This window comes from Pinus tabuliformis, chromosome 9 (assembly GCF_031772625.1).
Source record: "Pinus tabuliformis cultivar Carrire ecotype Pingquan chromosome 9, CPIR1, whole genome shotgun sequence".
In the NCBI taxonomy this organism is placed as follows: domain Eukaryota; kingdom Viridiplantae; phylum Streptophyta; class Pinopsida; order Pinales; family Pinaceae; genus Pinus; species Pinus tabuliformis.
Genome location: NC_142307.1, coordinates 1,672,250,783 through 1,672,322,871, shown reverse-complemented (window position 1 = coordinate 1,672,322,871; position 72,089 = coordinate 1,672,250,783). Strand labels below are relative to the sequence as shown.

Sequence of the window (72,089 nt, the reverse complement as noted above, 5' to 3'; positions counted from 1 at the left end):
AGCACAGTTGAAGTTCTACAGTTTTTGCAAATCTGCCATAGAGCCCCCGTGGCAGCATCTGTGGCTAACTCTGAAACTCTGGCAATATTCTTCACAAGGATAGGAATCCCGAGAGGATGCCCGCATACCGAAGCGCGCCCTTCTGCACTCTGGCATAAGATCTCCAATAATGCAATAGCCTTCTCGGCTGTATTTCTTTCTGCTTCAGTAAGGATCTCGATGAGCGTAGCAATAGCTCCTGCTTCTACTACCCTGATTCTATTTCTTCTAACAGGACTGATCATCAACAATACTTCCAATGCAGTTATAATGGCCAATGCGCTGGAATCCCTAAGCAATAACACTAAAATATCAAAAATATCTTCATCCGGTCTAAAAACAGCTTTGAAATTCTGATCTGCTGTGAGAATTCCATGAAGAAGTTGTGCAGCATGGAGCCTGGCATGGAAGCCACCTTTACATAAAAACCAGGATATTGTATCTATGGATTTCTGGCTTTCAAGAGATCTTATACATCCAGCATTGGCTTCATGCATTGGAAGACTACCCAATATTGCTAATACTTCTTCCCCACAGATAATCTCTAACTCATTGTTGCTTTTGAACAAGGAGGGGATTAGGACTGATGGACCCCCAGATGCAGCTATGAAACTCCTGTTTTTCTCACTTTTTCTAGCCAAATCTCCAAGGTTTCTGAGATTAGCTAGATTTTTAGGAGCCTTTTTAATGTTCAATAATGCCTGCTCTATTTGTTTGGTATTTGCTGGAGGCTCTGGAGGGCTAAAAATCCTGTCAAAACTTTGGCCCAGATTAGAAAAGCACCATCCTTGAATGAGTCTCCTTAATGTGTGATTGGGGGTGAGCTCCAATGTATCCAAAACCTGCATTGTAGATGGGCATGAGAAGTGACCCTCCTGAAACCATCTTTCAATGCTCTCCCTGTCATATGAAACTCCAGTACATAGAGTCACTGGATCCTTCATCAATTCCAAGGAGATTGGGCACCTGAAGAGAGGAGGAATAGATACAGACATGGCCTCCATATCCTGGAAAAAACTCTTCCAAGACAACACAAATGAAGGACTCAGCAAAATCTCTGAGAATGTCCTGTTATTAGGGCTGCTGCCAAGACTATATCATTGCAGAAATAGAGAAGACAATATCTTCAAAGCAAAGTATCCTCAAATGTGCATGCGTTTAGAGATCTTTAAAAGGTAACAGGGACCAGAAGGATCAGCACGCCGTGTTGATCATGGGCGGTAGGGACTGGAAGGGAAGAATAACTTATACTGGCCTCGCCCTTCAGCAGCGTTGACCTCACATAAATTGATATAGTATACTTTTGTCTCTAAAACTTTTAGAAATGTTAATATTCCAGGTTGCTGAGGTAGACAGCAATGAATTCCACTTATTTTTTAATACAGAAAACAATTCTTACCTAAGAAATGTGGATTTCTGGTGAAGTGAGCATAACTGTTCGAATTGTCAAGAAACTCTTGCATGGTGGGTAGACCTGTCGGAGTTTGCTGCAACTAGTCCATGATGCTGAGCACCCCCTAGTAAATATGTGGAAAATTTGTTGCTGTAATTTGCAAATAAATTGAATGATTGGCTGTTTAATAAAACAACATTCTTTAAAATGGTCGATAATTGAAGAGAAAAAAACAATATTGTACGACCTTTAATTTAATTAAATGATGGTGCCTCTCGAGCAAGTTAACTTGTCCGGGCAGATAAACCGACCACTGCTTTATCAACATCCGACTTTCCGTGTCGGTCAGGGCAATCTTTACGGTGGTTGTGACTGATGGCTTGAAATATCTGATATTCCATTGACCGAAAATCATTACTTGTGGAAAAGTACGAAAATATATTTTATTAATTGGATTTGACATTCCATCAAAAATATATGAAGTGCAAATGGCCAAATTGTGAATTTTTTTTTGGCGTAATTGATGTGTGCTGATATTTTGGTGATCCCTTATTTTGGTTTTTCAAAACTTTTTGGTTGTACTAAATATTTTTATATATTTATTTGCTTTATTGATAAATTTATCAATGTATTTAAATTATTTAATTTTTTAATTTATTTCTATATTTATATTCTAAAAAGATAATATATAGAGTTATGAGTAAGGCATTTTATTTGTCTTTGTTAACAAAATAATAAAGTGGTTAAATTGTGATGGTATTAAATATTTTTATATATTTATTTTTATATATTTAATTTTTATTGATAAATTTACAAATCCATTTAAGTTATTTAATTTTTTTTATTCATTTGTATATTTATATTTTAAAAAATAATATATTGTCATCCTCAAATCACTTGATCTATTTTTGTTACCAAAATAATAAAATTATTTTATTTGTCCTTGTTAAAAAATTAGTATAGAAATATTTATTGGTTTATATGTTTACACTTTTCCTTTTTCATATCTTAAATAATGAAAATTTAGCATGTAATATGATAACTTTATTACCTTGTTTTGAATCAAATACAAAAATAGCCACTGTATCTTTTATACTTTTAATTTAATTTATTCTCATAGTGTTCCTACCATGAGACTGATATTGGCGATGTTCGTACCATGTGAATGATATTGGCGAGGACATCAACATAAGGATGCCCTACTTCATATTTTATGCGTTATTCAATGCTAATTCAATTTCATATTTTTTAATCTCTTTTATGAAGTATATTATGAAAATATATATGAACATAGTATCTCTTCTTTCGTTGGAAATGACCATGTCCATTGGTCAATCAACATAAGGATACACTGTTTCATATTTTATGTTACTGAATGTTAATTCAATTTCATATTTTTAAAATTTCTTTTATAAGTATATTACGAAAATATAAATGAGAAATTAATATAGTAATTCTTTTTTTTAATGTGTGGGGAATATAATTTTTTTTGCAGTTATGTAAATTTTACTTTTTTATTTATGAAAGTGAAAAGTCTAAAATGAATCCCTGCAAACCTTTTAGAATATGGAATCAAGAGGTGTGTGTGTGTTTTATGGGCTTGAGTTTAAAAATAGTAATATATATATTTTAGTTAATATTATGTTAATAGAATCGATAGTAACCCAACTTATAGAAAAACTGGGACTTGGATACTTCAAACTAAGACTACTCTCGAGTGTGAAGTCACTTATAGTAGAATTGTTGAAAAAATTAAGTATATGCAAGACTACAAGGTCATCAGTCAATGTATGGGAATATGACCAATGGGAAGAGATTTCACATGGTGGATCCAAAAATATTGGCAACCAAGAGGCCATGTAGACTTAAATATAAGTTCGAAAGGATTTTTCACAGCTATCTTCTATAATCTGGAAACAAAGACATGATATTTCAAAAGAATCCATATTGATATTCCAAAAGAATGCATATTATTTTAACTATATTGCCCTTTATCTATGCTTTTAGAATAAGCATTTTAGCCTAGACAAATAAAATTTCATCACATACACCATATGGATACACTTTTATTCACTCCAATGATAATTTTGAGATTGAGAAATATTGGAAAGGATATGGATGCCATAGAACCTATGTAATGACATCGAAAGATACCAAACAAGGGAATTACACTTCATATGCAAATATTGTGTATATATGAATGTGTCTTAACCCATCCCAACAACCATTTTCCTATGTTACAATGACAACAAATGGTATCAAACCATAAACTATGAGCACATCCCCTTTCATTGCATGAAATATCATAGGAATGGACAACTCTTTCAAGATTGTCCACTAAAAATGCCTCCACCTACACCGCTACAAAGCCCTAGGCTAGAAAATATGAGGAAGTATTTGAAAAAGTAGCTAGTACAAATTTCTTACGCAACAAGCCCTTGAAACCAACATCTACTATTGATTGTAAGATCAACAACAGTGTGTAGTTATATTCGAAGCTAATGGAGAAAATATAGAAAAGATAGAATAGGATAAGGAAGATCAAAAAGCCTCATCTCACACATTGTTGAAGGATGAGAAGGATTAGATCATGAAAAGAAAACATGGTAATGTGGACTAAGGCAAAGGGTTAAAATATGTTGAAATGTTCCAAGAAACAAGGGAAATATCTAAAACAAAGGATTGTGACCACATGGAATGGAAGAGCTTGTCCTACACTCCTTTGCATCACCAAGGAATGGAAGAGGACCCACACTCCATTCCAAATCATCAAATTAATATCCCATCAAAAGCTTCTATCAAATCCCATGATCGCTAGGAAAAACAACTACAAGGTAAGTTCCACCAACTGTCATCTTTGAGATTTAGAAAAATATCCACCAAAAAGAACCCCGAAGTTAGCAAAGAATACAAGAAAAGAGGCTAGAAAAGTAACAAATAATTATTGAAGGAATTAGGAGAAATGTTGGTTAACGAAAGAATGATTGATTTAATGATGAGCTCCTTCTAACACACAACCTCCTATACTCATTAGAGATTCTTTCATGGAATGTAAGAGGCCTAAATGGAAAGGTGAAACATAGGATTCTTGAAAATCAAATACTCAAAAATCAACCAACCATAGTAATGATTCAATAAACTATGTCATCAAGTGAATGGATTATCAAATTGAACTCTCCATATTGAAGGATGGTTAGACAACATTAGTTGGCGATCAAGATGTGTCAAGGAGCATAACATTTCTTTGGAATCTTTCCAAAATCATCATGAAAATATTATTTTCAACCCAAAGAACACTTACAATGGAATTACAGAAAATTAGATCTACAGATCATGGTTGTATTAATATTGTATATGGATCCAACACCTAGCGAGAAAAATATAGCTTCCTTCGTAGTCTATAAGCCATCCATCAACTAGTAGGGGACATGTAGTAGATCTTGGGGTTGACTCCAATACAATTAAATCATGTTAGCCTCTCTCATAAAACAATAATAAATCCAAAAATAAATAAATAAATTAAATATTCCAAGTTAGGAATTTGTGCCTAACTCTTGGGTTGTTCCTCTAAGATAGGAGTTAGTTTAGGTAACTCCTATATTGGTGTGTGTCTAGTGAGAAATTATCTCAACCAAAGGAGAAATTATCTCAACCAAAAGTGTCTAAGATAGCACGCACTATCTTGAGAACATTGTCTCTCATCTATTTATTTGTAACACTATATTCAATTATTTTAATGTATGAATGAGAGATAATACATGAGGAAGCATGAAGCTTCAGCCTTTTTCTGCCCATATTTTGTGTCTGATTTTTATGTGTATTTTTCTATAATTTCTGTGAGTTAATTTCTTTTTCAATATGTGGTATCAGAGCTTGGTTAGATGCCTGTTTGAATTTGCAAGTTATATATGCATAGACTGTGTGTTTCACAGAACCTGAAGCGAGTTGAAGCCTTCAAAGTCGAGATTGCAGAAGATCGTGAAGTTGAATATGGTTTCAGAAGTAAATCTATGTGAGCAGGAATCTGCATCGAAGTGTTGAAGACTCTGCATCAAAGTGAGGAAGAAATGTTGTCGTTGTTTCGATATTTGGCTATTTTCCATTCGCCATTTCCAGATTTGTGTATCAGTAGTCTGCTCAATACCAGATGAGACCCTATTGTTTTATGCATGCTAGCGTTTCTTCTGCACAAAATCGCTCTTTGGAAGATTCTGAGACACAGAATAACAAGCCCACATCGGCTTTCTTTGAAACTTCCATGGGAATTGCAGATGCGAGACAATGTCGGGCCTCTGTCCATCCTCTGTTTCTATGGTTTCGATAGAGCCTGATAAAGATCATCCTCTGTAGTCTTCTGTGATAAGCCTTTAACAACTAGTGTGGCTGATGGTGCCACTGGTGTGCGCTCCTGGTGACGTTTCTCATCACGGTCCCTGCGTTTTTCAGTTTTAGTTTCATGACGTGTATCCTCCTGGTTTTCTGTCTTGTTTGCGGTGCACCTATACCTCCAATTGGCTTGCTACTGTATTCAAAGAAAAGGTGTCGTCCATCAACAACCAAGCCATCATCTCCAATACCATCCAACTTGTTACGTGCAGCCTCAATAGAGGGGAAATCAATAAAGGCAAATCCCCGTGATATGCCAGAGTTCCTCTCCTTAATGACCCGAACATGGCGTAGAGGACCCCACTGTGCCAGAGCCTTCTTCTGTATAACAACTCGATAACTGTCTCCAGATTGAGTCTCAAACCGAGGATCAACCTTCCGCTGTGTCTGACTTCCAAGACTTTTCTCTGCAGGCTCCAAGTCTAATAGACTGTCTGCAGCAGACGATGATCCATAAAGAATACGCCTTTCTGCTGCTCTATCTCTATAAACTGATTGGGGAGTTTCAGAAAACCTGCGTTTTGTTCCAGCCATTGGTCCATAAGAGCCTAACGCAGATGCATCTGTCTTGAAAGGAGTTGAAACTGTACTAGCCTCAGGAACCACGCTTGGTCCAGCCATTGACGATCCAGATAGTGCAGCTCCAGTAGATCCTGAAAAGTTCACATCTGTTCTCACCACTCCTCTTGTTGATTCTCTAATCACACCCCTTATTGTACCACCAGCACTATTACTAACAGGCACATGCTTTGGCTTTACTGCACTATCAGATGGATTATAATTACCACCAAATGGATTTCCTGCTCCACGTCCAAGAAATTATTGGAGTGATAAGGTGTGTTTTTACTTTGAGTGATAGGTGAGTGGGTATATTTTTTCAATGAGTGATTCCCTCTGTGCTTGTCATGCCCTCTCTGCTTCTTCTTTCCATGCCAACCACTGAGATGTTTGATTAGCTTCTTCTGTTGACCACTTCTGTTCCGGGCGGGATCGAGCCTCCCATTCATGGAGCTCTTGATTCAAGGTTGCAGACTCTATCTCGAGCATTGACAGCTTCTGTTCTAAATCTGCTATTTTCTGAGTTCTTTCATCAACTGTTCTCTATATTCTTGCCAATGCTGCAGATGACTCAGCTGCATGCTACTCTAATTCTGTTTCCCTCTCCATGGCTGCCATTCGAGTAGCATTATGAGCTGCACGCTCCTCCTCTTCCCTTCTTTCAGTTGATGCCAACTCTTCACGGAGTGCCTGTATCATTCTTGCCTCTGATTCTTTTGCAGTTCCATTTTTAGATCATGAGACTGTAAAATGCAACTTCGGAGCTGAAAATGACATCGTGACAGTAGAGCTGCTTGCAGGGAAGGAATCTTCAATGGAGACTTCAAATAGGGATAGTACTGGATATGAATATGAGAAAAATCAATCATGTACTCCAAAGTAACATTTTACTTTGCCAGAGATTTTGAGACTGATTGAGTGAGTGCAGGTAATTTTTGAAGAAATTTTTCTTTTAAGAGGTTTTGGAACTTTGAGAATATTCCATGACGATGTTGTCAATGTGAAATATGATGTACTCAATGATTAATAAAGATATCATTTTTTTGGTGTTGATGTGTCCTAGATCCGCCCGAAATTGAATAAGGGGATCTAAGGTACACTATGTGTGCTTGATGGCGCATGTGTTTTATGGATTCATGTTGTTGCTTATGATTTGTGTCTAGTTTTGACATATAAATGATCGCATTTACCACACACATAAAGTTCAATGCAAGTAAGCACAACATTTGTAACAGAATAGCTTCAAGGAAGGATAATTAAGCTCAACACATGCATTTGCGTCACTACAACAAATAATCAAAGTTTTCCACATCGGAATTCTACCTCAACAAACAAATTCACTCAATACAATCAAGTTCATGAATCTACAGACTCCAGCATTTCAAAGCAATGTCTACATCACTACATTCAAGTTAATGAATCTGTAAACTTCAACGTTTCAGAGCATAGTCTACATCAACATTGTTGAACTTGTAATCAAACTCAAATCACATTGAATTGTAAGGGTGCATTCTCGGTTGAAACCGACACCCAAGTCTTGAATTGAGTCAAATTGCATTCATTGTTGTGAATCATTGAAATCATTGTAAGATTTTTTGGGTGCATTTTCGACAGTGTTTGACACCCTTCCATTAAAGCACAATCAAGTGAGTCCACGAGTTTTAACTCCAAATGAAACACACAACAAGTTCACATCTCCTGCAAGCGAGCGTGAGTATTCATTCAAGCAATTTGCCTCAAAATAGTACACAGTTCAAACCTTCAAGCGAGCCAGAGTGAAGTTCATTACAGCAACGATCAAAGCAACCAAGCAAGTTCAACTCTAACACCAATCAAGCAATTTGAGATCGACATCAAGCGAGCGTAGCTATTCCTTCAAGTGAGCGTGAAGTCATCAAGTAAGGCAAGTGAGCATTCACACAAACACAATCATCATCAAGTGAACGTGAATTCCTGAAAGTTCTAGCAAGTGTTCTCAACAAGTACAATAAGCAACAAATCAAGCGAGCGTGCCATTCAAGTCCCATAGCAAGCGAGCTTGTCATTCAAGTAACAAAATCAAGTGAAACAGTTCAAAGAACGACATCTATGACAAGAGATCCTGATTTCAAGTGAGCAAGTTCAGATGGCGCAACATATTCAGTGGTTAAACATTCTTCATAGTTTGATTATCTCCAGTGATGAAGACATGGTGCACATCAGCAAAGAAACTCTTGCTGATCTTTCACGGCATCTACAACAAACACATGAAACCATTGAATTTATTCAACTAGAGTCACAACTACAAAGAGATGAGCTGCAACAGAAGAGTGCTTCTTCCAAGTCATTCAATCATAAAAATGAAGATAATAATGTTGATTCCAAATCACTCATCCAAACAACTTCAAGTGTCGAAGTTGTTCATGATCAAATTTCTTCCAAACCCATCATCAAGCCCTGGGAAGAGATTCAAAATAACAAGAATCGACGAGGCTTAGGATATGTCACTGATGACACCAACTTACATATCCCAGATTATTCCAAGCCAATTAAGTTTGTGAGTGCAGGATTTCTTGAACAACTCACCTCAGCAGGTTCTGAGAAAGTTGCAGTCAAACAGAATTGCACACAACCTGAAGTTGCAGTCCAACCGAAATGTTCTCATTATCAAAGAACTGGTCATATGGAAGATGAGTGTTTTGATCTCCATCCTTGTTGCCATTGTGGCAAGCCTAATCATTCCTCAGAAAAATGTCGCAACCAACAAAAATCAGCCAGATTGAAGATACATTATGAATGGATCGATCCTTGGGAATGGTCATCCACAGTCAAACGGTTATCTCAGTTCTACAACCGACTACAATCACACATAGTGCAGCGAGCAGTGAACCGATGATGGTACTCTCATGCAATTGAATGAGGGAGTACAACAGTGAAACTCTCCTACACCTGAAGGGGTGGAGTTCAAATATATTTTGGAGAAGATTGTCTCTCCTTTCAGCTGAAAAAGGGGGGAAAATGTCAATGAAATTGACAAGTGGTTGTCAGACTGAAAGTCTCGACAACATCAATGAAGCAGCCAGTGGACATCTTCATCAGCCAGTGGGCATCAGCAAATTCGCCAGTGGGCGATTGACAGCGAAAGCAATAGTGAGCAGCTTTCATCATAGCAAAAGCAACATTGAGTTGTTTTTCGACATCTTCAGCCAGTGGGTGATCATCGTCAGCAAATACGCCAGTGGGTGTTCATCAAATTGTGTCAGTGGACACCGGATGCTGTTTTCAAACAAAGGACAGTTGGATCCTTTTGCGGCTTGGCGCGTGATGGAGTTGTCAAGCAACATTCAAAGATGAATCAAGCATGCAGCTGATTCATGTTCTCTTCAGATTTGAGTTTTCTCCAGCATCCAGTTTTGGCGGTTTTTTCAGGCAATGTTTTTGAGGATCAACATGAGAACTTGGAAGATGGTTCCTCATTCTTATTTTGAATTTATCATTGAAGGGGGGAATGTTAGCCTCTCTCATAAAACAATAATAAATCCAAAAATAAATAAATAAATTAAATATTCCAAGTTAGGAATTTGTGCCTAACTCTTGGGTTGTTCCTCTAAGATAGGAGTTAGTTTAGGTAACTCCTATATTGGTGTGTGTCTGGTGAGAAATTATCTCAACCAAAGTAGAAATTATCTCAACCAAAAGTGTCTAAGATAGTACGCACTATCTTGAGAACACTGTCTCTCATCTATTTATTTGTAACACTATATTCAATTATTTTAATGTATGAATGAGAGATAATACATGAGGAAGCATGAAGCTTCAACCTTTTTCTGCCCATATTTTGTGTCTGATTTTTATGTGTATTTTTCTGTAATTTCTGTGAGTTAATTTCTTTTTCAATAAATCATTGTGCCAAGAGGCACTCTACAACCCAGTACATGAGGGAGATGTTGCCACGTAACGTTACATTTTAAAAAATCTAAAAATATATCTTGGCTAATCAGGGTATTTTTTAAGGATTTAATATTTTTCCTATATATAATATTGTAGGTGACTATTCTAGTTTGAAAATTCATACGTATAGAATGTAGGCGAATATTTAATAAAAACATGTAGAAAATTCATACATATAGAATGTAGATGAATATTCAATAAAAACATGTAATTTACAATTAAAATTAGTTAACTTTTGGTGAGTATGAACCATTTAATCATATATATGTAAGAAAATAGGCGAATTTTAGTCAATTTGGCAAATAGTTTTTTCGTAAAATGTAAAAAAAAAAACCCATTGGGGAAATTTAGGCCCTAAAGTTTTCCCTGTGGCTAATTAATGAAAAATAAAGTATACAAGGCAGAATACAAGGGAGTTGTTGTCATAGAAAGTTATGTTAAAAAAGTTATAGAAATATATGTCCACTAAATAATGAAAAATAAAGAACATGAGGGAGATTTTGTCACATAACTTTATGTTAAAAAAAATTAAAATGTATGCCCGGTAATTAATGAAAAATAAAGGATATAAGGGAGATGTTGTTACCTAAAAAAATTAAAAATATATGTTAGCTAATTAATGAAAAATAAAGAATAATATTGAATAGGTTGATCAATTAGTTTTTTTAACAAAAAACATATATATACAATTATATTATTAATTGCAAATGGAAATTAAGTGCGGACAAAATTCAAGAAAAAAACGAGAGTATAAGGTTTGTTTAGGGATGAAGTATAGTTGTTGAAGTTAAGGTATTTTTAGTCTTCAAAAAATCCTAATCTATCTAATTTGTAACATATAGTAATGAAATGAGATTATTTGCTTGTAAATTCTTCCTTTCTTGACAATGGAACAACAAACTCACGAGACTATAAATCTTACGAACACCACTTTCCTTATTCCAATTAGAATAATTTTTGTTTGTAATGCAAACCAACATAGATTCATCTTAACTTTGCATCTATCAAGTGCCGAGAGGGATCAAATATATGGAGTTGCAAACCTTCCATCAAAATTTTCACTCAAAAAAGAGGTTTACACATTGAGAGTTTTGATCCCTCTAAGCGCTTGATAGGTCTGTAATTAAGATGGATCTATGCTAGTTGGAATAAAAAGAAAGGGATATGAGGTTCCTGGAAGCTAACTCAAATCTCCTTAAAGAGATCATGTAGAACCTTAAAGTAGTAGACTTGGAAACTTCAAATGGAATGCCTATATGGAACGATGAGAGGGGGTGCTCACATCAAATTTTCTCTTATTGGATTGATTTCCTATATCTGAATAATTAATGATAATATATAGGACTATCTCTTTATGCTTCCACCTAACCTTATCTTGGCCCAAATCATTGTCCAATCTGTTTTGATTTAGATTGACAATATATCCCCAAAAAATTCCCTTTTTGTTTTTAATCCTTCTAGCTCAAAAATCCTTATTTCCAAATAAATATTAGTAAATGGTGGAAGGAATCACTAAATGATAAATCAGAAATCATGCACCTATTTCATAATAAGTTAAAATTTCTAAAAGGATTCCTATGAAAATGGAACAAGTGGAAATCCATGGATATTTTTCAAGCTCAAAAAGGTGTTTCTCAGCAAATGGAAAAATAAATAAAAAATCGTCCAAGGGAGAATAGAGGCACTTCTTTAGTGGTAAAATTAGATCTAGGCACAACTCAATGAATGGAACTCGTGATAAGATATCTTCCAGAAATAAAATTAAAGGATAAAAATAGTAAACTAAGGAGATAAATATCAATTGTTTTCATAAACCAATGATCCAACGCCAACACCATATTCGAATTTCATTTATCAAAGATTATAGAGGAAACTCATTGGAAGCTCATGAAGATATTAAAAGGGAATTGACTATCTTCTTTTATTCACTCATTTAAAAACCCTAGAGAGATCATATACCTACTATTTATAAAATGACCTAGCATATGCCATCTTAATATCTCCAGAATAAAATAAAGGCAATATTAGAGAGATCGCCATCATAGAAGTATAATATGTTTTCATGGAAATTTCCAAAGGGAAAGATCCTAGTGCTGATCGCTTTACTACTAACATCTTCCTAGCCTATTATCCCATCATTCAAAAAGATATATAGGAATTGGTTTAGAATTCTAGAATACCCCAATTAAGGATCTCATCTGTTAATGCCATTTTGCTAATCCTAATACCAAAAGAAGAAAATTTTGAAGACCTTAGCAAGTTTTGGCCCATAGTGCTCTATAAAGTTATTTACAAAATCATCACCAAAGTTTTATCATATAGACCCAAACCCATTGTTTCCAACCTTTTCTCACCAGAACAATTTGGTTATGTTGAAGGAAGATAGATTCTAGATAGAATCATTCTTACCATGAGATTTTCCACTCCTTGAATATTTCAAAAACAATCTATAGTGTTCAATAAGCTTGAAATGTCCAAATCCTTTAATTTACTATGTTGCTAAAATATATGCAACATTATCAAATCTCTCTTAAAATTAGACACTTCAAATTCTCACTCTTACCTCAAAATCCTTCCTCTATTATGGTAAGTAGGTTTCCATCCCAAACCTTCAACCCATATGCAATCAATAGATAAGGATACCCTATATTTATCTTTCCCTTCATCATCATAGTAGAATAGTTATGGTGTACTCTCAAGGCCAGAGTGGCCATTGGAAATATCAAGGAACTAAAATCTCATGGAAATGATCTCACTGTCTCCCATCACCAAGTTTTGGATAACACCCTCTCATGGGAACTCCTATAATCGATGAAAAAATCTCCTTCAACAAGTTCTTGAAGACTTCATGGCAGAATCTAGCACAAGCATCAATCATTGTAAGTTTCAATGTTTTCTTTAACACTCCTCCTACAATTGAACATCACATTTCTAGAATTATACACTTTTAATGGAGGTCTCGTCCATCCAAATATCTAGGTTCCCACTCATAGAAAGTACTTTCCAGTGAGCTTCATGGGAAGACCTCTTAATAAAAATAGAATGGATATTGGAAAGTTGGGCATTTCACTCTCTTAACATTGGAAGTCACCTTTCCCTCCTCAAATTGATTCTTCAAGTGATGACATTGTACGTATTTTCCACACTAGTAGCCCCTAAATAAATTAGCAATAAAATACACAACCTACAACATTCCTTTGTATGTGGAGGAGTGAAGAAAGAAAAAAATGGGCTTTCATAACCTAGGAAAAACTATGATACCTGAAAGATGAAGGGGTATTGGGATCCATCGATCCAACCATCCTAAGTGATGCCTTGGGAGCAAACACCTGGTGGTGTTGGATTTGAAATCAAAATAAGCTATGGTGTAAAACATGGGAAAGAAAGTATGCTTCCAACATTGAAATTTTATTTATTTATTACAATGGATGTAGAAATTGAGGACTAAATATTAGCAATATCAATCACCACCTAAACCAAGATCATTTCTCTTAGGAAACAAAAAATGGCTAGTTAACCCTTTCCTAGGAATGCGTGTGGAAATAATCCAATAACAAAATATCAATAGATCCTTATTCACCTTCAAGAATAAATGATTTCCCAAGGATTCACTTTGGCATCAAGATATGAAGAAGAGCATATAAAGAATCCATGCTAGCAATCTTGCCAATCTAAGGGGAACTAGAAGTCATCCCAAAATATCACATTTAGGGAAAATTCTAGAGCAATATAATAATTAGAAAGATAAAAAAATAGCCAAAATAAGATAAATTTTGAAGGGGATTTAAGCTTGTTGGAAAATTCAATCTAAAAGAAACCTATCGTTTAGAAGCAAGTAACAAAGATGTCTCCACTTCATAAATTTGAACAAAAATCTAGTAGGAAAACTTATGGGTGAAAGTTTCCCTATTTCTTTAGACACCAACCCATGGTAGAGCCCTCACTTGGGAAAAATTACAAAGAAGAGGAAACTAGGGATCTTGGATATGCCACCTCTACAGCCAAAAGATGGAAGTTGCTAAACATCCCTTAAACACCTGCATTTTTTTCTTAAACCAATGGGACAAAGGAGACATAATATTTCTTCCAACTAGTAGAAATGGAAATTTATTAGTATCCTCTGTAATTGAATGGAGATCAACATATTTTGATAATCCCATTATTCATGAATCGTCGTAGCTCTTATACGGTTTTCTCTTATGGGAAAAATGGAAGGAGTGAAATAGACACATTTTCAAATACATTGGCATCATCAATAGACTTTGTATGGGATAAAGTCAAGAAGAAAATTAAGGAGATAGTTATCTCCTCTCCTTGGAATAATTAGGAATGGAAAAGTAACAACGTTGAAATCAACATTCTAAAATATCTTGAGATGCACCCTTCTCAGTCTCTTCCTTGAGTTGTTCTATGAATTCCCTTATTAGAAATCCCAGATTCGTTGAGTTTAACCCCTATAGTTTTATTAATTGAATTTTGATTTCGATTCCAAGGGAAATTATAGCCTTAAAAATATATAGGGGTTCCCTTAGAAATGATGAAATTTCCATTCTCAAAATATATGTAAGATTATTTGCGCTAGAAAGTTAATACAAAAACAAAAAAACAATTATGACCTAGAATATGATCTCCAAGTAGCTATTGATGAAGGTTTTTCTCATCTCAGTTTGGAAGAACATTCAAAGCTAATATTTCAAATGATAACTTAGAAAATTAAAAATGGCTCATGTCTTTCCAAGATTTTAGATAGATAGTATTTAGAAAGTGGTCTAGAGCACATTAGTAATCTCCTCCTCCATTTATCTATTTCTATTTCTTACCATGCCAGAAGATCTCTAAAACACTTGGTTGATAAATTGGCCCATGAGGGTATTCTCCGTGAACCCAATCCCATTGAAATTCCATGAAACAAGAATAATCAAATTTATTTAAAATAGAAATTCTTGCAAATTGTTCTTAGTGATAGTTCCCAATCCCCATGATCGATGCCTAACCTAAACGAACCATGTGATGTCGACCTCTCCCAATTTGTTTCCATCACTAGTTATTATAAACAAACACCACTTGGGAGATGTCTTTACATACCTATTCTCCATTTTTTACACTTCCTATCCTCATACATATGCAAGTGGTCCAATCTACATCTTGATCATACAAAACTCCATGCACCACTTCATTACTTCATATAGCCTTGGATAGCATCTCTTACAACAAATTAACCTCAAGCTATGGTACAATTACACTTGCCACCCTTGTACCTATTCAAGTGGTTCATTCCCTAGCTTAATCATCCTTCCTATTTATGCATGAGAAGGATGACATCATGTATTGTTATGCTACATCAGTGTTGCAGGGGAGCACTCCCCCCCCCCTCGATCCCGCTCCCAATCCACGCTTTGGGTGGGAGCGTGCTCCGTAAAAAAAAAATTGCTCCCTGCCTTTTTGGGAGCATTTTGCCTTTTTTGCAATTTTTTTTTGTAGTAATGTTTGAAATGCAATTTTTTTTTAAAGAAACAAATAATTTTTGAGTGGGGCAGCTTAATGATCAAGTATATCTCCCTAGTATTGATATGTTATTCATGGTAATGTTTAAGAATGGTCACATTCTCCTTAATCTTCATTTTCATCCTTTTATTTAAATTTTTAACATTACCATGAAATGACTCAGGATGTTTGAGATTGGTTCTGGCCTCATTGGATTTCATATGGAGAAAGTAGAATTTTAGATTTCATTCAAAATCCAGCAGACTTATCAATTTTTCAGGATTTCAAGATTGGGGGATTGCAATGTTTCCATTGAATTTTGCCATGTATTAGGGTATGGAACTCATATTTAATCAAGAGCACCAATCCCTCTATGTACCTTGATGTTAGTGATATTAGTTGTCAAACTCCTCTATCATGACCCTCCTAAAAATGTACGCATCACTCAAACAAAATCTTGACTTGACATGCTATGCTTTTTCTATCTTATGTTAATGTTTAGAGGGTGATATTAATGACAAAGATCCCTATACAGATATAGAGGTAATGACAAATATACCTCTAGATATTAATGCTTAGAGGGTGATATTAATGACAAAGATCCTAATTTTCCAACAAGACTAAAAAAAGACATTTCTTGTGGTGGCATGAGGCCCAAGCATAAGAAATAGATAATAGATTTACTTCTCTTTTCTAGTTTCTAGTAGTTTTTATAACTATTGACTCTTTCATATTTATTATGATATTTTTTTAAACAATATATGACAATTTAAGTTTGAAGTTGGCAATTATAACTCATTAGTAATGAATTATGAATATGATGCTTCATGAAAGTTGAAAGTTTTTTCATTTCATTTCATTTTATAACATTTCATTTCATGTTAGATATTACTTGTTGTAATGGTTACACTTAGCTTACAAGTACAACTTTGGTGATCAATGATGATAAATGTTATATATTGAATTTTGAAAGCTTGAAACTTTAAGATTGATGAATCATGAGACTCAATATGTTGTATGTTACTATGTTACTAACTTGTGGATGTGGTTGATGAAGATTATAACTTCTAGATGATTGTTGTTATATGGCTCAATATATGTTTTTTTTATTCTTTTTATATCTAATTCATTATTCTACATGTTATTCCTGACGTATATGTATCAAAATATAATATATATATATATATATATATATATATATATATATATATATATATATATATATATATATATATATATTATATAAAAAACGCTTCGAGATTCGCTCCCAAACCGGGAGCTTCTGAAAATGTCACTCCCACTCCCGTTTTTGCTCCCACTCCACGCTTTCGCTCCCGCTCCCAAGTAACGATGTGCTTCATGTATGAGTGAATAACATGTTTTGCAACAAACTTGGTGAATATATCTTTGATATGGCTTGTCTTTAGAAATTGGACCACACACTTTAAGGTTTTTCATGCACTACTATGACTGTCCATACCTTGCTAATTTATTCACCAGGTCTCAACACCATTGAATCCATTTATGTTCTCTCATCCATGTATATATGTAACTTTTCTCTTGTTATATCTCCATCCTGTGCCAATTCATAATTTGCATGCACTCCTTAACCTCCACTCAACAATCATCCATTTCTCTTCTCCTAGTTGGCCTATCCTTCAAACTTCATTTGCACCCACCAAATCAATATGATCTCTCGTTGTTTGATCTCTCTTCCTTTTAATGGGAATCATTCTCCTTTCTCATGGCCACGGCAACCTTTTGCTTGAAATCTAAGTCACCTGACACGAGGACACGAGACAAGTAAGACACAAAGATTTAAGTGTTCGACATGAGCACATTAACCCCTAGAAAAGGACACATTAGAACACATTATATACTTACACGAATTCTCATTCATGTTACAAATTCAGACCTAGATCTAGATTCTACATTGTAAATTTAAAATTTTAAGTTTTACAAAGTAACATTATGCATATAAATACAATTGTGACAGATTCATCAATGATCCAATAGGAGAAAGACAAGAAACTTCAAACTACAGTTTTATCATTATGTCATCAAAATCAAAATGTGTTACGTAGGTAGTAGCAACGATAATGGAAAATAGAAATAGCAAATAAAAAACAAATACAAGCCTCAAGGTAGTAGGTAGCTCATGAGCGTTCAATCAACATCAATGTCATCATCATGGTCACCACTTCTCTCCTCTGTTGCATCGTCCTCAACTATATCCAATGTCATCTCTGTATTTGCTAGTGTGGAGGATGACCCCTCAATAGTATCACCATCATCAAATGTGACAGGCTCTAGTACACGCTCATTAAGATCCAAGTTTTCCAATGACAACTCAAGATTGTTGTCCAAACTCATATCACCAGGAAATATGTCCCACATCTTTGTCTTTCCCTTCAACCACTCATCCCTCTACTTGTAAATAAGACAAAGGTTGGTGTGCACATACACCATTGTCTTTTGCCTAGGCGGCTCAACCTTGCCCTTCTTGACACTTTACAAACTCCCATATGTGCTCCAATTCCTCTCACAACAAGAGGATGAATTCACCTAAGAGAGGATCCCCATGGCTAACTATTGTAGAGGAGGGCATGTTGCCCCATGCGTTACTCACCAAGAATAGGGCTTGTTAGCCCCCTTGTCTCTAATCACATCATATCTTGCAAATCGACCAGTGCTAGTGGAAAACTCTACAAAGGAATCCTCCACCTCATCAAGGGATGCTCTATCCTAAAAAATTCACCTTAATGCATCCTTACTCCCTTGTGAAATTTCACCATCCATGTGAAGAGGGAATTTGCGGGAAGGTCCACCATTCAACCACTCTTGGCTATAGTGTTTCGGGTTTAATGAGAGCCAAAAAAATGAATAGGTGTGCTATTCTTGTCACATCTACTCATAGTAATATCCTTTATGGTGGTGAAGAAGGTCTTTGATGAGGTCTCATACTTGAGGTACTCACTCTGTAAAATAATGGTCCTCACAGACTCAATCATGAAATCCCATACCTCATAAACCTCTCCTAGGATGGATTGGTCTATATTTGCAAATCGTACCAAAGAAATGATAGGGTCCATGATCTTAATAAGTAGATCTTCCCTATCCCACCAACCATCATCTGACACTGTGTCCTTCACTCTTTTTGAGGCTACTTGATCTACCTTTCTCCAAAAAGGCAAAAGATCTGAAATAACCATGGCCCCAAGAGCAAACTTGACCTCCCTCAACCTCTTCAACATGATGAATGAAGAGGAAAACCATGTATCTGAAATCTTCAACAATGATATATTGGTGTACTCCTTGTATATTGTGAAGGAATTTGTATGATTTTGTACAAAGTTGTGGATATGTCATGCATCCTCAATAATACTTCCAATCCAAATCACATCAAAAGTAATAGATCTAAGTGCTAAATTCAAGGAATGGACAATACAAGCTGTCCAAAATACTTGTGGATATTTAGTTTCCACAATCATGCCAACAACCTTGCAAACAAGTGCATTATCTATAATGATTTGCACACAAGAATTAACACCTACATCTTCAATAACTTTAATGAACAACTCACCCATATATTGTGCATCCTTTTATGGTCCAAGTGTATCCAATGACTTTAAGAAAACTAGTCCATTCAAGGAAGATGTTGGCCATGTTGATTTAATAGGCTAAAGAATTGTGACCACCTCTTTCTTTGTGTTAGTCAACAATGTGGTTCTAATATTCTCTAACCTAGGAGGTACATACCCTGATGGAGCCACTTGACTTAGAGCTCAACACATCTCAATAAATAAAGGTGAGTGTGCCACATTAAAGGATATGAAGTTCGGATAGAAAAATAAAGCAATGGTGAGATCAAGCTCTTCCCATTTCTCTTTCTGAAAAATCTTGTCCATTGGACCAAGTGCCACTTCCTTTGTTTTCATTGCTTGATCCACACCCCCACCAAAACTCTCAAATGGAAATGTGTTGTTGTTTTTCCTCAAGAATGGAAGGGGATCATCATTCTTATTTTTTTCAGATGATGCAACCACCCTTGCCACACCAGCATTGGACCCTTTTTCCATTTCTTTCCTCCTAGCTAAAGACACCTATGTACATGTTGCAATTCCACAACTTGGTAAGGCCAACAAATGAGCTTTCACTCGATAATAAGTGCTCATAAAATGATTGTTGCAATAGTTTCATTTCCAAGCAACATTGCCTCCTCCCTTCAACTTGTTGTCTGGCCATTGCCCTCTTGTGACATACTTGCACAAGGGATATTTGTTTTATTAAGCCTGTTTTCTTTCTAAATTAATTCTTTCCCCAATATTTGAAGTTGTTGTTGCAGCCCCACTTCCAATAGAGGCAACACTTATAGACCCTCATGAAATTGGAACAGGAGGGGCATCACCAATGGGTACATTCTTCCCCTTCCTTTTCCCCTTCCGTGCTAACCTTGATTGAGCCATGAATGCTGTAAAAAATTCAAGAAAAGATGCACAATCTTGTAAAAAAAGTTCACATGAAAATTGTTGTAGTAAAAATGAAAAGAAACAGAAGAAAAATGCACTTACATGTTGCTTGGATCACCTCCAAAATGCTCTCAAACCCTTTGCTAGTTGCTTCCACACACCCTCAACAAGAGAGACACAAAAAAACGACAGAGAAATGAGCCAAAAGTGGGATTTATGGGCTGCACGACACGCTTTTCCAGGGGATTCGTGTCCTAAAATCAGGACACGTTGGGACACGACCGGGGGACATGTGTCCCATCCAATCCCAGAAGTTAGAAAAGTTGGGACACAATCAGATGACATGTGTCCCATCAAATCGTGTCTGATTCACGGGATTCGGGACACTACTGGGGTTTTGAGCGAATATGGTTTCTCAGCTTCATATGCACACTCCCAACCTGATGACTTGTCCGCAACCTCCAAAACCCGATCCATTGATCCTAACACACACTCAATCCTAGTAGCTTAGAAATTTAAGCACTCTCAGATCTCTTCCTCTGTGTCTTATTTCACCCACTTCGTGTCTCTCTCTACATAGCCTCGATCTGGGACACCCATCTCTCCTTAGTACATTTATAACCACATAGTCTCTATCACTTTGAACCCTTTCCCCTTAATTTTGATACCAATGTTGTCAAAAGATGTCAAAAGAGAGATAAAATATAACATCTACCAACACATAACAACACTTAGCCGCCATAAATTATCCTAGAAACCTTTGTGGAAAAACCAACTCCTAATACTAAATCTATTATTCTTCCAAGTAAACCCATCTTAGAATGAGTTGTCATACTCTTAAAAATTCTGCATTACATGAAAATACCATGAGTAACGACATAGATTAGGAAAACCTCAATCCCTAATCCATCAATAATAAATCAATTAATAGTCAAAACAAATTAACTTTATCATAAATCAAATTTATCCTATAACTTTACTAACTCTAAATATTTTATTTAATTTTAACCTATTTTACACTCTTACCCAAAATTTTATTATAATTATAAATTATAATAAAAAACTTTCACATTTATATTAACCCATTCCAATAAAATACAATACAATAAAATAAAATACAAACTTTGTGTCTCAATTATATTATTGATTGATTTTATATTAACCAATTCGAATAAAATAAAATACAAACTTTCTCTCTCAATTATATATTATTAATCGATTTATACGTGTAACAACAAAAAAATCTATGTTTGAATTTACTGAGCTGCGTTGGGATTTCAAAGCCATATCACCCCCACTCATTTGACAGTCTAGAGAACCCCTTTACATGTTTTCGTAATTTCAAAATAGAATGTTCAAAGTCGTTACGTACAATTCTATTACTCTGACATAAAATGAATCTATGTTTGTTATTTTACTGAACAGTGTACCAATAAAAAGTTTGATAATACTTGATAAATTATTGAGACATCTAAATCTGAACCGTACTTCCTAGCTCAAAAATAAAATCCATCGACACATTAAATACCAAAAGGAAATTTATGGCGCTGTCTCTAAATTTGCCATAGAGCTAAACCATGTCAAATTTGACCGAGAGTTAAAAACAGGTTGAAATTAGGTTATTTTTTAATATGAAATTTAATAATAAGAATATTTGAATTTTGTTTTTAATGGTGTAAATGGATTCAGTGAGTGGATTTATTACTCAGGTAAAGAAAGAATTTCGGCGCTTCTATTATTGAGATTTAAAACTCTAAATATATAAATGGAGTTGTCTATAATGCGACTTTTTGGAGATTCTGGTGACGAAATCCTGGGGAAGAAATTGAGGCTAAATCTTGATTTGTTGCAGTTAAAATGGTTTTTTAACTGCATATTTGGATTCATCACCCTGGAAAACCCCTGCGACGCTTTCATTGTGCAGAAACTAGTTATCAAACTTGAGATTCCAATAAATTCCTGCGGGATTTCGATCGGAAAAACCCGCCAGAAAAGCTTTCAAAAAGTCGCGTTATAGACAACTGCTATATAAATCAATGTTATGGGGATTCCTGTTATTAAATAAACAGTTTTACTAATTTGGGGAAGCGTGAGTGCTGTCCAGGCAAAAATGCGCGAGTAGAATTGGAAAAAATAGCGCTCGATTCGTTGAACATTGTGTCCAGCTATCATCCATCCTTTAACCAATGAATGCATGCATGTGCAACGGTTAAACATTTTGGCATGAATTCCGTGAACGCATTTAAGTAAGTGACGTCAAAAGAACGTTAACTTTCCATTAAGTTTATCGAGAATCAATTTTATCGACTAAGGCCTTCCATCTATTTGATGATATACGGAAAACGACTGAAGCTTTGTATTTGCAAATGTCCCTATCTTATAATATTTTATGATGAGTGACCCGCATCTTGTGAGTGGGAAGGGACACTCTTCCCATCGCTTCTTTGTGATTTGTCTTATTCTCTTAAGTGTAAATGGACGATTCTTCTGACCAGATTTAATTGGTGTGCGAATATGGTGGAACCCTCGAATTTCCTATCAAATATTAAAATCTGAGTCAACTTGGTTGCAGATTCCGCGAGATATTCAAAAAATCAGGCAGCTGTCTTGTCAGTCGACCATCCAAATTTCCTCCGCACCTCACGTTGAATACAATCCCCGAAGACCATTTTAACCCACCAATATGAGAGAATCCAAACTGTGTTGTCATTGTCTTGAGCTTATGTGTTTCGCATTGTTATTGCTGCTTTCATATTCTTACCCCATTATACACTGTCGAATGTTGACTTTTATTAAATAGAATTGAGAGTTGTTCTACCCGAAATTGGAGGTTGCACATGCTCCATGGCGATCAGTTGAATTACTCCAGATTTAGTGCTGCTTTGAAGCTAGTCGACCGAGATGACAAGATGAGTTGTACTCGTTAATGCGCTATGTGCACTATATAAGTTTGTGGTTTGTGGAGGTTGAGGTGCAGACGATAATCATTTCTCAATTGAATACCTCATCTCTGGTCAAGAGCAGTTGTTTTGGTCTTGGTACACCTATCCACTGAATTATGAGTTTGACCACTCACATGTAGAACATGGTACGCAATTGTTTCGAGGAGGAAAATATCATTGAAAAAAGAGGGGGAAAAAAAAAACAACAAACCCTGCATTATTAAAAACTGTGGTAAAAATGTTTTTGTTTGGTTGGTCTTTTTCAAGTTAATTGTCAAAGGTCAGAGGTATTCGCAAGAGTGAAGTTACGTGGTTGAATGGGATGAGCTAATCTACATTTATAAATAATAACCAATAATGAAATTTTAGATTGATTTGGTTTAATGGGATGAATTAATTTACCTTTATAAATAATAATTGATAATCATAGTCAACTGATAATCATAGTCATTATTATTAGTTTTTACAACTAAATTATAATCAGTATAGATCCATACTAAATACAGATTTAATATGAGCCGAGAGAGATCCAATTTCTTTCTCTGCAAATTTTTTTATAAACCAACATTATTTAAATATTTTGTATAGTTTATTAATTTTTTTTATTTTTAAATTTTTAAATTTTTGATTTGGATCGACATGAGTAAAATTTCAACTTTGATGATACACAGACGGCTTTACACATCATACTGAATTGTAGAATACTAAATTGTAAAATGAACCTCTCCCCTCAATAATTTTTTGGCTCATCTAAATAAAAAATAAAAATAAAAACATAATCTATGCCTATTAAAACATAATCTATACCTCTTTAGCGGCATATGACGAGATGCAACACCATGACTATGAGGATCTACATAATTTCATTTAATTTTTTTTAAGAAAAAACAAAGCAGAACGAGTTCAAAGTAGAAACATAGCGAAAAGAGTTTATCTTTCAGGTTGGTTTCCTCTAACTCAATATTAGTATCACATCCCTATGAAAATACATAAAAGATTTTTTTTTTTTTAAATGGTAAAACTATATTACATTTACATAACCTATATCGTAACCATTATTGCGCGATTTTATCATTTGCTTATAGCTAATCAGAGGTGCTATGTCTTGGACCCACTTTATTTGTTTGACAATCTATACAGTTTATTGATTTATGGTTCGGCTCGACTGCATGGGTAACATGTGTAATAAAACGACAATCGGATTTCATGCCTTGTCCGACCCATAGCCTTTTCCGGCGTTGAGCTGTTGGCGGCATTTAAGTTTTCATGACAGCGATTTAACGAGTGGCCTGGCTCACCCGCTTGGCCATGTGACTTGTCGGTCCTCGCACCCTCGGCCTTCACGCCTTGGGTTCCCGCTCTTATCCTACGGTGGAGATCTAATGCCGAGATCTGAGGGCAGGGAAACGTCTAAGGGTTTGAGGCTCTTCATAAACCCTTAGAGCTTTGCTCGCGGCTCATTTGGTACTGGAATGGTTCTCGGGATTTCTCTGGTCTATCAACACCTGGTTTTGTTTTTCATTTATCGCCTCCCCTGAGCTTCATCTACAGCTCCGAGGTCTTATGCTTATTCTTCAGGGACACTGTGCAGGTAATATACTCTGTTTTGAATTTAGACACAGTCTTTTCGCTACAGATTATCTCCTATTTCCGAAAGTTCGGCACAAGCTTTGCATGCGTTTAATAATGAGGTTTACTGCTAGATTGTAAGCATCCATTGACTGTTATCCCTCGATATTTGTCGTGTGCAGGTAAGGATTGTTGCAAGCCTCCTTTCTGCTTGTGGATTGACGGAGCCCAAATGCCTCGACCTTCTCCGTCACGTACCAGGTAAGCAATCGGCCCTAAAACCTGGTGCGAAGTCTGAGGGTTTTTCTTTCCTTGATGTGCCTGAAACGGCTGTGATTTATACCTGTTTGTCTTCTTCTTTTGTTTCTTATGTGCACTGGCTTTCGGCTGTTTAGATTCCAAGCGAGGAATTCCAGAGGAGGTCCTCATGACTTGCATGTGTTTTCTCATATTCCCAGGTCTTTATGTTCCGGCTTACCCTGTTGAGTTATGAGGAACAGGCAGTTTCCCTTGCGCCTTAACCCTGTACAGCGGTTGAATGATTCGATGGCAATCCTTGCCTTCCTATGTTTAGACATTCAGATGCCACTGTTATATGTAAATGATGAGGCAGTTGTTAAACTGGCCGCTGTGTATGGACCCCTCTGGTCAAAAGGTGTTTTTATTTAGATTTAATGAATATATATTCACTTTGCTCTTTCAGTTCATTGCTCTTAATTACTATTTGCTCTGTAATTGCTCGTTCGCTTCTGGTCTTTCCTTGGATAGTTAAATGGCATGCCGCTCATACTTACAGTATGCTCAGTTCGATAATGTTGGTTTGCCATTCTGAATTCAGTTAGTTGTTATGTCTAATCCTGTGAATGGTATGTATTCCGGTTCTTCCGCTACCGCATAATGTTATCATCCTCAGGAATGGTAGTTGATTTTTCCTTGCTATTCATTTTTGTTTATATCCTCCTTACGCAGTTACGGAATGTTGTATTACCAGCATATGGGTCTTACCGTTACTGAGTTTAAGTTATAATAGAATTGTTGGATTGTTACAGCGCATACATATATGTATTACCTGTTATATGTACGTGTATACATGTGATTACTTACGCTGCCGTGTCCATAGCCATGGTTAAGCAATTTCTGTGGTTGCATTCGTTGTCCTTTGAATGGATACTAGGGAAACTAGACTTGGCTTGTGTTCCTTTGGTATCTCTTCTTAAGTTAATCATTCTCGAGATATTTACTTCTTCAGTACCGTTCGGTTAACTGCAATTTATTTCACTGTTAAAGCAACCAATTTCGTAATATTTACCTTTTCGATGGCATCTGGTTATATGTGACTAATTCTCAGTGTTATATGAATTCTCTTGTGGTCACAGTCTCGTAAAGTCTCTAAAGTCTGAACTTTGTTCACAATGTGTAAGTAGATGATTTGTCCAACGAGTATTCGGTTAGGATAACTTTGGCTGCTCTCTAAAAAAAAAGAGTAGGCTGAGGCCTTTTACATTCCTTCTTTTAATGGTGGATAACACAGGTAAATAAAGATAGTCTAATCGTTCTTTTAATGTACTTAACCGCTCGGATATCCACTACAGTGCTTTTGGTCCGACTCATTGTTTATATGTTCCTTTCTATTGAACTACCATCAGCGTGTCAGGTTTTCTCTTTTACAGTTATCTGACATTTAAATAGTAATATTTGCCTGAATCAAATATATTAAAGCAATATGACATCAAAGGAAAATTTTATGGTGTAATGGTCTACACTGTCGACTACTGTAAATTTAGCTAACAGTATGGTCAACATTCATTGTTGAACTAATTTTCCTTCAAATGCTAACACGTACCTGGTTCACCAGAGTTGTATATATATGCTTCAGAAATTCACCTGCAATCCATGTTTGCTCGTGTCCACCCAACCTTGAGACCCATCGCTAAGACTAGAATCTCACCCCGAGCTATCTTGCAGGCCTACAACCCTCAACAAGATACATGCACCTTGTGCCTGGTTATCTGGTCCTTACCAAACTTAACCAGCTTGTTTTTCCTTCTCCTTCTGTCTGTCTCTACAGCACATAATTCTTTTTCTCTACCCAGGACTTTCCCCGTTAGGGAGGGTAGTTTCATTCAGTTTTCATAACTGATTTTCTTCTTCAAATCCTCCTTTCAGAGGTTGCCAGCATTTCAAGAAGTATATATTTTCCAATATATTTTTAATTCACAAATAAAATAATATGATTAGAGTTTTTTTTTTTAATAAAAGAACAACAGTCTTTCAACTCTATCTCTTACTACAGTAAAATTCCAATATTTACATTTTCCAGGGTCATCACATCTCCCCCTCCTGAGATTGGACATCGTCCCGATGTCTGATTTCCATAAACAATTCTGGGTAAGCCTTTTTAATGAGCTCTTCGTCTTCCCAAGTGGCCTCATCAGGCCCATAGTGCTGCCACTGCACTTTAACTTGGGTAATAGCTCGCTTCCGCAGCTGCACTTCTCTCCGGTCGAGAATGTTCAGTGGCTCGACCAGAACCTCGCCTTCCAGTTTGACCTGCAATCAACAACAATTCCAGTCACTTCCTGCCTGGGATAAAAGCTTAACTAGATCAACCAGATTAGTTCTTACCCATACATCCTGCCATTTGATCACATGTTTAGGGTCGTAAACGTATTTTTTTAGTATAGAAACGTGGAAGACATTGTGGATCCTAATATGGCTTGGCAGGGCGAGTTGGTAAGCCACCGGCCCCACTCTTGCCAAGACCTGAAAAGGTCCAAAATAACGAGGAGCAAGTTTGGCACACCCGCTCCATTGCAAGGTGCTCCTTCTGGCTTGGATCCTCACAAAAACATGGTCACCGACCTGATATTCTTTGAACCTTCTTTTCCGATCTGCAAAACTTTTTTGTCTGTCCTAAGCAGCCTTTAAATTAGTACGCACCCTTTTTACCATGTCTTCCATTTCTTTGAGCATTTCTGGTCCCAATCTTAATTTATCCTCAGGTCCACACCAGCTTGAGGGTGTGCGGCATTTTCACCCATACAAGACCTCAAAGGGACTCAGTTGTGTTGACGTGTGATATCCATTATTATATGCGAATTCAACCAGGTGTAAATATTCCTCCCATTGAGTTGGTTTCTGCATTACACATGCTCTCAACATGTCCTCCACTACCTGGTTCACTCATTCTGTTTGACCATCGGTCTGGGGATGATAGGCTGTGCTGAAATTGAGCTGTGTTCCCAGTTCAGTAAACAATGTTCTCCAAAAAGTTGACGTGAATTTTACATCACGATCATATATTATTATCTTCGGAAGTCCATGCAGTTTGAACACATTCTGCATAAAAATATGAGCAATTTGCACAGCCTTATAAGTGGACTGCACAGGTATAAAGTGTGCTGCCTTACTCAGTTTATCTACCACTACCATAATGGAGTCATTGTTTCTCTTTGTCTGAGGCAACCCGGTTATAAAATCCATAGAAATAGTTTCCCATTTCCACTCTGGAATGGGTAAAGGTTGTAGTAGCCCTGCTGGATGCAAATGCTCTGCTTTAATCTGTTGACACTCCAAACACCGTGCCAAGTATTCAGCTACATTCTTTTTCATTCCTGGCCAATAATATTCTTTTCTAAGTGCGGTGACCATTTTTTGGTACCCTGGGTGCCCAGTATAGTGGCTGATGTGAAACTCATCCAAAATCAGATTCCTAAGACCATCTTTATTAGGTACATACAGCCTCTTATTATAATACAGCATTCTGGCATCATCTAATTCATATCCCTGCTGAATTTTCCCGCTAGAAAGTTGTTGTACCTGCTGTTTTATTTGCTGGTATTCAGCATCTTGATCTGCTGTTGTTTTTATCATTTCAAACAAGGAATTCTTCCATTTACTGAACGAAATTTCATACAAGCACTGCACCTTCCGACTCAATGCGTCGGCTACACGGTTCTCCTTCCCTTTTAAGTGCTTAATTTCAAAATCAAATCCACTTAGAAAATCCGCCCAACGGGCTTGCCTTGTATTTAAGGTAGGTTGGCTGAAATAATTTGTCAAGCTGTGATGATCTGTTAACAACAGAAATTTTCTCCCCAAGAGATAATGTCGCCACATCTTCAGTGCGTGTATAACGGCTGCCAATTCTAAGTCATAGGCAGAATATTTCTGCTCATGTTCCTTTAGCTTTCTTGATTCGTACGCGATTACTCTTCCTTCCTGCATCAATACACCGCCCACACCCTCCTTACTCGCATCAGTACATACCACGTAATCCTTATTAGGATCAGCTATACTCAAGATGGGTGCGGTGGTGAGTAAATGTTTAAGTTGCTCAAAGCTCCGCTGACACTCTGAGGTCCATTTGAATACCCTTCCTTTTTTTTGTAAGGAGGTGATAGGGTATGCTACCCTTGAAAAACCTTCCACGAATCTTCTATAATAGCCAGCTAGCCCCATAAAGGACCTGATATCCGCCACATCCTTTGGTACGGGCCATTCCATTATAGTCCTTATCTTTTCAGGGTCCACTGCAATCCCCTCTTTTGTGATTATATGGCCTAAGTATTGTATTTCCTCCCTGAAGAAATCACACTTGCTGAACTTAGCATATAGCTGATGTTCCCGGAGAGTTTGTAGCACTAATCTGAGATGCTCCTCGTGCTCCTCCCTAGAACGAGAATATATCAGAATATCATCGATAAATATCAATACAAATTTATCCAAGAACCTATGAAACACACTGTTCATCAAACACATAAAGGTGGCAGGTGCATTGGTCAAGCCAAAAGGTAGCACTACAAACTCGTAGTGCCCATACCGTGTTCTGAAAGCTGTTTTAGCGATATCTTCCTGCTTAGTCCTAATCTGGTGATACCCGGATCGCAGATCGATCTTAGAGAACACTGTTGCCCCCTTCACTTGATCGAAAAGTTCATCAATCTGAGGTAAAGGATATTTATTTTTGATCATGAGCTTGTTCAGCTGACGATAGTCTATGCACATCCGAAGAGTCCCGTCTTTTTTCTTGACAAATAACACTAGGGCTCCCCATGGTGATACACTGGGGCGAATATAATTTTTGTCTAGTAGCTCTTGCAGTTGCATTTTTAATTCTGTTAATTCAAGTACGCTCGTTCGATAAGGTGCCCGCGACACTGGTGCTGCCCCCGGTGTCAATTCGATGGTAAAGTCTATATCTCTCTTAGGTGGCAGTCCAGGTATCTCCTCTGGAAAAACATCTGCAAATTCTTGTATTACAGGAATATTTTCCAGCGTGGCTGTTTTATCCTTTTGGTTTGCATAGCCTACCTGAATGGCATAAATTTGACATTTCTTTTTGATACATTTAGCTAGTTGGGATGCCGTGATCGGCCGGATCTGCATGGGGTGCTTGATCCCTTGCACTTCCTGTTTCTCCCCAAAGTCATCTTTATGGTAAATGGTTTTCATCTTGCAGTTTACTAGTGACCAGTGTTTTTCTAGCCAATACATCCTAATCAGAATGTCATATGAACCCAAAGGAAGTACATTCAGATCCACTACTATTGGCTGTCCTGCTACGGTTAAAGAGTAATTATTAATTTTTGCCAAGGCCCGTCTCTTGGCCCCCGTAGCTAACTGTACCAGCCATGGATTCCTGAATTTTTCAGATTGTAACTTACACTGTTCTACTATCTTTGGGATAATATAACTTAAAGTGGCTCCTGGATCAATGAGAACAGCTATAGAAAGATTCGAAATTTTACCTTCAAATTCCACCATAGTCGGCTAGTATTCTGCTTGACGATCATCCAGGGCTGTGTTAATCGTTGGTACGCTACGTCCCACATCCCCAATGGTCGATGCTTCGTGAATCTAGGACATCTGATCAGTACCCTTCCACTGCGGACAGTTTTTGACGTAGTGTGGTCCTCCACAGCCCCAGCATTGAACTGGAGGTCTGGCCATTCCTTCACCCTCCGGCCTAGTAGGTTGTTCACTCACTCTGGACTCACTGGTTGGCCTAGCCCTGAGTGACCCTCTTGCTACAGTTCTGCTGTTCTGCCCTTTGCCAGCTCCCTTACTACCATTGCTGCGACTTCCTTTACTATTCCCAACTGTTTTGTTACCTATTCTTTCATTCCATATTTTATTTGGAGCATCTCCCCTCTGTTTATTCTTCTGGTAATAGATTCTAGCCTTGCAGATAGCTTCATCCATTGTCCTAGGATTGTCAAACTCGATCCTTTCTCTTATATATAGAGGTAAACTGCTAACAAATCTTTGCACCTTGGCTTTCTCCTCCTTAATATAGGGCACATAGCGAAGCAGGGAGGTAAAACGGTTGATAAATTCATCCATAGTCTGCTGTCCCAACCGTAAATCATGGAATTCCCTTGCTTTTTCATCGTAGAAGCGCTCGGTCAGATATCTCTCTTTGAAGTATTTCTGAAACTTTTCCCATGTTATGGTCCGTTCGCTTACCCCCTTGACGATCTTAATTTCCTCCCACCACAGGGTTGCTTTACCTTGTAACTGGAAGATGGCCAATCGTGCCTTCAAGTTGTGGTCATATTCATACAACTGGAAATATTTGTTCATGTTAATTAACCATGCTTCAGCCGCTTCTTCCTGTTCCCCATCAAAATGTGGGGGTTTAATTTTTCGAAATTCTCCCTGCAGCTCCATTCTCTGACGTTTTGAAGTCTGCTGTTCGAGTACATTATCAGAATGGTCCTCCTTTTCTTCTGAGTTTTCAGGTTCAGTTTGATAGTTTCGTTCTTCTGTCATCCTCTGCTGTTCCGCACTGGGATTAGCTAGTGGTGGGTTCTGCCTATCCGACAAACTCTTCAGAATTCTTTCTTGTTCCACCGTCAGTCGTGCATTATCCTCTCGTAAACGTGCCATCTCATTCTTCAGCTCCTGAACAGTTTCCAGTATTGCAAGGTTTGTGCTACGTGTCTCCTCGCCAAGCTGTACCCACAGCTCTGGGTTTTCCCGAGGATTTACTGCAGGTTCCTGACCTGCCATCGATCTATGCGAAGCGCTGCCGGCTCTCTGCATATTCACTGTTTTCTATCTGTTAGCTATTAGCTGTTATTGTTCCTGTGTCTCACCCCTAGAAATGGGACAAGAAAAGGAGTTAGTTTAATTAACTCTCTATCTTACAGATGTATGAGATAGTTATCTGTACATTTTGAACATGCTGTTCCAGAGGCCACAGTATTGTAACTTCGCTCTGATACCAATTTGTCACATCCCTATGTAAATACATAAAAGATTTTATTTTTTTTTAAATGGTAAAACTATATTACATTTACATAACCTATATCGTAACCATTATTGCGCGGTTTTATCATTTTCTTATAGCTAATGAGAGGTGCTATGTCTTGGACCCACTTTATTTGTTTGACAACCTATACAGTTTATTGATTTATGGTTCGGCTCGACTGCATGGGTAACATGTGTAATAAAACGGCAATCGGATTTCATGCCTTGTCCGACCCGTAGCCTTTTCCGGCGTTGAGCTGTTGACGACATTTAAGTTTTCATGACAGCGATTTAACAGGTGGCCTGGCTCACCCGCTTGGCCATGTGACTCGTTGGTCCTCGCACCCTCGGCCTTCACGCCTTGGGTTCCCGCTCTTATCCTACGGTGGAGATCCAATGCCCAGATCTGAGGGCAGGGAAACGTCTAAGGGTTTGAGGCTCTTCATAAACCCTTAGAGCTTTGCTTGCGGCTCATTTGGTACTGGAATGGTACTCGGGATTTCTCTGGTCTATCAACACCTGGTTTTGTTTTTCATTTATCGCCTCCCCTGAGCTTCATCTACAGCTCCGAGGTCTTATGCTTATTCTTCAAGGACACTGTGCAGGTAAAATACTCTGTTTTAAATTCAGACACAGTCTTTTCGCTACAGATTATCTCCTATTTCTGAAAGTTCGGCACAAGCTTTGCATGCGTTTAATAATGAGGTTTACTGCTAGATTGTAAACATCTATTGACTGTTGTCCCTCGATATTTGTCGTGTGCAGGTAAGGATTGTTGCAATGCCTCCTTTCTGCTTGTGGATTGACGGAGCCCAAATGCCTCGACCTTCTCCGTCACGTACCAGATAAGCAATCGGCCCTAAAACCTGGTGCGAACTCTGAGGGTTTTTCTTTCCTTGATGTGCCTGAAACGGCTGTGATTTATACCTGTTTGTCTTCTTCTTTTGTTTCTGTTATCACTCAGGTTGTCCCTGAAGGTTAAGAAAGGGATACGGCCGAGGTAACCACAAACCAACTTTGGACCGCAGGTTCTAGCCAACCTGCAATCAAAGAGGGCTCTCTCTTTTAGATTTAACTTTGTTTGAAAGGATTTTAGGCTAGGTCTTGGGCTCAGGGGGTTCTTTGTTTTGTTTTGGTGGGAAAATTGATTCTTCAGGTGGAGAGGCAGTGTATACTCTAAGTTTCTCGAACCATTGGGCGTGGAGTCAAGGATGAGGAAAGCTGTTATATTTCTTTAAACACAGTGAGGGAAGATGGAGCAGGATAGCTGAGGTCGAAGCAACTTTCAGGTTTTATGGATAGAAGAGATGCCAAGCAATGAGAGGCAGTTAAGAATCTCTCAATTGGCTTAACAGAGGAGATGACAGAGTGCTACCCAGGGGCAGTTAAGAATCCCTAGATAATTGGCAAACATAGGTAAATTGGGGTAAATATGAGCCGGGAGGAATTCATATTCATAACCAATTCATTGAGACGAAAACACAGAGAAATAGCAGAAATTGATCATAGAGAGTGTTTAAACTTATTCTAGGCTATTCTTTCTTCCTGCTATTTAGATAATGGTAAACACATAAACAGATATAAGAGGCACTTATTGCTTCAGGCCACAGCGTAGTAATTCCATCTTCAACTCTTCAAAAAATTCATCAACAACAGACAGTTCGTTCTCCGAGTTTTCAAAAATCTTTGATTATGGAAGAACTCAAGTGTACAATGCGAGTCTCTCATGAAATTCTCAATTGACCAACCCTTAAAACTATACAGAGGGTGGTATATATAGGGCAAAACTTTCTATCTACTTCTTTTATTACAACTTGACCTAATCAGGTCATAAAAATGAATGCTTCACCTAACTCTATCTGGAATTAAATGCAAAAAATCTCTTGAGTGGCGCTGAGGGTCGCCGTATCAGAATTGAGTGAATGATGTGGTCCTTGGTGGCTTGGTGTAGTGTATTCTGAAATAAATATGCATGGGTTCCTGTTCCTCAAAGCCTGCCTGCATTTAAGTTTAAGCTGTGATTTGAGTGCAGGAATGGGCTTTAGCTGCCTGATTTGACTTCCTGATGGGCTCATTAATTCTTAGCTGCTTCGAGCCACTAAAATATCTTCGGCTGATACTCTTTGGCGTCTTCTCCTTCTCTGATACTCTTTGACAAAATCTGGGCTACTGATCTGATGTATTGCGGGTTTAATCACAAATTAACGGCCGCTGTTCGGCCTCTGCACCTTTGAAATTGTTTTCTGATCCTTTCGGCATGCTCTGTGAAGAAAACTGATCATTTCTGTGCCTTTTCGGGCTTCCTGGGGCTGCATGGAGCGAAGATTCCTTAAAGATTCCCTGAAGATTCTCCATTTTGGCCCAAAAAATCCTGTGATGAGCGATTTGCGCTATCTCTCATCAAAAACTGCCTCAGAATTTGATTCCGGGGCTCCGAAGTGCGATTTTCGTGCCTCTGCCTCCAAAAAGGGCTCATGACGTCAGCATTGTACGGCGAGTGACGTCAGCATGGCGACGCGGTGGGATTACGTCAGCATGACGTCATCACGTACGGACGATGACATGGCAGGTACGGTGGCGGGACACATGGCAGTGATGTGGCAGGAGGCCACGCAGGCGGGTGACTCATCGGGTGACTGTACAAGGGGGGTGACGTGGGCTGTTGACGTCACCAGGCGGTAAGCGGTATGTGGCGCACCGCTTATGGGGGATGGCGGTTTCGGAGGGAGGGGCTCCGCCACAGCCCGGCGCCTGACGCGTGGCGGGAGTACGGCGGCGAAACCGCCGAACTCCCGGACGTTAAAGGCCAGGCGTGTCGGGGATAAGGATGCCCGCCAGCCGTAGATCTGCGGGGCTGTGGATCGGACGGCTGGCGGCGGACACGACGGGATATGGGGTTAACGGGCGGGAATATTCACAGGAATATTCCGAATTTAATATGCGCGGCGGATGGATTATAAACTTAGGAAAACAGGTTTACGGAGTTAAATAAAGGCGCGGGTTAATAATTATGCACAGGAACTTTGGGTTAGGGACGGAATGTGGGTTTTTTTACAGTGGTGGGGTGAAATTTTACAAGGGGAAGGTGAAAGCATGGGTTTTTTTGGGGGTTTTTAGGGTTAAGGGAGAGGTTGCTAGCTGACTAGGTGTCAAACTAGTTCCTCAATGACACAGATGGGCTAAAAACAGTCCCAGATGGACTGTGATTTCCCTGACTTAGTATAATTATGGCTATAATGCCAGGGATGGGATATTTACATAAGGGAGTGTTATATACATGATTTTTAGTAGGGGAAAGGAAAAATTGTTAGGGAGCTAGATAATAACGTTAAAAGTTAATATGGAGATGAAGAGAGGGCGCTAAGGTGTGAGAACTTATGCCATTTGGGGAAAAGAAGACTCACAGATGATGAGTGAGCAGTCCTTGAGTGAAGGAGATCCTCACCAAGGCACATGTCATGGAAACGATGTGACTGAGAGGCTCAAGCAGATCTTGACCTCTTGGGGGATGTTAGTAAGTGACTTGGGGGGGGGGGAATGAGAAGAGGGGGATGTTAATGAATCTTCAGCCTGAGTACCTTCATGAAACTGCAAAACTGCCTGATAACTGTGATCTGGAAGAATAAGACATTGTGAGGTACTAAATTGATCACTGTTCATCACTCTGCCATCGAACGGCTACCTACCCAGCCTACTGTCCTAACATTTTTTCTTCTTTTTATTTTGGGTGCACTTGGACTTGCAGACCCAGATTCACAATTTTTTCTTTTGAATTTTCCTATCTAGATCTGCACTTATTTCTGCCAAGGCCCAGATTAAATAGATGGGTCCCTTTGATTCTCTACCTATCTACAAATCTGCCAAGATTAAACTGTTTGGACAGATGTCATTCTCTATATTCTAAAACAGGAAATTGAAACCTAGGGAAGCCAGGATTAGACGGTCTGGACCTCCCTTTAAGAACTTCTTCAAAACTGGAACAACTCATCAAAATTGGAAACAACAGTAACATTTGAATTGGTATACTCTATTACTTCTTCCCTGGTTTCTTCTCTGGAAATATGGAACCTTGCTGCAAGGAAGATGACATATTTGGCTTGTAAAAATGTCAATCATGAAATATGAAACCTGTTGCAACAGGAGGCTAACAGTGGCTCCACTTGGGGATGGATTTTCCTTGTGAAAAGTCAAGAACAGCAGGTCAGACTGCCTTGATCTCTGTTGTCACTGTAAATTGAAAACAACTTCTTCGCTCTGGCTGTTAGAAATATGAAACTTTGTGACAAAACGACCTTCTCCTCAATTGAATCTTTGTGAACTGCTCAGCAACGCCTGCTTTCTTCTGCGTGCTGTATTATTATGTACAATCCTGCCTGAGAATATATCTTTGAAAACATGGATTGCAAATTGATGTACTTCCTTCAGCTTAGGTGTGAAATAAATTGCTGAAATCTTTCCTCTTCTGTTAACCTTTTCTTGCCTGAAAATTGCAAGTGCAAAACAGCTTCTCTTTGACCCGAATTGTTGTTGTGACGTTGTTACTCTTGCTGCCTTGCTTAGATTGATACAGAGATGGGTCTTTGAAAACTGGACAATCAGCACCGGCTGTGCCTCCATGAATTTACTACTGTTCCTTCAATAATCGGCCTGCTTATCAAAATGAATTAAAAACAGTGCTCATATATACACAATATAACTGTACAAAAATATTTACAGGACTTTCATTGTTTTAACAACAAGGATCATGATAATGTTTCAACATCCTGCCATTCACAGGGCCTTCTTCAATAGTGCTGTCCTCCATAGATTTGAGAAAATAGGTGTTGTTTCCTTGAACAGCAGAAATAATAAATGGGCCTTTCCACAGGAAATCAAACTTTGCATGCTTGCCTTTGTCTTCTCTTCTTGAGTCCCACTTTAGAACTTTGTCATTAATTCTGAAATCTTTAGCTTTAGCTCTCTTGTCAAACATCTTTTTGAGCTTTTCTTGCAAAATCTGTGCTCTGTCATATACTTGTTCTCTGGTTTGCTGGAGATGGATCGTCTGATTAATTCTTCTTTGGATGTCATTTGGTTCCGCCTGAATCTCTTGCAACAGCTTGATGGTGGGAATGCCGAGGGATGAAGGGAATCTAGCCTCCATGCCATATACCAGCTCATAAGGGCTCATTCCAATTGATCTTTTGTTTGAAAGTCTGTCTGCCCATAGGGCATTCACCAGCTTTTTGTGCCAGTTTTTCTTGTTTTCTTCTAGCATTTTCTTTATGATGTTGATGAGGCTCTTGTTAGATGATTCGGCCAATCCATTGCCTTGAGGATAATATGTTGTAGAGTGGCCCAGGGTGATATGAAACTTATGGCAGAAACTGATCATCTTTTTGGACTTAAAGGCAGCGGCATTATCAGTGATGATTTTCTCAGGACAGCCAAATCTAGAAAGGATGTTGCATTCAAGGAATTGGATAATGATGGTATCATTGGCTTGTCTACAGGGAATGGCTTCAACCCACTTGGTGAAATAATCGGTGGCTGTTAGGATCCATTTGTGTTGGCCTGAGGAAGAGGGATGGATTTCTCCAATGAAGTCAAGACCCCATTGTTGAAAAGGTTTTTCGGTGGAGATTGGTTTGAGGGGCAGGGGCAATAATTTTCTCTTGCCTTCAAAAATTTGGCACTTATGACATGTTGTGGAATTTTTTTTAACATCTGCAAAAAGAGTGGGCCAGTAGAAACCAGCCCTCAGGATTTTGTCTGCTATGGACTTCCAGTAGAGATGTCCTCCACACTCACCTGCATGGAATTCTTTCATGACATTGTTGGTTTCATTCATGGTTAAGCAATTTAACAATATACCTTCATGATTTCTCCAAAATAATGCACCATCAACAACACAAAATCTCAACACTTTCATCTTCAAAAATCTTTTCTTTGTTCTGGACAATCCTGGGGGAGCACACAGGTTTAACAATACAAAGCAAATATCAGTGTACCAGGGGCATTGCAGAAATATTTCACTGATCTGTGGAGTCGCCAGCTCCGGTTCATTGTCCAGCTGGTTAACGTCTAAGACCTGAAAGTTTGTTTCGGACATCAGTTTAGCTAAACCTTGTCCCTTTATCATCTTGGTTGGTTTTATTTCAATGTCGTATTCGAGGATACTTGCAATCCACTTACCTGTTTTTCCTTCTAATCCGTCTTGAGTCAGTATGTCTTTTACAGCAGCGTGTGGGACGTAGGCGATCACGTGTGAGTACAGTATGTACACTCGAAAATCCTTGATGGCCTTGATAAGCGCGTAGGCCTGTTTTTCCATTATCGGGTACTTCAGTGGGGCATCTCTTAAGGCTCGGCTGAAAAAAGCAATTGGCTTTTCAGCTCCTTGTTCATCCTTTTGCAGCAGGACAACAGCTATCGTATGCTCGGACGCAAATGAAAATATGATGAAATCTTTATCGAACTGTGGACTAGTTAGGACAGGGGTTTGAGTTAAGGCAGATTTGATACTCTCAAATGCTTGCTTAGCTTCCAGGGACCATCTTACCTTGGCATCCTTCTTTAACATGTTGCTTAATAGTCTTATTAATTCGGCCAGATTTGGAATGAATCTTCTCAAGAAGTTGATTTTCCCAAGGAATGCTTGTAACTCTTTTATGTTTCTGGGGTATGGGATTTGGAGGATGGCTTGTATTCTCTCAGGATCAATCCTGATCCCGTCTTTTGATATGATGTGGCCAAGTAATTTTCCTTCCTCAAGGCCAAATAAGGACTTCTTAGGATTTAAGGAAATTCCATATTTTCTGCATGTTATGAAAATTTGCCTGAGATGCTTGAGATGTTCTTCATCAGATTTGGAAAATGGGGTTAAATCATCGAGGTACACAACTAAAAAATCGTGTATTTCTTTTGCAAATGCAATATCCATTGCTCGTTGGAAAGTAGCACCAGCGTTTTTAAGTCCGAATGGCATTTTTACATACTTAAATGTTCCCCAGGGTGTGGTAAAAGCTGTTTTGTCTTGGTCATCTGGGTGAACAAGTATTTGGTTGAAACCTGAAAATCCATCTAATAAAGAGATTCTAGATGATCCCACTACTCTCTGCAATATGTGGTCCATCTTGGGCAAAGGATAGTGGTCTTTTAAGGAGACTTGGTTTAAGTTTCTGAGGTCTACACAAAGTCTGATTTCTCTTGTCTTTTTTCTTGTAGGAACAAGATTGGACACCCACTTTGAGAATCTGATAGGTGCTATAATGCCTGCTTCACACATCCTTTTTACTTCTTTTTCAATCGAGGGAAGCAGCACGGGGTTGATTCTTCTCAACTTCTATTTGAAGGGCTTCTGATTGGGCTTCAATGGGATAGTATGCTGAATCATTGATGTATCATAGGACTTTAAGTCCTCATAGCTCCAAGCAAATACATCTTGAAATTCTTTGAATAAGTCAATGTACTTGGGCTTTTGATCGAGTGGCAAATTTTTGGATAGTTTGATCATTTTTGGATTCTTTGGTGTCCCAATGTTGTGTTCTTCAATTTCCGTCTTTATTGGTTGCAATTTTGGTTTTCTGGGAACGTCATTAGAATCAAACATGTCTTCTAGTGGAGTTAGCCCAGCGGGCAAAAAATTATCCTTTAGGTCAATGATTTCTACTTCTGTTTTGTCTATTTCTTCTGCTTGTGTTTGTCTTAGCTGTTCAATGTTTTCATTGTCAAAAACGGTTGGCTTCAGAATCAGTTTGGCTGTTGCAGCATCTAAAGCTTGCTGACTTTCATTTCTCTGCTGTTCAGAATCTGTCATGGCATCCGTGTCAATGTGTATATTTGAGAATTCGTGCGCAAGGGTAAGGAAATTGTTAATCTGGGCATCATTCTCGAATACTTGCCAATCTCTTACATTATTTGGGACGGTGGGTCTATGTTTTATTTCGGCTGTGAAGTGATGATTCGGGTCAAAAGGGAGCTTGCATGTACTCGCGAAGGTGGCTAGGCTGTGTGCATGAATGTTGTGATTTCTGGAAATCTTGTCAAGCTTGAATTCAGTGAATGACTGGAGTATGTCAATAGCAGATGTTCTGTAGGCTCTCATTCTATTGTCATTGGTAACAAAATTACCTTTTATCTGTTGTATGACTAGATCAGAGTCACCTAAGATAGATATTTTTACAGCACCTAGGGTTTTCAGCAGTTTAAGGCCTAACAACAGAGCCTCATACTCTGCCATGTTATTTGTGCATTTGAAATTCAGTCTATAGGCATGTCCTTCTGCATGGTTATCATATGTATTGTGAATCCAGACACCTGCCCCTGCTCCTAACTTGTTAACGGAGCCATCAAACTCTAAGAACCATGTGATTTCATGCCTGTTGACAATGCTAGGAGTGTTATCTGAATCGGGGTTGGGCAGGTCTAAATTTTTTGTTTGGGCATGTTCTTGTAACATGCTGGTTGCATTTACTGTTTTGACAATCTTTTTATTATGGGTAACCGCTTCTTCACTGTTGTGCACTTGTTGTTCTAGAGCGAAAGGCTCCTTATTGGTGGGCAGATCCAAATCATCATTAAATAAAATGAAAGAATCCATATCAGAATGGATCGAATAAATGGGAAAATTTTCAGGCTTGCTTTCACTACTCACTACATATTTCATGAGCGTTTCTCTATACAGTCTCTTTGGTTGCCCAAAGACTGAAATGGTAGCATAGGAAAGGTCTAGTTGAAGGGATCCTTGAAGCTTCGCTCCCCATGACCTTGACAGTAGCATACCATACTTGGGAGGAATATCAGCGACCACTACATCCATGAGAATGATCTTGTTCGGATATTGGACTAGGGAAACACATAGGTCTTTGATGAGACCTAGACATTTCACTTGACTTGAGTCAAATGAGTATAAATCTTTGTAAGGTCTTGTAACATCAAGGTTCAGTTTTTCCATTACTACTTTGGGCATAAGATTGTGTGATACCCCTGAGTCAAACATAGCGTTGTGTAAAACTTTGTCATGTATATGCAGACTGACATAAAAGGGTGGGACAGGTCCATAGGTAGATTTTCTGTTAACCTCTCGGCCAAATAGCAGTTCAGGGGAATCATCCAAAACATTTACATCATCTTTATTTTCTGGGATTTGCAATGATCTCTGAATTTGTTGCCTATACACGTCGTGTTTAGCCAATTCTGAAAGAGGAATGGCTATCTTGAGTTTTCCAGTCTCTGTTTCTAAACTAAAAGGCTTCTCCAGGGGAGTCTTGGTATTGGCATTGGCAGTTTTTCCCTCTTCATTTGAATTCTCAGCGACTTGCTCTTGTTTATCAATGCTATGGGATGTATTTGCTTGCGGTTTGGCAATCTTAGGAATACTTTTTGGGATGATGTTTGAGTTTTGTTTTGAGAAAGGAGGTGTCAAATGCTACTCAACAGCAGGCTGCGTGTCTGTTATGTCCTCTACAGTCACTTGACTGGAGTTTGAGGCAGTCGTGTCAGCTGGTTGGGTTATGACAGCTGTGTTTTTAATTTTGTTGGGCTGTTTGGTTTCCTTTGTCTTGCTGGGCTCAGAGATGTCGATGGTCCTAGTTCTGAGCTTATACTGTTTGTGTACTTCATATACAACAGTATCATAACCTTGTTTAAAATCAAAAGATTCGCCAGTTTTAGTTTGAAATTGATTATCATCATGTTCATTCTGGTCTTCTTGTGTCAGGAAAGTTTGATGCTCACCCTTTAGATCCATTACATTTATGTGATCGTCTTCTATAGGCTGACTGGATGTGGATCCTTCTACGTAATTATCTTGAAAAGGGGGTCTAATATCCTGGTCTTGGTTAGGCCTACTAGCATTTATGTTTTGTGTCTTCCTAAAATTCGGGTTTCTTATAGTGTTGGACTGCTGCCCTTCCCATGATGCTTTTCTCTCAACATGTTCTACTCTTTCTCCTAGTCTTTGCAGGCCATTAATGATAGCGTCAAGTTTCTGGTCAAAGGATGAGGGTTCTTCCTTAAAGGTGGTTCTCTTTTCCATTCTTGCTCTATTTCTTTTGGCAATTAAGTTGGCTTCTACCATGACGGCGACCTTTTGCGCATCTTCAAGGGTTGCGGGAGATCTTTCTTTCAGCTGATATGCCATATCAGGGTCAAAACTGTCGGGAAATTTGTATAAGGCTAAATCGGGTGGAGGTCTTAAATTCTGTGGTATCGCGTTATATACATCGTTGAATCTTGCACAGTACTCCAAAACGGTCTCTTGAGGACCTCATTTGATTGTATCATATTCAGCTAGTATGTGCAGAGGATCTTTCTTTTTCTCCCATCTATTGGTAAAGGCTAGGTAAAGCTCGTTAGGAGTGGTTATAGAATTTGCAGCAAGTGATCTGAACCAAGTTCTCACATCATCTGTCAGGCTCTGGACAAAAATTCTCATTCTCACGCTGTCATCATCTATTTCATAGTTCTCAAAATAGTCTTGCATCTTTTTAGCATGCTGAATAGCTGTGAAGGCACCAGTGGAATCAAAATATGTGATTTTGGATTGGTAATCTTGAGGCAAGGCTGCAACGTTAGCAGGTAATTGTAGGGGTGCATATCTATTAGCCATATTTGCAGGGTTTATAGGAATGACAGGGATAACTGGGACAACGGGAACGACTGGTACAACAGGGGTAATAGGAACGATAGTAACAACAGTGGTTGTAATGGGAATATGTGCGGTGAATGAAGGTGTGAAGGGAGGGCTTTGAGATGTAGATGATGAACTAGGGGAAGCAAGGGTGGACCGGAATAAAACCTTGACAGGAGTTGGAACAGAGCTAGGGTAAGTTGTTTCAGGACTCAAATCAGCAAAATTTTCCTGTCTTTGTTGCTTCCTAAGGATTTTAGGGATTATGTTAGGGTTTTGAAAAACAGTTGGGGGATCTGGGTCTGGGTTTGACCTTGTGTATCGCGGTTTTTTCTTGGGAGCCAGCTTCCGAACTTGTTTTTTGGGTATATTTTTTGGAATATTTTGTATTTACAGGGGCCAGGTAAGATTTTGAAATGGCTATGTATATCTTAAAACTAGCATGAAGATTGACTGAAGCAGCTTTTATCTAGACCTGTTAATGTAAAACAAAAACAGTTTCAAAGGCTTCCTGGCTGACATTCAGGCTTCATCTGTAGTTTTAGGAAATATACAGCAATTAGAAAATCAATTTCTACAAGGGATTTTTTAACCTTCTTCGTGAAACTTTATAAAATTAACTGAGTAAGATTCCCCAGTTGAGTCGCCATTATGTTATCACTCAGGTTTTCCATGAAGGTTAAGAAAGGGATACGGCCGAGGTAACCACAAACCAACTTTGGACCGCAGGTTCTAGCCAACCTGCAATCAAAGAGGGCTCTCTCTTTTAGATTTAACTTTGTTTGAAAGGATTTTAGGCTAGGTCTTGGGCTCAGGGGGTTCTTTGTTTTGTTTTGGTGGGAAAATTGATTCTTCAGGTGGAGAGGCAGTGTATACTCTAAGTTTCTTGAACCATTGGGCGTGGAGTCTGTTATCACTCAGGTTGTTCCCTTTGACTCCCAAGGGAATACGGCCGAGGTAACCACTAACCAATCTTTGGGTCACAAGTTCTAGCCTACCTATGACCAGAGAGGGCTCTCTCTTTATGATTTAACTTTGTTGTATGATATTTTAGGCTAGTTATGATGCTCAAGGTTTTGTTTTTGGAATTTGCTGGATGATTACTTCAGTCAAGATATATATATGCTTATCAGGGTGTTCTAGGCCATTGGGCATGGAGTCAGTGGTGCTTAATTTGTTTGATATGTCTGTGTTGATACAGTAGTGATGCTGCAGAGCCAGATAAGTGTCTGAGAAACAATGCTTTGAAACTGTGATTAAGTGTGATGTAACCAGGCTACGAAAGGCAATTAAGAATCTTTCAGCAAACTGGTATGGAGAAACAGTGAGAATATTATTTAGAAGCAGTGAAGAATTTCTAGATAACATTCATATTTATAGAATTAATGAAAACATGAGCAATTAAGAATTCATGTTCATGATCAATTCTAAAGAAAACATTTTCAGCAATAAAGATTGAGCACAAGGTGTAACCAAACATATCCTGTACTATTCCATTTCTCTACTGCTAGATTAGTGAGACATGTGTATGATTTAATAAACATAATAAGACAAAACATAGATTGAGAAAAACTTATTGTTCCATCAGACAGCACAGGAATTCTGCAACAGCACGCATAGCATCACCAGGACATCAAACATTCAGGAAATCACCGAACTTTTTCAGCCCTTTGCATTAGATAATCTGAAAATATACAATACATTTGCCTCAGAATGAAAATCACCAACCCCTCATACGTTGCCAGGGGAGGAATATATACATAATTTACATAAGAAAATATCTAGCTGATGAGTAAATGTTTCATTTATGTCGTGCCAACTCCTGGAGCGTTGTAGCTGAGGAAGTAAATGTTGTAGTAACTTCTGGCTATAATAGTTGTCCAAAATAGTCATAAAATGTTGACTTTGTCAGTGTTGGAGTCGGCTGAAGATGCGCTGCCCAAAACTTGCGTATTTATTAACTTTTGCTTGCTGCCACTGTCATTTGCTGAGTCACCCTTTCGGCTGCCTGAAGTGCTGTCTTTATTATGCTTTTTGCCTTTTGCTGAGTTGTAGCTGACTGGGACCGAGCAACTGAGGCTATTGTGGAAAAATTTGAAGCATTGCCTGCCACCAATCCTCCTTGGGCATTTGGTGTCTTCGAATCTTCACTAAAGTTTCATCTGCCTCTGTATATCTATAAAAATTTGGAGGAACCTCAAAAAGGTGATTTACCTCATTTTCAATGAAAAATAGACCTTCAAGTTTATTATATAGGCTCTGCCCTGTTGGAGGCCCTGTTTCCTCAGAAGTACTGCCAGCTGCAGTAATTTGATTTTCAACAAAGGTTGACATCCTGTTGGCATATTGCTCACGGGGGAGCAGTCTTCCTGTGTTGTTTAGTAGGCTGGGTAGTCCCTTTTGTTGTAGTGTTCCCATTTTGAGCTTGTACTCATCCACCTCAGCCTGTATTTCATAGCATTTTCTCTCCACAGTTTGTACAAAATTCCTGAGAGTCAGCACCTTTTTAGCTGTAAGGACAGCCTCTGTTCTGTTAACAATGTTGATGGCTGCCAGCTCCTCCTTTGTTTGATTGTTCAAAAAATCTATCATTCTATTGGCCTGCTCAGGCCTGTTTCCTAGCACTGTTTTGGCCTTCTGAATCTCTATCTGTGCTTGGCCAATTAAATCCATTTGTTCATGCACAGTCTTAATTGACTTCCATTGTCTAGTGATGGATTGGTCAATTCTGGCCCACAAAATTCTTTTTATTTCTGCCATAGCACTTTCTAGCTTGAGCTCTTTCTCCAAGGCCTTTATCTTCTCTTTGAGGGCCTTTATTTCTCTACCTTGCTCTGCCACAGTCATTTTTGATTTATCATATTTGGCCTCTAGTTCTGCCAACTTTTCCTTGGCCTGCTTTATCTCAGTGGCCTGGAGCTCCATCTCTTTAGTAGCCTTAGTCAACTTCTCCATGCTTTGAGCTCCATCATGTCTCAGGTCTATAATGATGTCCTCTAATGATTTGATTCTATTATCTTTGGCCATGGAGTACATTCTCTCAAAATCCAACTGAATAATGGTATTTTTCAGTGATTCTTTTAATTCATGGGCCATTGTTGCCCTGTCCACCAATGTGGCATAGACCATTTCTCCAGTTTGTTTGTGGAGTTCTATTTGGTCCATGGGGTGAATGTCTTTTGCCATGACCTCCACCCTTGTTCTTACATAATCTGCAGCTGATTTGGGCTGTGGCACTTTAGGTTTGAAGAGGCTGAGGATCATTTTCTCCTCTTGAATGTCATAGACAGACATTAGCCTTTCTTGCTTGGCTGGTGTTGCTTTCAGAAATTGTTTGTACACTTCAATTCTCAGCAAGTCATTTTGTGCCTTTATTTGTTTGAAAGAAGCCTTAGTGCTTGTAGGCTTCTTGCTCTGCTGAGGGGAGGATGACACCTCCAAGCCAAGCTGTGATCCCTGCTCCTTCTGAAAGGAGCTTGTACCTGTTTGCTGGCTGCCTTCCCCATCTTTCCTTGGACTGTCCAGGACTTCTTCACTTATCTCTTCTATTACCGGGGAGTCAACCTTTTTCCTCTTGGCCTCAGGTTGCTGGGAGGATCCACTAGCAGGAGTGGACTCTTCTCTGTCTCTTTTCTTACCCCTCTCCTCATGTGCTGAGGTCTACAACATAGGTGCTGTAGGTGGTTCAGTTTGCGGTGGAGGGGTCTGCTCTTGTTGCTGCCCAATTGAGGAGGCAGGCTGTTCTTTCACTGTTTCTTCTTCAGCACCCATTATTCCTTTACCCTTGTCTGTACCTGATGCTGCTGTAGAAGGTGCCTGGGTGGCTGGTGCAGTTGTTGTGGCTGAGGTTCCTTCTCCCACTGGATGTGTCTGCTTGAAGATTACCTGCTGCACAGAGTCCAAGTCAAGAGTTTTTTCCAAATCCTTGACATTCTTTTGCATTATCTCTTCTTCAGTCAATTTTTCAATTAAAGTATCCGGTTTCCATTCTTGCTGATTGGCATACTGTTCAATGTGTGGATATTTGCAATGCTCATAGCCTAACAGCCTGTACTTAACCCTCCTAGCAGTGATGAAGCCTTCAGGGTCATAAGGGACCCACCGGAAGCTTTTTGAGAGCATGTACCTGTCTTTGAGGATTAGCTCAGCATCTTGCCATCCCTCTTTTTTATTCATAATAAAGGGGCCCAGGTGGTGCTTGAACTTGAGATGGGCTTTCTTCTTGGAACTGTGAAAGTGAGTGAGGTCAGAGTGAATGAGCTGCCTATAATACTCCAAGGCAAACAGTCTCATGGGCACATATTTTGGGAGCCTGTATGGACAGAGCTCACAGCCATAGATTCTGACGACTGTATGATCCTGGTATAGGTACCAATCACCTATTTTATAATTCTTGGAGGGTTGCAGGGTTTTCTGTATTTCATCCGACACTCTGGGAGGAGGGGACCTCATCAATAAGCATGAGACTGGGTATACAAATTGATCAATAAATTCACAATATGAATATGGTGAATTTTCGACTTGGTGGAAGACAGATGTCCAGAAGATAACGGATCTTCTTTCTCCTTTAGAATCCATATTTTTGATGCAGCATGGAAAAGCGTCGGACTGGTAGTACATGAACATGTGGTAGATATAAGATGAATACTTGAAGATGCCCTCCCTGTCTACTTTGAAAAGCTGCTCATGTATCTTGTTGGCTATGAACTTAGCAAAATTATATTTGTAGGCAGGAGGTTGGCCTGGGCTATAAGCAGCTAGTAATACCAGCACTGTCTCATCAACAAATTCACTGGTTTTATACCCCAACACATATGAAATCATGTCCAGCAGAAGTTTGCCTATATCAGTAAAGTGGACATATAAGTAGGGAGGTGGCCCTGTGGGCTGGCGGTCAGACCTCATAAATGTCTGGGTGATCTTTTGCCTGTCGTCAGTGGTCATCTTGGCACCTGTATCTAGCAGGTAGTTCATGGAGAAAGGGAACAGCAATTGAGTTTGTTTGAAGTTGAGCATCTAGTTGATGGACTCAGCATTAATGTGAAAGAGGATGCTCCCAGATGGAGACTTGACAGCTCTGTGATTTGTATCATAATTCTCAGCACATAGGCGAATAATCTCTGGAAAAATGTTAACAGATGGGAGAAAGTAATATGGCAGATTTGATTCCCATATCCCATATACATCCTTACCATTCAAATAGTCATCTCTCAATTCCCTGAACGTCTGCAAATGGTCTCTATCACCCACAAAGTCTTGGATGAGGTAGTCCCTGTCAGCAAGAGGCAGGGACTCCAGGTCTTTATTTGGTGGATTTATGGGGGCAACACTGAGAGCTGTGGGTGCAGGAGCAGCCATTATGTAGTTTGTGAATGGAACAAGGTAAGTGCAATGGTTTGCAAGGTTCCTCAAAGGTCAAGTGACAGACTCAATGTAGACAATGCTAGAGATTTTCTTCAAAGAGGAAAAGGCAGGCTAGGCAGACTTGTCTCTGCTGTTCTTTGGTAAATTCACAGGAATGGTGAATACTGGAGATGAAATGCAGAGGGTGGGCAGGATTTAAATTGGTGAAATGCAGCTTTTTGGGCATGCACTCGGCAAAAGGGAACAATGCCGGGCAGCTTGAGGACGAATTTGTAAATTTAGACCGTGAATTATCGTTTCAATCTCAAATTTTCAGAACAGGGGGCAATGTAGGTTGCTTTAGTTCAAAATTAACTAGGAGACAATCTTCAATTTGGGATTTAACAGGTGTTCAATGGAGAATTTGCAGTGAAACGGCATGAACAGGGGCAAAATAAGAGAATTGCGGTGAATACCTGGATAAATGGTGCGGAAAACCTTCGGGTTGAACAGTGGGTGCAGAATCACAGCTGAATTGGCGAATAATGGCGTCCGGAGCCTTGAATTTGGCGGTTTGGAGGCAAACTTCGCAGCGCACAGCTCACAACGGCTCTCTGTCTTTTTCGCGTGAAAATGACATAAAACGGCCCCTTGGCGCGTTTTTAACGATAATTTTGGAAAAAGCGGGTCATTGGCGCTTTTCCGCCGATGACGTCAGCATGACGTCAGGGCGGGCCCCGGTACGGAGGGTGACGTGGGCGTTGAGCTGGAGGCCAGCGTGGCGGGACACGGTGGCGGGCGGAGTGCGGTGGCAAAGTTACGTGGAGGGCCACGAGGCGCGAGGGCGGGTGCGGGTGGCATGACGTCATGGTGACGTAGGACCGATGTGACAGCGGAGGTGGCGGTATCGGGGAGAGTGGTAAGCGGTCTCCCCGCACCGCTTTTGGGAGAAGGCGGTATCGGGGAGGGGGGCTCCGAACACCCCCGCCGCTTGCCACGCGTCCCGTGTACGGGGGGGAAAACCGCCCTCTCCCCGGACGTTAAAGGGCGGCGGCTTCAAATCTCACAATGCCCGCCCACCGTTGGATCAAAGGGGGCGGGAGATCAAGGGTTGGCGGGGGTTCCGACCCATCGTGCAGGTTGGGGGGGACCCGCCGGCACATTAAAATATTCAATTTAATACTTCGGGGTTTTAGACTTTGGTTAAGGGGTTTTTGTGGGTTTGTTGGAGTATGGGTTAATCTGTCGGGGGGTCAACAAATGGTTAGACTTAGGTTTGAGAGGGGGAAAGGGGTTTCTCATGAAATTTTTTAGGGCAATGGGTAAATGAGGGTTAAGGGTGAGCTATTAGTCTAACCAGGGGTTAGAGTAATTCTCAAAACAGGGTTGACTACAGTCCCTGGTGGACTAAAGTCTCCCATAGAGATACTATTTAGCTATAATGCTAAAGGGGGGATATTTATACATTGTTTGGGGTTTTATACACCATGGTGTTATAGTAGTAGGGGAAGGGGAATATAGGGGATTTAGTGTAGATAGAGTTAGCAATTAGTATTGTAGGGGAATGTGAATGGGAAGTGTTAGCTACTAAGCTTTTTAGGAATCAAACTTAGTTAGGGAGTAGATCAAAATGAAAAGAATTTTTACACAAGAAATGTGGCTTCTTTTCAAAGAGAGAAGTCATTTATGACATGAAATTTTCACAAATGAGGAGTATAAGGAGGACTGATCAGGCAGATCCTGCAGTGCTCATGGGGAGGTTAGTAAGAATCTTTTGAAGGGGGTGAGGGAAGTTAGTGCTGGTTTAGTAGTTTGCCAAGTAGGCCATTGCTCTTGCCTTTCTCCTACTGATGACCACTTTGTGATTTATTCCAACTGATATGCTTGGATCTTGCTTTCTACAACCTTCAACTGCCTACCCTGCCTATTATGCCTAACATTTTTTTTTCTTTGTATGGGTGCACTTAGCCTTACAAACCCTAATAATTCTCTTTTCTTTTTGCTGCCCTCCTATCTAAGTCTACCCTTTATGACTTCCAAGGGCCCAGATTAAGCAGTTGGGCTCCTTTCTTTCTCTATCCGCCTAGTCATCTGTCAAGCTTGAACTGTTTGAACAGGTACTTCCTCTCTAGTCTACAACATGCAATTTAAAACATGGTGAGGCCCAGCTTGAGCTGTTGGGCCACCCATCAAAGTAGTAGTGGCAATTTCGACTAGCCACTTTCATGGTCTTTGTTTGGGGTTCACTTCTCTTATTTTTTCTTTGACCAATTCATTTTCCTGCCTTTTGATTTTTCTTTTAAGGCATACCCTCTTTACATTTTTTAATTGTCTGCTTCTTTCAAAAATGGAACCTTAGCAGCATGGAAGGTGAGCATTTTTGGCACTTCCGCTGTCAATCATGAGAGATGAAACCTATTGTTATAGGAGGCTAACAGTGGCTCCACTTGGGGATGGCTTTTCCAGGTGGAAAGCCAAGAACAGCAGGTCAGATTGCCTGAGCTCCTGCTTTGCTGCTGCTGGCTGAATTTCTGTGTTGTTCGAGACCAATGGTTAGGACCCTAAATAGTTGCAGGCAGCACCCAGTAAGCTGATTTGCTGTGAATTTGCAGATCTGTTTTTTACCTGTTTCTCAAACTTTCTCTTCATGATTTGATAACTATCCTGTGTTTTCCTTGTTGCCCAAATGCCAGGAACAACATTTTCCAAAAAAGAACATAGTGTAATATCCTGGTTTTCTTAAAACATGGTGCACTCGCTGCTTTATTTATCTGCTGTAACTGAAAATACTGAAATACAAATATTTATGTACAATATGTGCCTGTTCAGTGTTTAATCAAGGGGATCAAAATAATGCTTAAGCATTCTCCCATTAACTGGGCCTTCCTCAGTGTTTGAGCCATCTAAACTTCTTAGAAAATAGGTATTGTTTCCTTGTATAGCATAGATGACATAGGGTCCCTTCCATAAAAAATCAAACTTACCATGTTTGCCTTTGTCCTCCCTTCTGGAATCCCATCTTAACACTTTATTTCCTATAAAGAAATCTTCAGCTTTGCTTCTTTTGTCAAATATTCTTTTGAGCTTTTCTTGTAGAACTTGGGTTCTTTGATAAACTTCTTCTCTTGTTTGCTGTAAATGAATTGTTTGATTAATTCTTCTTTGAATGTCATTGGGCTCAACTTGTATTTCCTGCAGCAACTTGATCACTGGAATTGCTAGAGATGTAGGAAACTTTGCTTCTAGCCCATAAACTAGTTCATATGGACTCATGCCAATTGCTCTCTTGGTGGTCAATCTGTCTGCCCACAGTGCATTTACCAGCTTCTTATGCCAATTCTTTTTGTTTTCTTCCAAAACTTTTTTAATGATGTTGATGAGACTTTTATTGGAAGATTCAGCTAGGCCATTACCTTCAGGATAATAGGCAGTGGAATGACCTAGGGTCATGTGATACTTGTGACAAAAATTGATCATTTTCTTGGACTTGAAAGCTGCAGCATTGTCTGTAATGATTTTGTCTGGACAGCCAAACCTGGACAAGATATTGGTTTCTAGGCATTGTATGATAATGGAGTCATTGGCCTGCCTGCAAGGGATGGCTTCTATCCATTTGGTGAAGTAATCTATGGCAGTGAGAATCCACCTATGTTGGCCAGAGGATGGAGGATGAATTTCACCAATGAAGTCTAAACCCCATTGCTGGAATGGTCTCTCAGCTGAAATTGGTTTGAGTGGTAAAGGCAGCAGCTTCCTCTTGCCCTAAAAAATTTGGCATTTGTGGCAAGACATTACGAATTTCTTTACATCAGCAAACAAGGAGGGCCAATAAAATCCAGCCCTTAGGATTTTATCAGCTATGGATTTCCAGTATAAGTGTCCTCCACAGTCACCTACATGAAATTCTTTGAGGACATTATCATTTTCTTCTATTGTTAAGCAATTGAGTAAGATTCCTTCATGATTTCTCCAAAATAAAATATTGTCAATAATACAAAACTTTGATGCTTTCTTTTTCAAGAATCTTTTCTTGGTTCTGGACAACCCCGGAGGAGCTTGCAGGTTTAATAATACAAAACATATATCAGCATACCATGGAGATTGCATAAAGGCTTGGTTGATCTGTGGAGTCGCCATCTCCTGTTCGTCGTCCAGTTCATTAATGTCAAGGGCTTGAAAATTGGTTTCAGTCATTAGTTTGGCTAGGCCTTGTCCTTTTATCAGTTTGGTGGGTTTAATCTCAATGTCATATTCTAAGATATTGGCAATCCATTTGCCCCTCTTGCCCTCAATTCCTTCTTGGGTTAAAATGTCTTTGACCACTGCATTAGGAACATAGGCAATTATATGAGAGTAAAGAATATAGATTTTGAATTCCTTGATGGCTTTTACCTAGGCATAGGCTTGTTTTTCCATGATCTGATATTTCAAAGGAGCATCCCTAAGGGCTCTACTAAAAAATGCAATGGGTTTTTCACGGCCTTGGTCATCTTTTTGTAGTAGAACAACAGCAATAGTATGCTCAGAAGCAAAAGAAAAAATAAGGAAATCTTGATCAAATCTAGGGCTTGTGAGGACTGGTGTGTTTGTCAATGCTCTCTTGATATCCTCAAAGGCTTGTTTAGCTTCCATAGTCCATTTGACCTTGGAATCCTTTTTCAGCATATTATTTAGCAGTCTAATGAGTTCAGCCAAATTAGGAATGAACCTCCTCAAGAAGTTGATCTTTCCTAGAAAGCTTTGTAGTTCTTTGATGTTTCTTGGATGAGGTACTTGTAGGATAGCTTGAATTCTGTCCGGGTCAATCCTAATACCATCTTTTGAGATGATATGCCCCAGTAGTTTGCCTTGTTCCAGCCCAAATAGTGACTTTTTTGGGTTCAATGATATGCCATACTTTCTGCAAATTATGAAAACCTGCCTCAAGTGTTCTAAGTGTTCCTGATCTGATTTTGAAAAGGCAGTTAGATCATCAAGATAGATAACTAGGAAGTCATGAATTTCTTTGGCAAAGGCAATATCCATTGCTCTTTGGAACGTGGCCCCTGCATTTTTAAGTCCAAAAGGCATTTTGACATATTTGAATGTTCCCCAAGGTGTTGTAAAGGCAGTTTTGTCTTGATCATCTGGGTGTACTAGAATTTGATTGAATCCTGAGAAACCATCTAGTAAAGAGATCCTAGCAGCTCCCACTACCATTTGCAAAATGTGGTCCATTTTAGGTAAGAGATAATGGTCTTTGAGGGACATTTTGTTCAGATTCCTAAGGTCAACACACAGTCGGATTTCCCCTGTCTTTTTCCTAGTAGGCACTAGGTTTGAAATCCACTCTGAGAATCTAATTGGGGCAATGATCCCAGCTTCATACATACGTTTGACCTCTTTTTCAATAAGGGGGAGGAGGACTGGATTAACTCTCCTAAGATTTTGTTTGAAAGGTTTTTGATTTTCTTTTAGAGGGATAGTGTGTTGGATAACTGATGTGTCATAGGATTTAAGGTCCTCATAACTCCAGGCAAAGACATCTTGAAACTCTTTAAATAACTCAATGTATTTCAGTTTCTGCTCAGGTGGTAATGCTTTGGATAATTTGACCATTTTGGGATTTTCATGGGTCCCAATGTTACAATCTTCTATTTCAGCATTCAATGGTTGCATCTTTGGTTTTCTTGAGATGTCGTTTGAATCGAACAGATCTTCCAAAGGGGTTAGACCTATGGGTAGAAAATTATCTTTTAGCTCAATCACCTCATCTTCTGCTTCAGTCATTTCCTCTGCATCATCTGATTGTTTCAATTCCCGTATAGTTTCCTTGTCAAAGGTGGTAGGATGCAAGACTAGATCAGCTGTTTCAGCTGATATTTCCTGTGTAATTATGCAGATCTGTGGTTTATCATCTCTAGTGCTAGTGTCAATGTTCATGCCAGAAAATTCTTCCTTTAAAGTGAGAAAGTTTTTTATCTGTTTGTTACTCTCAAAGACTTGCCAATTCTTGATGTTATCTGGAACTGAAGGTCTGTGTTTGATTTCAGCGGTAAATGTATGATTGGTTTTGAAAGGCAACTTTCAAGTGCTGGCAAAGGTTGCCAAGCTGTGAGCATGTAGATTGAGTTCTCTGGAAATTTTAGTCAACTGTGATTGAGGGAAGCTCTCAAGTATTTGAATAGTTTCCCCCTTGTATGCTCTCAACCTTAGATCATTTGTGGTGAAATTTCCCTTCATCTGTTGTATGACCAGATCTGAATCTCCCAAGATTGAGATTTTAGTTGCGCCTAGATTTTTTATGAGTTTCAGACCTAGCAGGAGGGCTTCATATTCAGCCATGTTGTTTGTGCATCGAAAGTTTAGTCTATATGCATGGCCCTCAGCTTGGTCATTGTGTATATTGTGGATCCATACTCCTGCCCCAGCTCCTAGCTTGTTTACAGAGCCATCAAATTCTAGATACCATAAGGTTTCATGATCAAGATCTGGATTGAAACTTTTAGTAAGTTGGATCATGGGCAGATTTGTCTCTTGCAAGTTACTTGGTGCATCCTGTTGCTTTGTCTTCTTATCAGCTATACCCATAGTCCCTTGGTCTTTGAAAGTAGATTGTTCATCTGACTCCTCGGTCTCTACTGTCATTAATAGTTCAGAATAAGATTTGTGAGAGATGTCAGCATTATAGAGAATAAATGAATCCATGTCAGAGTGTATTGAGTAGATTGGAAAGTTTTGGGGCTTGTCTTGACTGCTTACCACATATTTCATCAAAGTTTCCCGGTACAATCTCTTTGGCTGCCCAAAGACTGAAATAGTTGCATAAGACATATCTAACTGCAGAGATCCTTGAAGTTTGGCCCCCCAGGATCTGGACAAGAGCATGCCATACTTAGGAGGTATGTCAGCTACTACTACATCCATCAATATGGTTTTAGTTGGGTATTGAACCAGAGAGACACATAAATCTTTAATCAGGCCTAAACACCTGACTTGGCTTGAATCAAATGAGAACAGATCTTTGTAAGGTCTTGTGATATCTAAGTCAAGTTTTTCCATCACAGATTTGGGCATTAAGTTGTGTGAGGCCCCGGAATCAAACATTGCATTATGTAGGACCTTATCATGAATGTTTAGACTGACATAAAAGGGTGGTACCCCTCCATTTTCTGTTTTTCCATTAACCTCAGGCCCAAACAGCAATTCTGGTTGGTCATCTAGGACGTTCACAACATCTTTATTGTCTGATATTTGGAGTGATTTATTGATCTGCTGTCTGTATATGTCATGTTTGGCTAATTCCGAAAGAGGAACTGATATCTTTAGCTTGCTTATTTATGTTTCCAAGTTGAAAGGTTTTTCTGTTTGAATTTTGGCATTTAGTACAATAGATTTTTCCTTTCCAGCTGAGTTATCAGGTGTCTCCTGCTCATAGTTAGGTCCAGTTTGAGTGAAACTGGTGCCATGTTTGTTTCTTAGCGGAGTGTCCGCCTTTGTCTTTGATTGATGGGGCAAACCTGGCTGATTTTGAGAGGACTGTTGCTCTGAAATGTCCTCCAAAGTTACTTCTGTGGCATGTGAGTTTGAGCTGTCAACTGATTTGGGGAGAGTAGTATTTTCATTGATCCTTTTTGGTTGTTTATTATCCTTTGGTTTGAGGGGTGTAGGTACATCTATTGTTCTACTCCTTAGTTTGTACTGTTTGTGCACCTCATACACAGCGGCATCATATCCTTCTTTAAAATCGAAAGATTCTCTTGACTTAGTGTGGAATTGACTGTCATTGTAAATCTCTTGGTCTTCTTGTGTTAAAAAGACTTGATTTTCACTGTCCAAACCCATTAGATTGATGTGAGGATCTTCACTAGGTTCACTAGATGTTGAAGCCTCAGCATAATTCTCTTGGAAAGGGGGTCTGACATGCTGATCAGGATCAGTCCTACCAACATTAGGATTTTGATTCTTTCTGAAGTTTGGGTTTCTAATATTGCTCGTTTGACCTTCCCATGATGATTTTATTTCTATGGTTTGTACCCTGTCTCCAAGTCTGTCCATCCCTTTGATGATTGCATCTAGCTTTTGCTCAAATGATGAGGGTTCTTCTTTGAAAGTAGTTCTCCTTTCAGTTCTTGCCCGGTTTCTTTTGGCAATCAGATTTGCCTCTACACTCACAGCTATGTTTTGCATGTCTGCTAGAGTAGCAGGGGCTCTTTCTCTTAGTTGATATGCCATGTCAGCATCAAATCCATCAGGGAATTTAATCAATGCTAAATCAGGTGGAGGTCTAATGTTTTGAGGAATAGCATTGTAAATAGTGTTGAACCTAGTGCAATAGTCCAAGACAGTTTCTTGTGGGCCTCTTTTTATGGTGTCATATTCAGATAAAATGTGAAGAGGGTCCTTTTTCTTTTCCCATCTGTTTAAGAAGGACTGATAAAGGGCACTTGAATCAGCTATAGAATGTGTAGCCAGTGCCATGAACCAGGTTCTTACTTCACCTGTCAGACTTTGGACAAAGATTTTCATCCTTACGTCATCATCATCTATCTCATAGTTCTCAGAGTAGTCTTGCATTTTCTTAGTATGCTGTAAGGCAGTGTACGTATTGGTTCCATCAAAATAAGTGATTTTGCCTTGGTAATCCTGAGGCATAACCCCAGGATTGCCAGGCAACTGAAGGGGTGCATAACGATTAGCCATATTTGGTGGGATAAGTGGGACAACTGGTAGAAGGGGAACAACTGGGAAAGCAACAACAATTTGTGTGTTAGTTGTTGACAATATGTTTTGTGAAGTGGATGATGAAGAGGGGGAGGAATGAGTTGTATGGAGGTGAACAGATGGCTTAACAGGGGTTGGAATAAAACTTTTCTGACCTGCCTTAGGGCTAGTTTCAGGGGATTGTTCAGGTTCCTTCTGGTTCTTAAGAGTTTTAGGGATCAGATTTGGATTCTCGAAAACATGTGGGGGATTTGGGTCAGGGTTTGACCTGGTGTGCCTAGTTCTCTTCTTAGGAGCCAGCTTCTGAACTTGTTTTTGGTATTTTTGAGGATACTTTTAGAACTATTTTAAGGGACTGCTTAAGCTTTTGAAAGCACTGTCTAAGAACAGACAGCAGTTGAAAAATACGCTCTGTCCCCAGTGGAGTCACCAATTATGTTATCACTCAGGTTGTTCCCTTTGACTCCCAAGGGAATACGGCCGAGGTAACCACTAACCAATCTTTGGGTCATAGGTTCTAGCTTACCTATGACCAGAGAGGGCTCTCTCTTTATGATTTAACTTTGTTGTATGATATTTTATGCTAGTTATGATGCTCAAGGTTTTGTTTTTGGAATTTGCTGGATGATGACTTCAGTCAAGATATATATATGCTTATCAGGGTGTTCTAGGCCATTGGGCATGGAGTTAGTGGTGCTTAATTTGTTTGATATGTCTGTGTTGATACAGTAGTGATGCTGCAGAGCCAGATAAGTGTCTGAGAAACAATGCTTTGAAACTGTGATTAAGTGTGATGTAACCAGGCTACGAAAGGCAATTAAGAATCTTTCAGCAAACTGGTATGGAGAAACAGTGAGAATATTATTTAGAAGCAGTGAAGAATTTCTAGATAACATTCATATTTATAGAATTAATGAAAACATGAGCAATTAAGAATTCATGTTCATGATCAATTCTGAAGAAAACATTTTCAGCAATAAATATTGAGCACAAGGTGTAACCAAACATATCCTGTACTATTCCATTTCTCTACTGCTAGATTAGTGAGACGTGTATGATTTAATAAACATAAGAAGACAAAACATAGATTGAGAAAAACTTATTGTTCCATCAGATAGCACAGGAATTCTGCAACAGCATGCATAGCATCACCAAGACATCAAACATTCAGGAAATCACCGAACTTTTTCAGCCCTTTGCATTAGATAATTTGAAAATATACAATACATTTGCCTCAGAATGAAAATCACCAACCCCTCATACGTTGCCAGGGGAGGAATATATACATAATTTACATAAGAAAATATCTAGCTGATGAGTAAATGTTTCATTTATGTTGTGCCAACTCCTGGAGCGTTATAGCTGAGGAAGTAAATGCTGTAGTAACTTCTGGCTGTAATAGCTGTCCAAAATAGTCAGAAAATGTTGACTTTGTTAGCGTTGGAGTCGGCTGAAGATGCGCTGCCCAAAACTTGCATATTTATTATCTTTTGCTTGCTGTCGCTGTCTTTTGCTGAGTCACCCTTTCAGCTGCCTGAAGTGCTGTCTTTATTATGCTTTTTTCCTTTTGCTAAGTTGTAGCTGACTGGGACCGAGCAACTGAGGCTATTGTGGCAAAATTTGAAGCATTGCCTGCCACCAATCCTCCTTGGGCATTTCGTGTCTTCGAATCTTCACTAAAGTTTCATCTGCCTCTGTATATCTATAAAAATTTGGAGGAACCTCAAAAAGGTGATTTACCTCATTTTCAATGAAAAATAGACCTTCAAGTTTATTATATAGGCTTTGCCCTGTTGGAGGCCCTGTTTCCTCAGAAGTACTGCCAGCTGCAGTAATTTGATTTTCAACAAAGGTTGACATCCTGTTGGCATATTTCTCATGGGGGAGCAGTCTTCCTGTGCTGTTTAGTAGGCTGGGTAGTCCCTTTTGTTGCAGTGTTCCCATTTTGAGCTTGTACTCATCCACCTCATCCTGTATTTCATAGCATTTTCTCTCCACAGTTTGTACAAAATTCCTGAGAGTCAACACCTTTTTAGCTGTAAGGACAACCTCTGTTCTATTAACAATGTTGATGGCTGCCTGCTCCTCCTTTGTTTGATTGTTCAAAAAATCTATCATTCTATTGGCCTGCTCAGGCCTTTTTCCTAGCACTGTTTTGGCCTTCTGAATCTCTATCTGTGCTTGGCCAATTAATACATTTGTTCATGCACAGTCTTAATTGACTTCCATTGTCTAGTGATGGATTGGTCAATTCTGGCCCACAGAATTCTTTTTATTTCTGCCATAGCACTTTCTAGATTGAGCTCTTTCTCCAAGGCCTTTATCTTCTCTTTGAGGGCTTTTATTTCTCTACCTTGCTCTGCCACAGTCATTTTTGATTTATCATATTTGGCCTCTAGTTCTTCCAACTTTTCCTTTGCCTGATTTATCTCAGTGGCCTGGAGCTCCATCTCTATAATAGCCTTAGTCAACTCTTCCATGCTTGTACTGGAGTCTGGAGCTGTTGTTGTTGCTGCTGCTTCTGTTGTGGCTGTCGTTGATACAGGGGCCACTGCTGCCTCTGTTGTTGTTGTCGTGGTTGAAGTAGTTGGAGGAGCTTGGGATGTGGATTCTCCTTGCTTATCTTGTAGTGCCCCTTCAAGTTCCTTCTCCAAATCAAGGACCTTCTAGTTGAGCTGCATTATCAGATCCAGTTGCTCATCGGCCTCTTTTTCCTTCTGTAATTCTGTTGTTTGGGGGTGCTCGGTGGGCAGCAGCTTTAACCTTTTCTTCAATGCGTTAAGGTCATCTTCTTTTTTCTTCATGAGGGCCCTCACGCCCTTTGGGTCCTTGGGATCATGTCCCAGGTCTATAATGATGTCCTCTAATGATTTGATTCTATTATCTTTGGCCATGGAGGACATTCTCTCAAAATCCAACTGAATGTTGGTATTTTTCAGTGATTCTTTTAATTCATGGGCCATTGTTGCCCTGTCCACCAATGTGGCATAGACCATTTCTCCAGTTTGTTTGTGGAGTTCTATTTGGTCCATGGGGTGAATGTCTTTTGCCATGACCTCCACCCTTGTTCTTACATAATCTGCAGCTGATTTGGGCTGCGGCACCTTAGGTTTGAAGTGGCTGAGGATCATTTTCTCCTCTTGAATGTCATAGACAGACATTAGCCTTTCTTGCTTGGCTGGTGTTGCTTTCAGAAACTGTTTGTACACTTCAATTCTCAGCAAGTCATTTTGTGCCTTTATTTGTTTGAAAGAAGCCTTAGTGCTTGTAGGCTTCTTGCTCTGCTGAGTGGAGGATGACACCTCCAAGCCAAGCTATGATCCCTGCTCCTGCTGAAAGGAGCTTGTACCTGTTTGCTGGCTGCCTTCCCCATATTTCCTTGGATTGTCCAGGACTTCTTCACTTATCTCTTCTATTACCGGGGAGTCAACCTTTTGCCTCTTGGCCTCAGGTTGCTGGGAGGATCCACTAGCAGGAGTGGACTCTTCTCTGTCTCTTTTCTTACCCCTCTCCTCATGTGTTGGGGTCTGCAAAATAGGTGTTGTAGGTGGTTCAGTTTGCGGTGGAGGGGTCTGCTCTTGTTGCTGCCCAATTGAGGAGGCAGGCTGTTCTTTCACTGTTTCTTCTTCAGCACCCATTATTCCTTTACCCTTGTCTGTACCTGATGCTGCTGTAGAAGGTGCCTGGGTGGCTGGTGCAGTTGTTGTGGCTGAGGTTCCTTCTCCCACTGGATGTGGCTGCTTGAAGATTACCTACTGCACAGAGTCCAAGTCAAGAGTTTTTTCCAAATCCTTGACATTCTTTTGCATTATCTCTTCTTCAGTCAATTTTTCAATTAAAGTATCCAGTTTCCATTCTTGCTGATTGGCATACTGTTCAATGTGTGGATATTTGAAATTCTCATAGCCTAACAGCCTGTACTTAACCCTCCTAGCAGTGATGAAGCCTTCAGGGTCATAAGGGACCCACCGGAAGCTTTTTGAGAGCATGTACTTGTCTTTGAGGATTAGCTCAGCATCTTGCCATCCCTCTTTTTTATTCATAATAAAGGGGCTCAGGTGGTGCTTGAACTTGAGATGGGCTTTCTTCTTGGAACTGTGAAAGTGAGTGAGGTCAGAGTGAATGAGTTGCCTATAATACTCCAAGGCAAACAGTCTCATGGGCACATATTTTGGGAGCCTGTATGGACAGAGCTCACAACCATAGATTCTGATGACTGTATGATCCTGGTATAGGTACCAATCACCTATTTTATAATTCTTGGAGAGCTGCAGGGTTTTCTGTATTTCAACCGACACTCTGGGAGGAGGGGACCTCATCAATAAGCATGAGACTGGGTATACAAATTGATCAATAAATTCACAATATGAATATGGTGAATTTTGGACTTGGTGGAAGACAGATGTCCAGAAGATAACGGATCTTCTTTCTCCTTTAGAATCCAGCTTTTTGATGTAGCATGGAAAAGCGTCGGACTGGTAGTACATGAACATGTGGTAGATATAAGATGAATACTTGAAGATGCCCTCCCTATCTACTTTGAAAAGTTGCTCATGTATCTTGTTGGCTATGAACTTAGAAAAATTATATTTGTAGGCAGGAGGTTGGCCTGGGCTATAAGCAGCTAGTAATACCAGCACTGTCTCATCAACAAATTCACTGGTTTTATAGCCCAACACATATGAAATCATGTCCAGCAGAAGTTTGCCTATATCAGTAAAGTGGACATATAAGTAGGGAGGTGGCCCTGTGGGCTGGCAGTCAGACCTCATAAATGTCTGGGTGATCTTTTGCCTGTCATCAGTGGTCATCTTGGCACCTGTATCCAACAGGTAGTTCATGGAGAAAGGGAACAACAACTGAGTTTGTTTGAAGTTGAGCATCTGGTTGATGGACTCAGCATTAATGTGAAAGAGGATGCTCCCAGATGGAGACTTGACAGCTCTGTGATTTGTATCATAATTCTCAGCACATAGGCGAATAATCTCTGGAAAAATGTTAACAGATGGGAGAAAGTAATATGGCAGATTTGATTCCCATATCCCATATACATCCTTACCATTCAAATAGTCATCTCTCAATTCCCTAAAGGTCTGCAAATGGTCTCTATCACCCACAAAGTCTTGGATGAGGTAGTCCCTGTCAGCAAGAGGTAGGGACTCCAGCTCTTTATTTGGTTGATTTATGGGGGCAACACTGAGAGCTGTGGGTGCAGGAGCAGCCATTATGCAGTTTGTGAACGGAACAAGGTAAGTGCAATGGTTTGCAAGGTTCCTCAAAGCTCAAGTGACAGACTCAATGTAGACAATGCTAGAGATTTTCTTCAAAGAGGAAAAGGCAGGCTAGGCAGACTTGTCTCTGCTGTTCTTTGGTAAATTCACAGGAATGGTGAATACTGGAGATGAAATGCAGAGGGTGGGCAGGATTTAAATTGGTAAAATGCAGCTTTTTGGGTATGCACTCGGCAAAAGGGAACAATGCCGGGCAGCTTGAGGACGAATTTGTAAATTTAGACCGTGAATTATCGTTTCAATCTCAAATTTTCAGAACAGGGGGCAATGTAGGTTGCTTTAGTTCAAAATTAACTAGGAGACAATCTTCAATTTGGGATTTAACAGGTGTTCAATGGAGAATTTGTAGTGAAACGGCATGAACAGGGGCAAAATAAGAGAATTGCGTTGAATACCTGGATAAATGGTGCGAAAAACCTTCGGGTTGACCAGTGGGTGCAGAATCACAGCTGAATTGGCGAATAATGGCGTTCGGAGCCTTGAATTTGGTGGTTTGGAGGCAAACTTCGTAGCGCACAGCTCACAACGGCTCTCTGTCTTTTTCGCATGAAAATGACATAAAACAACCCCTTGGCGTGTTTTTAACGATAATTTTGGAAAAAGCGGGTCATTGGCGCTTTTCCGCCGATGATCTCAGCATGACGTCAGGGCGGGCCCCGGTACGGAGGGTGACGTGGGCGCTGAGCTGGAGGCCAGCGTGGCGGGACACGGTGGCAGGCGGAGTGCGGTGGCAAAGTTACATGGAGGGCCACGAGGCGCGAGGGCGGGTGCGGGTGGAATGACGTCATGGTGACGTAGGACCGATGTGACAGCAGAGGTGGCGATATCGGGGAGAGTGGTAAGCGGTCTCCCCGCACCGCTTTGGGGAAAAGGCGGTATCGGGGAGGGGGGCTCCGAACACCCCTGCCGCTTGCCATGCGTCCCGTGTACAGGGGGGAAAACCGCCCTCTCCCCGGACGTTAAAGGGCGACGGCTTCAAATCTCACAATGCCCGCCCACCGTTGGATCAAAGGGGGCAGGAGATCAAGGGTTGGCGGGGGTTCCGACCCATCGTGCAGGTTGGGGGGGACCCGCCGGCACATTAAAATATTCAATTTAATACTTCGGGGTTTTAGACTTTGGTTGAGGGGTTTTTGTGGGTTTGTTGGAGTATGGGTTAATCTGTCGGGGGGTTCAACAAATGGTTAGACTTAGGTTTGAGTGGGGGAAAGGCGTTTCTCATGAAATTTTTTAGGGCAATGGGTAAATGAGGGTTAAGGGTGAGCTATTAGTCTAACCAGGGGTTAGAGAAATTCTCAAAACAGGGTTGACTACAGTCCCTGGTGGACTAAAGTCTCCCATAGAGATACTATTTAGTTATAATGCTAAATGGGCGATATTTATATATTGTTTGGGGTTTTATACACCATGGTGTTATAGTAGTAGGGGAAGGGGAATATAGGGGATTTAGTGTAGATAGAGTTAGAAGTTAGTATTGTAGGGGAATGTGAATAGGAAGTGTTAGCTACTAAGCTTTTTAGGAATCAAACTTAGTTAGGGAGTAGATCAAAATGAAAATAATTTTTACACAAGAAATGTCGCTTCTTTTCAAAGAGAGAAGTCATTTATGACATGAAATTTTCACAAATGAGGAGTATAAGGAGGATTGATCAGGCAGATCCTGCACTGCTCATGGGGAGGTTAGTAAGAATATTTTGAAGGGGGTGAGGGAAGTTAGTGCTGGTTTAGTAGTTTGCCAAATAGGCCATTGCTCTTGCCTTTCTCCTGCTGATGACCACTTTGTGATTTATTCCAAGTGATATGCTTGGATCTTGCTTTCTGCAACCTTCAACTGCCTACCCTGCCTATTATGCCTAACATTTTTTTTTCCTTTGTATGGGTGCACTTAGCCTTGCAAACCCTGATAATTCTCTTTTCTTTTTGCTGCCCTTTTATCTAAGTCTACCCTTTATGACTTCCAAGGGCCCAGATTAAGCAGTTGGGCTCCTTTCTTTCTCTATCCACCTAGTCATCTGTCAAGCTTGAACTGTTTGAATAGGTACTTCCTCTCTAGTCTACAACATGCAATTTAAAACATGGTGAGGCCCAGCTTGAGCTGTTGGGCCACCCATCAAAGTAGTAGTGGCAATTTGGACTAGCCACTTTCATGGTCTTTGTTTGGGGTTCATTTCTTTTATTTTTTCTTTGACCAATTCATTTTCCTGCCTTTTGATTTTTCTTTTAAGGCATACCCTCTTTACATTTTTTAATTGTCTGCTTCTTTCAAAAATGGAACCTTAGCAGCATGGAAGGTGAGCATTTTTGGCACTTCCACTGTCAATCATGAGAGATGAAACCTATTGGTATAGGAGGCTAACAGAGTCAAGGATGAGGAAAGCTGTTATATTTCTTTAAACACAGTGAGGGAAGATGGAGCAGGATAGCTGAGGTCGAAGAAACTTTCAGGTTTTATGGATGGAAGAGATGCCAAGCAATGAGAGGCAGTTAAGAATCTCTCAATTGGCTTAACAGAGGAGATGACAGAGCGCTACCCAGGGGAAATTAAGAATCCCTAGATAATTGGCAAACACAGGTAAATTGGGGTAAATATGAGCCGAGAGGAATTCATATTCATAACCAATTCATTGAGACGAAGACACAGAGAAATAGCAGAAATTGAGCATAGAGAGTGTTTAAACTTATTCTAGGCTATTCTTTCTTCCTGCTATTTAGATAATGGTAAACACATAAACAGAGATAAGAGGCACTTATTGCTTCAGGCCGCAGCATAGGAATTCCATCTTCAACTCTTCAAAAAATTCATCAACAACAGACAGTTCTTTCTCCAAGCTTTCAGCAATCTTTGATTATGGAAGAACTCAGGTGTACAATGCAAGTCTCTCATGAAATTCTCAATTGACCAACCCTTAAAACTATACAGAGGGTGGTATATATAGGGCAAAACTTTTTATCTACTGCTTTTATTACAACTTGACCTAATCAGGTCATAAAAATGAATGCTTGACCTAACTCTATCTGGAATTAAATGCAAAAAATCTCTTGAGCGGCGCTGAGGGTCGCCGTATCAGAATTGAGTGAATGATGTGGTCCTTGGTGGCTTGGTGTAGTGTATTCTGAAATAAATATGCATGGGTTCCTGTTCCTCGAAGCCTGCCTGCATTTAAGTTTAAGCTGTGATTTGAGTGCAGGAATGGGCTTTAGCTGCCTGATTTGACTTCCTGATGGGCTCATTAATTCTTAGCTGCTTCGTGCCACTAAAATATCTTCGGCTGATACTCTTTGGCATCTTCTCCTTCTCTGATACTCTTTGACAAAATTTGGGCTGCTGATCTGATGTACTGCGGGTCTAATCACGAATTAACGGCCGCTGTTCGGCCTCTTCACCTTTGAAATTGTTTTCTGATCCTTTTGGCCTGCTCTGTGAAGAAAACTGATCATTTCTGTGCCTTTTCGGGCTTCCTGAGGCTGCATGGAGCGAAGATTCCTTAAAGATTCCCTGAAGATTCTCCATTTGGGCCCAAAAAATCCTGCAATGAAGCGCAAATCGCTCATCAAAAACTGCCTAAGAATTCGATTCCGGGGCTCCGAAGTGTGATTTTTGCGCCTCTGCGTCCAAAAAGGGCTCATGATGTCAGCATGACGTCAGCATTGTATGGCGGGTGACGTCAGTATGACGTCAGCATGGCGACGCGGCGGGATGACGTCAGCATGACGTCATCACGTACGGACGATGATGTGGCAGGTACGGTGGCGGGACACGTGGCAGTGACGTGGCAGGAGGCCACGCAGGCGGTGACTCATCGGGTGACTGTACAAGGGGGGTGACGTGGGCTGTTGACTGTGCAGGGGGTGACGTGGGCTGTTGACTGTGCAGGGGGTGATGTGGGCTATTGACGTCACCAGGCGGTAAGCGGTATGTGGCACACTGCTTATGGGGGATGGCAGTTTCGGAGGGAGGGGCTCCGCCACAGCCCGGTGCCTGACGCGTGGCGGGAGTACGGCGGGGAAACCGTCGAACTCCCGGACGTTAAAGGCCGGGCGCGTCGGGGATAATGATGCCCGCCAGCCGTAGATCTGCGGGGCTGTGGATCAGATGGCTGGCGACAGACGCGACGGGATATGGGGTTAACGGGAGGGAATATTCACAGGAATATTCTGAATTTAATATGCACGGCAAATGGGTTATAAACTTAGGAAAACGCATTTACGGAGTTAAATAAAGGCGCGGGTTAATAATTATGCACAGGAGCTTTGGGTTTGGGGCAGAATGTGGGTTTTTTACAACGGTGGGGTGAAATTTTACAAGGGGAAGGTGAAAGCATGGGTTTTTTTTGGGGGTTTTTAGGGTTAAGGGAGAGGTTTCTAGCTGACCAGGTGTCAAACTAGTTCCTCAATGACACGGATGGGCTAAAAACAGTCCCAGATGGACTGTGATTTCCCTGACTTAGTATAATTATGGCTATAATGCCAGGGATGGGATATTTACATAAGGGAGTGTTATATACATGATTTTTAGTAGGGGAAAGGAAAAATTGTTAGGGAGCTAGATAATAACGTTAAAAGTTAATATGGAGATGAAGAGAGGGCACTAAGGTGTGAGACCTTATGCCATTTGGGGAAAAGAAGACTCACAGATGATGAGTGAGCAGTCCTTGAGTGAAGGAGATCCTCACCAAGGCACATGTCATGGAAACGATGTGACTGAGAGGCTCAAGCAGATCTTGACCTCTTGGGGGATGTTAGTAAGTGACTTGGGGGGGGGGGAATGAGAAGAGGGGGATGTTAATGAATCTTCAGCCTGAGTACCTTCATGAAGCTGGAAAACTGCCTGATAACTATGATCTGGCAGAATAAGACATTGAGAGGTACTAAATTGATCACTGTTCATCACTCTGCCATCGAACGGCTACCTACCCAGCCTATTGTCCTAACATTTTTTCTTCTTTTTATTTTGGGTGCACTTGGACTTGCAGACCCAGATTCACAATTTTTTCTTTTGAATTTTCCTATCTAGATCTGCACTTATTTCTGCCAGGGCCCAGATTAAACAGTTGGGTCCCTTTGATTCTCTACCTATCTACAAATCTGCCAAGATTAAACTGTTTGGACAGATGTCATTCTCTATATTCTAAAACAGGAAATTGAAACCTAGGGAAGCCAGGATTAGACGGTCTGGACCTCCCTTTAAGAACTTCTTCAAAACTGGAACAACTCATCAAAATTGGAAACAACAGTAACATTTGAATTGGTATACTCTATTACTTCTTCCCTGGTTTCTTCTCTGGAAATATGGAACCTTGCTGCAAGAAAGATGACATATTTGGCTTGTAAAAATGTCAATCATGAAATATGAAACCTGTTGCAACAGGAGGCTAACAATTTCTTATGTGCACTGGCTTTCGGCTGTTTAGATTCCAAGCGAGGAATTCCAGAGGAGGTCCTCATCACTTGCATGTGTTTTCTCATATTCCCAGGTCTTTATGTTCCGGCTTACCTTGTTGAGTTATGAGGAACAGGCAGTTTCCCTTGCGCCTTAACCCTGTACAGGGGTTGAATGATTCGATGGCAATCCTTGCCTTCCTATGTTTAGACATTCAGATGCCACTGTTATATGTAAATGATGAGGTAGTTGTTAAACTGGCCGCTGTGTATGGACCCCTCTGGTCAAAAGGTGTTTTTATTTAGATTTAATGAATATATATTCACTTTTCTCTTTCAGTTCATTGCTCTTAATTACTATTTGCTCTGTAATTGCTCGTTCACTTCTGGTCTTTCCTTGGATAGTTAAATGGCATGCCGCTCATACTTACAGTATGCTCAGTCTGATAATGTTGGTTTGCCATTCTGAATTCAGTTAGTTGTTATGTCTAATCCTGTGAATGGTATGTATTCTGGTTGTTCCACTACCGCATAATGTTATCATCCTCAGGAATGGTAGTTGATTTTTCCTTGCTACTAGTTTTTGTTTATATCCTCCTTACGCAGTTACGGAATGTTGTATTACCAGCATATGGGTCTTACCATTACTGAGTTTAAGTTATAATAGAATTGTTGGATTGTTACAGCGTATACATATATGTATTACCTGTTGAATGTACGTGTATACATGTGATTACTTACGCTGCCGTGTCCATAACCATGGTTAAGCAATTTCTGTGGTTGCATTCGTTGTCCTTTGAAAGGATACTAGGGAAACTAGACTTGGCTTATGTTCCTTTGGTATCTCTTCTTAAGTTAATCATTCTCGAGATATTTACTTCTTCAGTACCGTTCGGTTAACTGCAATTTATTTCACTGTTAAAGCAACCAGTTTCGTAATATTTACCTTTTCGATGGCATTTGGTTATATGTGACTAATTCTCAGTGTTATATGAATTCTCTTGTGGTCACAGTCTCGTAAAGTCTCTAAACTCTAAACTTTGTTCACAATGTGTAATTAGATGATTTGTCCAACGGGTATTCGGTTAGGATAACTCTGGCTGCTCTCTAAAAAAAAAGAGTAGTTTGAGGCCTTTTACATTCCTTCTTTTAATGGTGGATAACACAGGTAAATAAAGATAGTCTAATCGTTCTTTTAATGTACTAACCACTCGGATATCCACTGCAGTGCTTCTGGTCCGACTCATTGTTTATATGTTTCTTTTTATTGAACTACCATTAGCGTGTCAGGTTTTCTCTTTTACAGTTATCTGACATTTAAATAATAATATTTGCCTCAATCAAATATATTAAAGCAATATGACATCAAAGGAAAATTTTATGGTGTAATGGTCTGCACTGTCGACTACTGTAAATTTAGCTAATAGTATGGTCAATATTCATTGTTGAACTAATTTTCCTTCAAATGCTAACATGTACCTGGTTCGCCAGAGTTGTATATATATGCTTCAGAAATTCACCTGCAATCCATGTTTGCTCTTGTCCACCCAAGCTTGAGACCCATCGCTAAGACTGGAATCTCCCCCCGAGCTATCTTGCAGGTCTACAGCCCTCAACAAGATACATGCACCTTGTGCCTGGTTATCTGGTCCTTACCAACTTAACCAACTTGTTTTTCCTTCTCCTTCTGTCTGTCTCTACAACACAGAATTCCTTTTCTCTACCCAGGACTTTCCCTGTTAGGGAGGGTAGTTTCATTCAGTTTTCATAACTGATTTTCTTCTTCAAATCCTCCTTTCAGAGGTTGCCAGCATTTCAAGAAGTATATATTTTCAAATATACTTTTAATTCACAAATAAAATAATATGATTAGAGTTTTTTTTTTTTAAACAAAAGAACAACAGTCTTTCAACTCTATCTCTTACTACAGTAAAATTCCAATATTTACATTTTCCAGGGTCATCACAATTAGATTCTGATTCGTCTATGGGAACAAGGAGGGAGTATCTTGACTCGGTTCCATGGCCACGAAGATGTTGAGCTAAGTGTTGTGGGTTAAAATGCCTATGGAGGACGATCCTATCCACCTAAGGTGTGACAGTGCCTTAGCAACAAACAGACACAGCTATTCTAGTATTCTTCCTTTATGAATTAAGAATGAAGAGAGATGGATGGACTAACCGGTGTCTTCCGTTTGTCCCTCGATCCTGTTTCTCTTCTCTTTGAGAGTTCCCAGCTACTTCCCTTCTCGCTCGCCCAGCTTCAACAGGTGCCTGCAAGATCACAAGAAGAGAATACTACACAAAGACATAGATTCATATTCATAACTAGTTCAGGATTAGAAATAAACTAAACATACTAATGCAATCATACATCAAAGATACACCAGTATATAGGAGAAACCAAGATAGCTTTATTGATGAATAACAAGGTTCAGGAAGAGATACAACCAAAAAGGCTCCAATCCAGCATCTCCTTCCCAGCAAATGGAATTCCTATCTTCATCTCCCTTCAAAGCATTAAGCACCCAATGATTCTGATCCCAAACCAACAACAATTCTTTGCAATAACAAAATTCCAGCCTCTAGATCTCATGGAGGAGAGATCCATATATAGATGTTTGGAGAGAGGATGAGTCAGCTTGAGATCTGACTAGTGTCCTCTCCCTCTGTCAGTTCTTGTTTCCACTTGGAGGTTCTTGCTTCCACTTGGAGTTTGAGAACCGCTTACTCATCATGAATCGAATTCATTGAGGCAAGCGTCATTGAGGAAGATTCTGGAAGCTTCCAGGGTCTTGACACCTCGTTGAATGAACCTGCCATTTGTCAATTCCCACTCAGCGCACCCTGGTAGTGCTTCTACCTGCGTTGCAGTGCAGGTAGCCAGTTCAGGCTTTGCATTTCAACGCAGACAGCTAGTGGAGCTCTTGAATTCATCCTGAATTGACTTGTTTTTGAGCAGTTTCTGGTGGAGAACTTCTGTGAATTGCTGTGGTTTGTTAGCCTTGTTCCTCTAGGGGTAGGAACAACATGATTAGGGACTTTGGATCCCTTAGATTATGGACATTTCATGCTTATAGCTGTAAGGCACAAAAATGTCTATAACACTAAGGAACATGCGATGCATAAGCATTTTTGATTTAGACTACTCAAACCTTAATTACACATAACTGGTCTGAAGTATCAGTCAAAGGAGGGTTTAAGTTAGGCAGATGGATAGATTTCTTTTTGACTGGGAAACGTACAGTGCAACGGAGTTAAACCCACTAGTAGAGAGATGAACCTAGTAGTTATGAGTATGGGTATGTTGCCCTTGGCTATGGGTACGGGTAACTGCTTCTACCTCAACTATGAGTATGGGTAGGATGAGATTGACCTCTTAGTGATGGATATGGGTAGCTTGTAGCTATGGGTTCGGCTAGCAGTCCCAGTTTCCAGTGACTTTGGCTTTATAGATCATAGGAGAAATTATAAGCCCAATATAAGTACGAGGTATGGATAACCAGCCCAAGAACGAGCTTAAGTTTTGTCGTTAAGAAGATCTATTTTATTTATTATGTCTTTTTCATAATTACTCAACAAAAACGAATTTATATAATTTTGGTTGGAAGAATATTTCTCAAAACGACTTAAAAGAAAAATAAGAGAATATTTCTTTAAACTCTTTCAAAGAACCACAAAAATAAAGAAAACCAATAATAATGCAATTTTTGGGGGCATGTTACATTTTTAGCTGTAAGAGGAAATATGAAATTTAAAGTGATGTAATATCTAAAACACTAAATCCATATACCTTCATATTAAATCCTTATACTTGGTATGTTTTAGGTGGTATTTTCAAGAGATACGGCATGCATATTTACATTTTTAAAAAGTAAATAGAGAATATTTTTAATGTTTATTGAAAGAGGTTTTATTTTATGATTTACATTTTTTAGAATATTTTTAATGCTTTGTTAAAGAGGTTTTATTTAATGAATTATTTTGTGTGATATTAATTTTTTTTTCTAATTTTATTAAATATTAATAAATAAAATTATAATTTTTTTGTTAAAGTCTTTTATGAATATATTTCTCAATAAAAAATATTTTTATTTTTAATAGGTTATATGATACAAGTGGATATTGATGGTCATTTATTTCTTCCCTTGTCTCAATAATTATCCATCTTCTTGACATTTTTCTATGATTCTTGGGTCCCAAACTTATGAGGTCATTTTGAGGACTTAAACAAAAGTTGTATTCTTTGGACAATTTTTTTCAATGAGTGATTGTGTGGCCTAAAAGATATTGTATGCAAAAGTTGTCCCCTTCAAAAGTTGATGTACCAACTAAGCACCTCAAGAATTGCAAACCTTTTGGTCTTTCATCTTCTAAGGTTAGGGCTTTGGACCTTTAGGGTTCTTTCCTTATGTTAAAAGGTCATTCTTTCAATCTCTTATAATAGTTTTTGTGAATGTTCATAGTTCCACCTCTCTCCATTAAGAGGTAGATAAAACCATTCTGTCCAAATTTTTTTAGCATTACTCTACCATTTCATTTATTAATAGAAGTTGGGTTTTCAGCATATCACTATGTTTTTTGATATATATCTCTTTGTGCATTTCATTTCCTTTCCTACCTTACATTTCATTTCTTGTACAACTCAAATTACTGGTACCATAATATGTTCCTTGTTATTTCTCAGTGAATATCCCTGATGCGGTCAAAGTACAAAGGGTTGGGTCTCGAGCCAATT

At 39.4% G+C, this 72,089-nt stretch overlaps 1 protein-coding gene across 1 annotated transcript in view; it reads right to left on the bottom strand.

Moving 5' to 3' along the window:
- LOC149155313 (E3 ubiquitin-protein ligase PUB23-like) overlaps nt 1-1,555 on the bottom strand; it is a 1,872-nt gene extending 317 nt beyond the window's left edge. Inside the window, exon 1 of the mRNA XM_089440002.1 lies at nt 1-1,555. This exon is cut by the window's left edge and continues 317 nt beyond it. Within this exon, the coding sequence (XP_089296128.1) occupies nt 1-1,043 (1,043 nt within the window). The 5' untranslated portion in view covers nt 1,044-1,555.
- Between the last annotated feature and the right edge of the window lie 70,534 nt (nt 1,556-72,089).